At 35.6% G+C, this 72,089-nt stretch overlaps 2 protein-coding genes across 2 annotated transcripts; one reads left to right on the top strand and one right to left on the bottom strand.

Annotated features, from left to right (window-relative positions):
* Nucleotides 1-46,092: 46,092 nt before the first annotated feature.
* Nucleotides 46,093-51,095, bottom strand: LOC107817318 (uncharacterized). The gene is made up of 13 exons (XM_075247244.1): nt 50,834-51,095; nt 50,720-50,753; nt 50,522-50,611; nt 50,349-50,426; nt 49,300-49,374; nt 49,071-49,123; nt 48,684-48,846; nt 48,237-48,347; nt 47,773-47,899; nt 47,554-47,651; nt 47,011-47,149; nt 46,486-46,538; nt 46,093-46,399 (listed from the first exon to the last, which is right to left on the bottom strand). The coding sequence occupies exons 1-13, from the start codon at nt 50,953-50,955 to the stop codon at nt 46,286-46,288; spliced, it is 1,257 nt and encodes a 418-aa protein (XP_075103345.1). The 5' UTR covers nt 50,956-51,095; the 3' UTR covers nt 46,093-46,285.
* Nucleotides 51,096-52,144: 1,049 nt separating this feature from the next.
* LOC107817317 (O-fucosyltransferase 30-like) lies at nt 52,145-55,024 on the top strand. Its single transcript, XM_016643116.2, has 2 exons — nt 52,145-52,692; nt 53,326-55,024. The coding sequence occupies exons 1-2, from the start codon at nt 52,259-52,261 to the stop codon at nt 54,377-54,379; spliced, it is 1,488 nt and encodes a 495-aa protein (XP_016498602.1). The 5' UTR covers nt 52,145-52,258; the 3' UTR covers nt 54,380-55,024.
* Nucleotides 55,025-72,089: the final 17,065 nt, after the last annotated feature.

Genomic DNA, 72,089 nt, shown 5'->3' with positions numbered 1-72,089 from the left:
TCGTGGAACCTGTTTTTAATTTAATGAAAATTACATACAAGCTGATGAAGCGCTACAACTACTCCAAACATTTCTTGAGTTGAATTTAACTAAACTTATTTAGGCTGGATTAAAGGAATTAACTACTAGACGTTGTTACTAATGGGATTTGAACGTGATCCTATGTACTGCCTAACGGGACCCGACAAAAGGACTAAAATAAAACAGAAACAGCATTGTATAAGGTTGGAGTATACATACCCCGTACTAACAAACAACTACAAACTAAAACACAAAGGACTAAAACTCAATCGAGTATCAGTTAACATATCCTTTCATACTATTGAATTATAAACTAATCAATTATACAGACCCATTAATATACCATGAATATTACAACAAATACTTAAACTTCTTCAACCTTTTCATTTCATGCTTTCAAACTGTTTCAGTTACACCAATATGGGACTCGAAATGTGTACCTGGAATGCTGAAATGCAAAGAAGAAGAGGAGAATAACAGGGAAGATCAGCAGCAGCAGGAGTCAGAGTAACAGCAGCAATCAAAGCAACACAGTAGAATAGGTTCTAGTGCAAGAAATGGAACTATAGCTGACGGGAAAGTAGCCAAATGATAGCAGCACACAGTGTAGTAGAAACAGAACATCAGACAATCCAATTCCGAGATAAACCAATGCAACAAACACTACCAGTAATCTCGATTGAAACTTAGAAGAAGCAATACTACCTAACAGATTGACAACAGATGATCTTCAAACAAACAAAACAAAGTTTCTGATTTCCTGTTTTTATTTCTTGCTCTCTTTCTATCTCTATCTATCTCTCTCTGTATGTGTATTTAAAAATCCAAAAAAGTCCCTCAATGTGTATACCTTCCTTCTTTTTACTTCTCTGTCTATCTCTCCTCGTTAATGGAAGTTCTGCTTCCTTTTATATCCTAAACTCAAACTACTCACAGCCTGTTAGGCAATCTGAAAACTTTCCCCCCATGTGGTCTGTCCTCTTTTCAGTTTCCACTCAACTATTTAAGTATAAACCCTCCCATGATATTCTCTGACAAACCCCTTTTAATCACCTTATTAAACTAAAAAGCAGACATGGGCAGCAGGAATATAACCTGACAGCACATGCTGTCAAGTTATTCTTCATCTCAGAAGGGCCTTTATGCACATGTTGTGCACAAATGCACATGCCACCAATTTAGATTGCAGCTAACAATCCAATCTTTTCATTTTCATATTCAAATACAGCAACTATAAGTAGCCATACTTGATTCTTACTTTGATTCAAACAAAGTTCCAACAATCGAAAACCATGATCAGAACTCTAACAGTATCAACCTACAATTCAAATTGTACTGACTAAGCAAAAGTTGTACTGGTGAATCAATTAATCAGTCAATTTCAAAGTTCAATTGATTGCACAGCTCATACACATATACACATTATCAGTGAATAGAAGAAAGACTCGATTAAACACAGAGGTTCAGGCAAGGCGGACAGGACACAGTCGACCAACAATTCAGAAATAGAATCAACTAACATTTTGGGGCAATAAACAAACATTCAATTACAACAAGACTCATGAACTGATAGAAAAGAACACAAAAATACCTGAAATCTTGAAAATCAGCAAACCCTAACTCGGATTCGAATTGATCTTTCTTAGGGTTTAACGGACTTTAATCGAAGTGTTCTCAAATGAGAAACACTTCGATTAAGGTCCATTAGACCCTAATCACTTGGCTCAAACAGACACAGATCAGTCACGAGGAACCCTAGGGCTCCTAAAAGCAGATCTGGGATTTATGTTTCCCTGGTTAGATTCGGACCAAACCAAGCATGGTTTGGTCACGAGGGAGGTCCGGGGACTGTCTGGTGTGAAACTGGGGTCAATCGGTGTAAGTCAGGTTCCGACTCGAATCTTCAAATGAAGATTCGAGAAGGTGGGAGGGGATTCGAGCTAAGTGGCTGGTGGATTTGGGTTCAGGATGGTGAGGTGCATCTATGGTGTTAAGGTGAGGGCCACCGGCGTTCATGCCGCCGGGTTTTTGGTGAAGGGAAATGGGGGCGGCTAGGGTTCCGGGGTTTGTGGTGAGGACGATGAAAGGTAGGGGGGTCTGGCTAGGGGGCGTGGGGTAAAGGAATGGGATTATATAGTAAGTGAGTGGTCGATTCCTGGCCGTCGGATGGAGTGAGATGAAGGGTCAGGATCTTTTGGCTGGTAATGAACGGTGTCGTTTCAACCTAAAGGGGGTTGGGTCGGTCCGGGTGGAATGGGTCGGGTTTGTTCGTGGGTATGGGGAATGCGATCTTGGCCGTTGATCATTCTGAGATCAACGGCCTAGATCAGACCAGATCGAAACGACGTCGTTTGGACGCTCTTGAGGTCAGCTGGTCTGGACTGGGGCAAGCACATGCTTTGGGCTCGATTTGGGCCTCGGATTTTAAATGGGAACAAGCCCAAACCTGATTTCAGGCCAATTTTGCACTCTTTTTCTTTTATTTTTCATTTTTAAAACAAAACCTAATTAAATAAAATTAAACTCCATTAATTAAACACTTAATACAATTATTCACGCATATTAAAATGTTAAAAGTAGGTAAAATTAAACAAGGCAACAATCAGGACAAAATGCATATTTTATGATTTTCCATTTAATAACCAGATTACGGTTCAAACTACGCATGACACACATTTTTTTGTATTTTGTTTTAATAAAAATAAAATGGGCAAAAATCATAAATAATTAACAACATACCACGTAAAAATCTAAAAATTGTACAGCAATACCAATTGCTATTATTTTTGTTTCTTTTGGAGTGATTGTCGCGTAAAACAAAAATCACGTGCTCACAATTGCTTGTGCAAATTTGCATACCCAATTGGTCTTGAGAAAGTCAATTCGGGCAAAATTACTCGAATCACCGAGAGGTGTAGAGTGGGTAATATCGTGCAACGGTTATATCATACTCCCCAATTATGTCAATCGTGTCTTAGATTCAATTACCCGTCAATTGACCACCTAGGCAAAAGTCACTACCCTAGTGCCTTTTAAACCATTGGAACAATCCTCTTCAGTTTTACTCTTAACTTAATCTACTTTCATTTACCATTGTAGTTTGATAAAAGTAGAAGTAAATCAAAAACCCCAAAAATGATTAGAAGTGCAATTTGGAACACATACGCAACTCTAAACTAGATAGATACCCGACTCCAAATTCTAGCTCTCTATGGAAATCGATTCCAACCCTAAATCGGATAAAAGTTGCTTCAACCCTCTCTCGCTACTCAATAGTAGTGCAGGGTAGGCTTCGATCAACTTTTTGGCGTCGTTGCTGGGGAGATAACGGTTTTGACTATCTATTTAGTTAGTTTTGTGTATTGTTCTTCTTTCCTTGTTTGTTACTAACTTGTTTGTGTCATAACTCAGGTATCAAATGGCAGCGAACAATGCTAATGACCCTCTTGGAAATGTGATTGCGGGGTAGGAGGTAGATGATGTCGAAGATGATGAGGTGCCTTTTGTACCTCAAGGACAACGTAGAGGCCGCCAGGCCAATGCGAATGATATTAACAATATTCCAGACCCTCCTCCGCCACTTCCAAGAGTGGCTCCTAGAGTGCTTCCGAACCAAGGCTATGCAAGTTCTATTGTCCCACCCCGAATCCGGGTAGGCAATTTTCAAATAACCAATGTGATGTTGACTTTACTAGAGCAGCGTGGGTACTTCACGGGCGCTGCAAATCAAAATGCTTACAAACATCTCAAGGGGTTCGTGGATACATGTTGGGGGAGCAAGCAAACTAATGTGTCCGAGGATGCTCTCCGGTTAAGACTCTTCCCATTATCACTTAGGGGGAAGGCATTGGATTGGCTCGAGCGACTTCCCAACCATTCCATCACTACTTGGGATGAGTTAGAGGATAAGTTCATTGCTAAATTTGTCTCACTGGGGCATATGGAGGCATTGCGAGATGAGATATTGGCCTTCAAGTAAGAGCCCACAGAACCTTTGCATGCGATTTGAGAGCGTTATAGAACAATGGTGAAAGAATATCCCAACAATGATATGACCGAGGCTATGATCCAACAAACTTTCTACCGTATCATTAACACCACAAACCAATGTATAATGAACCAACTTGTCGGGGGAAACTATATGAAGCTGTCATATGATGAGGCATGTGATATACTTGACGAGATGGCTGACACTTCTTCTGCATGGTAAAGTAGAGCCAATGTTCCTCAAGGTGACCCCACGGTCACTAATTTGCACAAGAAATTACATGATCACGGGCAAGCTATAGCTGAGCTGACAACTACTATGAACCAATTGGCAAAGGCACAGTTGCAACAAGTTCAAAATCCTCGCTAAGTGAATGCCATGGAGGGTGTCAATATGCTTGTCAACAAAAGAAGGCAAAGAAGGCAGCAAAATCAAGGGAATTCTGAGCAATTTGATGATGACTGTGATGGATTTCAAAATGATGGTTATGATGAACAAAGTGAAGAGGTTGAATATGTGAATAATTATCAAGGCCAACGGGGCAACTCTTCCAACCAACAACAATGGAGACCTCAAGGCAATTGGGGAAATCAACAACAAAATAATGGTAATTGGGGTAACAACAACCAAAAAACAACTGGGGCAATCAGAACAACAATCAGAGCAACCGAGGGAATTGGAATGGTAATAATAACAATTGGGGTGGCAATAGCAATCAAGGTGGATGGAACAACGGAAACCAAGGAAACTGGGGGCAAGGCTTTCAAAGTCCCCCAATGTACCAACAACCGAACAATCCACCCCCATTTCCATCCCAAGGTCCTAGTTCTTCTAGTAATGATATGGGTAGAATTGAAATGATGTTCAAACAGATGATGAAGAAGAATAGGACTCGGATGCTTAATTGGCTTCCCACAATACCTCTATCAGAAACTTGGAGATGCAGTTAGGCCAAATCTCACAGTCTTTAAATACTCGCCCTAAGGGTGCTCTACCAAGTGATACGGTAGTGAACCCGAAGGGTGGGAACAACCATGTTATGGCGGTTACAACAAGAAGTGGGAGAGCCGGTGATATGAATGCCTCCAAACAAAAGCAAATTGTGGATGATGATGTTGAGTTGCAAGAAGATGAAGTGCCTTTGGTGGTTGAATATGTTATTGATGAAAATGTGAATGAAAAAGTGAGGATTGATATTCAAGATGTCGAGCTGGAAACTCAAAATGATGTGAACCCGTCTAGGGAACACATAATAGACATGCCGGAGCCGGTTGTGCCAAAAGCCAAGGCTCCTTTGCCAAGGCCACCTCCACATTATCCTCAAAGGCTTGCAAAGCAGAAAAGTGAGAATCAGTTTAAAAAGTTCATTGATATGATGAAGAGCCTATCCATTAATGTTCCTTTGGTGGAGGCTCTTGAACAAATGTCGGGCTATGCAAAATTCATGAAAGACTTGGTCACAAAGAAGCGTTTTGTGGATTGTGAAACTATAAAGATGACTTACCAAGTTAGTGTTATAGTGCATTCAGTGGCCCCAAAGTTTGAAGATCCCGGTGCTTTCACCATTCCTTGCACCATTGGGAGTGTGGATTTTGCTAAAGCTCTATGTGATTTGGGGTTTAGTATCAATTTGATACCCTATTCCGTTTTCAAGACTTTGGGTATCGGGCAGCCGAGGCCGACTTCTATGAGATTACAAATGGCAGATAGAACAATGAAGAGACCATTGGGTATTATTGATGATGTGTTTGTCCTGGTGGACAAATTTATCTTGCCAGCTAACTTTGTGATCTTGGGCTACGAGGTGGATTATGAAGTTCCTATCATATTGGAAAGACTTTTCCTAGCTACGGGGAAGGAATTGGTTGATGTGGAAGTAGGGGAACTAACCTTCCGGGTAGGTGATGAAAAGGTGGTCTTTCATGTGTGCAAATCAATGAAGCAGCCTAATAGTACTGAGGTGTGCTCTTTTGTGGACCTCGTCATAGCAGTGATAATTGATGACACCAGTGCAATGATCAATGTGAAGGACCCATTGGAGGCTATACTATTGAATCTTGATGTCAATAAGGATGCAAGCCGGGTGGAGTGCGTGAATGCTTTACATGGAATGGGCTCTTATTCTTATGAGCCTAGGAGATTATCTTTGGACCTCGAGAATAGAAATACTCTACCAACAAAACATTCAATTGAGGAGCCTCCGGTGTTGGAGTTGAAACCACTGCCTCCACACCTCAGGTATGAGTTCTTAGGCTCAAATTATACTTTGCCAATTATTCTTTCTTCTTGTCTTACTAACCTGCAGGTTGATGCCACATTGGCGGTGCTTCAAAAGCGGAAAAAGGCAATTAGATGGACTTTAGCTGATATTCGGGGGATAAGCCCCGCATTCTGTATGCACAAGATTATTCTGGAAGATGATGCAAAGCCTTCCTTGGAGCATCAAAGAAGGTTGAATGAGACAATGCAAGATGTTGTGAAAAAGGAGGTGATCAAGTGGTTGGATTCCAGGGTTGTGTACCCCATCTCTGATAGCTCTTGGACTTCACAGGTACAATGTGTACCGAAAAAGAGTGGCATGACTGTGGTTGCGAATTCACAAAATGAGTTAATTCCTACCAGAACCGTCAGCTGTTGGAGGGTATGCATGGATTATCGCAAGTTGAACAAAGTGACCCGCAAGGATCACTTTCTTTTTCTTGATCAGATGTTAGATCGACTTGCTGGGCGTGCCTTCTACTATTTCTTGGATGGGTATTCTGGGTACAACCAAATCTTTATTGCTCTGGAAGATTAGGAGAATACCACATTCATTTGCCTATATGGCACTTTTGCCTTCTCTAGGATGCTTTTTGGGTTGTGTAATGCACCGGCTACATTTTAACGGTGTATGATGGCCATTTTCACCGATATGGTGGAAGACAATTTGGAGGTGTTCATGGATGACTTTAGTGTTGTGGGGGATTCATTTGATGAGTGCTTGAAGAATCTTGATAAGGTTTTGGCCCGCTGTGAAGAAACCAATCTTGTCCTCAATTAGGAGAAATGCCACTTTATGGTGGAAGAAGGAATTGTTCTTGGGCATAATATTTCGAAGCATGGCATTGAGGTGGATAAAGCAAAGATCGAAGTGATTTCAAGGCTCCCTCCCCCTACATCTGTCAAGGGAGTTCAAAGTTTTCTTGGACATGCGGGATTCTACCGGAGATTTATCAAAGACTTCTCGAAGGTAGTGAATCCCTTGTGCAAGTTGTTGGAAAAAATGCTAAGTTCGTGTTTGATGAAAAATATATGCAATTTTTTGAACTTCTCAAGCATAAGTTGACCACCACTCCTATCATTACTGCGTCTACTTGGAGCTGACCCTTTGAGCTTATGTGTGATGCGAGCGATGTTGCGTTTGGGCGGTTTTGGGTCAAAGAGTGAACAAAATGTTTCATCCGGTGTACTATGCAAGCAAGACAATGAATGATGCTCAAATGAACTACACGGTGACCGAGAAAGAACTTTTGGCTATTGTGTTTGCAATGGAAATATTCTGGCCATATCTTATGGGTGCTAAGGTTATTATTCATACCGACCATGCCGCACTCCGGTACTTGATGATGAAGAAGGATTCCAAAGCTAGACTGATGCGATGAGTCTTGTTACTTCAAGAGTTTGATTTGGAGATTGTGGACCGGATGGGTAGCGAGAACCAAGTGGCAGACCACTTGTCCCGCTTGGAGGAGGAGGGGACGCCTCGTGACGGCCTAGAGATCAATGATTCATTTCCTGACGAACAACTCCTTTTGGTGTCGATGAATGATATGACATGGTTTGCCGGTGTTGCTAATTTCCTTGTGACTGGTATAATCCCGTGTGAGCTCTATTCTAACCAAAGGAAGAAGCTCAAGCGGGATAGATTGGATTTCTATTGGGATGAGTCATACTTGTTCAAGATTTGCATAGATGGGGTGATCCGAAGGTGTGTCTCGGAGGAAGAGTAATTGATTATCTTGGAGGCTTGTCATTCCTCTCCCTATGATGGCCATCATGGTGAGGCGATGACGGCTTCTAAAGTTCTTAGCTGTGGTTTTATTGGCCAACTTTGTTCAAAGATGCGGGTGATTTTGAAAAAAGATGCAACGAATACCAAAGAGCGGGTAGAATTTCAAAGAAAGATGAGATGTCTCTCAATACCATCCTTGAGGTTGATATTTTTGATGTGTGGGGCATTGATTTCATGGGCCCATTTGTTATCTCTTGTGGGAACACTTACATTCTTGTAGCGGTGGACTATGTTTCAAAGTGGGTTGAAGCCGTGGCTTTGCCCAACAATGAGGCCCGGAGTGTTGTTGCATTTCTCAAGAAAAGCATTTTTGCAAGGTTTGGTACTCCGCGTGCAATCATAAGTGATGGGTGGTCTCATTTTCGCAATAGAGCTTTCGACACTCTGCTTTCAAAGTATGGCGTCAATCACAAAGTTTCTACTCCCTATCATCCTCAAGCAAGTGGTCAAGTTGAAGTCTCCAACAGGGAAATCAAAAGCATATTGTCAAAAACGGTCAATGCAAATAGGACCGATTGGTCAAAGAAGTTGGATGACGCTCTATGGGCTTATAGGACTGCTTACAAGACTCTGATTGGTATGTCTCCATATCGGTTGGTGTTTGAGAAAGCTTGCCATCTACCAGTCGAGTTAGAGCACAAGGCCATGTGGGCTTTGAGGAAGCTAAATCTTGAGTGGGATGTTGCAGCCAATCTTCGTGTGGAGCAGCTTAATGAACTTGATGGATTCTGATTCCGTGCCTACTCCAGTTCATCCTTATACAAGGACAAGATGAAGTACCTTCATGATAAATATGCTCATGGAAAGGAGTTCAAAGTAGGCAATTTGGTTCTCTTGTTCAACTCCTAGTTACGTCTGTTTCTAGGAAAGCTCAAGTCAAAATGGAGTGGACCTTTTGAAGTGGTGTGTGTGACCCCGTTTGGTGCTCTTGATTTAAAGAACAAAAATGGAGAGGTCTTCAGAGTTAATGGGCACCGGGTCAAGCATTACTTGGGAAAATTGATGATAGCCATGTGGTGGCACTTCTTCATCTCAAATGATGTGATGGTAACCTGTGTCGTGCCGCGACGTTAAATCAGGCGCTTCTTAGGAGGCAACCCATGGGTTTTTCTTTTTGTTTTATTTGATTTTCATTGCAGTGTAAGATTGATTTTTGGGCTAACTGGTTGTGAGATGTTATAAAATTGTGTTGGTGCAGTGCAGGACATAGTGGAAAAAGTGTTCAGGCCTCTGAACTTTGCAATGCAGCCACACTACATTTAGTGCGAACTGCACCGGTGAAAGAGAAAATATCCAACTCTCTAAAGTTTTCCACCGCGGCCGCAGTACATTTTGTGCGTTCCGCGGTGGACCACTGCAGCCATATGGCATTTTGTGCGGACCACAGTAGGTTGCCTGTATAAACTTGAAAAAGGCTATGTAGTGCGGACCGTGGTCCATTTTGTGCAGTCCGCACTGGGGTAGGTAAGCTGGGGCCCAGGACTTTTTCTATAAATAGTACCTGAGGCCCAACAGTTACACTTTTCGATCCTTTACTCTCAGAAATATTAAAAGCACTATTCATCTTGCCTTTTACTCGCAATTCATAGCTTGGACTTGTTAATATTCATCTCATTTCATATCTGGTAACTTAATGTCAATTTAATTGCTTTAAATTTTGTTATTTTCTTTTTCTTTTTGTTTTACTTGGCTATTATTCTTTTCTTCCTTTATTTTCTTTCATAGATTAAGTTAGGGTAGTTAATCTTTTGATTAAAATAGACATAGGTAGTTAAAATCAATGGGCAATCATTAGGGACATTACTTAGGTGCAAATTTGGGCTTAAAATCAAAAATACCTTGAACACTAACTTAGTGCCACAGCTGAGCACTCAGTGCGGACCGCGGTCATTTTTCTACTGTCCGCGGTGCCCTTGTGCGGTACGCAGTAACATTTTGTGTGGACCGCATTGATGAAAGTCCTGAAAGCTGAACCTTGGGGACTGCGGTCGCACTATATTTTGTGCGGTCCGCATTGGTCCCTGTGCGGCCGCACTACATTTTGTGCGGCCCGCACTACCTGGATACAGAGAGTGGGTAGTCTGAACCCCGCCTTTGTGCGGACCGCATGGCCTTTTTTTGCGGTCCGCATTGACCCCTGTGCGGCCGCTCACCATTTTGTGCGGTCCGCACTGTGTGACTTCTGAAAACTGTCTGCACCTTTTCCTTCCTGTTCTGCAACTCTGTTTCTTAACTGCTTGTATTGATACTAACAAGTTTATTGGATTGTGTTTGCAGGCAATAGTGAAACAACGAGGTAACGGTTCTAAACAACCAAGCAGAGGTGAATCCTCCTAGGGAGGGAAACAAAAAATGGTGAGATTGACTGTTCAAGCCCGGCAAAACATAAAAAACATGAGGAAGATGATTAAAGCTGCTCATAGGGCCATTGATATGTCTGGGATTGAGTACGAGCCCTCCCGGGAGATATCTTCAAACTCAATCCCAGAATACATCCCTGACTAGCCGGAGAGGCACAGACTAAGAGACACTCCTCCCACTTCCCCAGCTGCCCAAGCGTCAGTAAGTGTGTCTTCTGGGTCGTCTGAGGGCTCAGCTGAAAGCGGTAGGGATGAATACTCCACCTCTCCCACAGCTTCATTATCCGGAGAGGGTGCAGTAGGTGATGAGGAGGAAGTAGGAGGTGAAGAAGTAGTTAGAGAAGAGGGTGAACCTCAAGTGGGGGTGTTGCTAGAACTAGGAAATCAGAGGCGTGGAAAGACCAGTTCGTGAGCGAGGTAGCGTATCATAAATTCCGGGAATGGTGGCTGATTAGGAAGTTGATCCCGGAGAGGAGTTTTGTTGATAGAGATCTACTGCCTCACAACCCCAATGTGAGGAGGCAGTTTAGGGAGAGATTTGTCTGGGAGCATTTTCTGGATGAATGTGTAGATGCCAATGAGCACTTGGTCAAAGAATTCTACATCAACATTGCCCACATAAAAAAGGGCTCCAAAGTGACCAAGGTGCGAAATTCGAAGGTGCTATTTGACGGAAAAACCATAAATGACTACCTTGGATTTGGGGAAGAGGATGGGTCACTATATATGGCAAAGATGGAATTGGGCGAGGAGGTTCGTCCCTGGTTGGCACAGTACCTGGCAATCCCGGGTAACACCCCGATTGGTTGACTACGGGAGTCAAGATTTTGGGATGTAGTTTGAATTTCGAGGCAAGGAGGTGGGAAACATTTGTATGTAGCAGGTTGGACCCCACGACTCATGACAACTCCCTCCCTCTTCACCGGGCAGTATTGGTGGCTTCGATTATGGCGGGGTACCCAATCAATGTGGGAAATGTGATGTTGAGGATAATTATAATTATGGGTGCTGAGAATGATAGAAACTTCTCGTTTCCCAGTTTTCTGACTATGTACTTCCAGGACTTAAAAGTTGAAAAGAGGCCCTTCGATATCAAGGTCAAAGCGAAGGCCCCATTTTCTTGTTACAGCATGCAGGGGGTGATAACCCCAAGAGAAAGAACTTCAAGGGTACAGCTATTGCTCCAACTGGCCAGTCTAAGGAGCCAGTTGTGGTAGTGGCCCCTGCTCTGCTTGCCTCTACCTCCACTGATATCCCTCTTAGCCCATCCACCTCAGCAGACCCGGAGATACCATCTTCCCGTGCCTATCGGTGACTGCCCACCAACTGAGCCAGGCTCTCCTCAGTATCAACAACTAATGCAGACTGCGTCATCCAAGTTGTCTACCCTCACTACCACAGTAGAGGCTCAGTCGGTACCTCTACCTCCACAGATCCCCAGTCCATAGAGGATGCTCTTAAGGAGATTTTGGCCAACCAGCAGAAATCCTCGACACTCAGAAGGTGCTCACAGAGGCAGTTTATTCATATAGCAAGGCTCTCAAGGAGTTTGCTAGGAAGCACAAGAATCTAAGGAAGACACGGGCCTCCAAGGAGTCTGTAAAGGCTCTGAGGGTTGATGTTGACAAAATAAAGGCAGATCATCTGCCTTTGGACTTATTGCTACAGGACACAGTACCATCAGCTCATCCCCAGTCCAAGCAGTCCCAAAGGCCTCCAAAGAGGTAGAGAATGATTCCCAGAGCGGACGATGCAGTCATCCAGTTGGCAGACCCACCGGAGGCCTCCTCCAGTCAGCCATAGGATGCACCTCAGGAGTCTGTCCAAGCCCAGGTCCCAGTAGCACAACAGCAGACCACAGGGAACCAGTCTGAGGTTCCCGAGCATAGTGAGGACCCAGGGACCACTCAGGAGCCCATACAGACAGACAAGCCATAGGGAGTCCCTATATCCTTTTTCTCTTTCTCTTTTTGGTGCTTTATTTAGTTTAGTTGGCATTGGGGTCAATTCCATCTTTCATTTGAGGGGGTAGGCCCTACTTTTATGGATTCATTCGAATGATTGTATATATATTTGATACTTTTTATGCTTTCCTTATCTTTTTATCTTTGGGTTGTATATAATTTTAATATTTCGTTACATCTGTTGCACTTTTATTTTACTTTGGGTCTGTATATAAAGTTATGATACATTGTACATATTCATCCCATCTATTGTATAGTCGACAAATCCCCTCGTGTATAAATTCATTTTACTTTCCGCAACTTTTCGTTCTTAGCTTCTTATTTATGATTTGTAGCTTCTTGTTTTGAAAGTTTGCAATAAGCTTTTGGTTTCCTTAATGCCACAGTTCTTTCCAAAGGTGGAGTTTTGTGTGAACCGGGTGGCTCTTCCCAATGATGGATGGCGTGACAACCTTCTTAAGGGTTTGAGTCCATTTTTCTTTTTTGTTTTTAATAGTTAGTAGTTAAGCGTACCTCAATAAAAACTTCACTTGGACCTAGCACATTTGCCTTTGATCTTATGGTCAAAAACAAAATTGTTGTGTTTAGGATGGTGAAAGTCGTGACCTTGAGACTCTTGTGTTGACCAATAATCATCAAGTGGTTTTTCGGGACCAGTGTGTGCTCAAATCTTATCTAAGGTCATTGTGGGCCCTCGACTCTATGTATTTAGCGACCCCATAGCTTGTGTGGTGAGTAATTGCATTGCAAGTCCAAGTCCCGAGCTAGTGGTCTAGAACTTGCCCTGAATGTTTGTTGAGGCGAAATCCTAAGTGAATTTTGAATTGAGACATGATTATTGGCTCTCCTTGGTCCAAATGATAGCTTGAACACTTCCATAACCTACCAATGATAAGATCCCTAGTCAATCCTTTTGAGCCTTAGACCTTTTCCCTTTAAGACCCATAATACAAGCCTATACCCGTTCTAAAAGATACCCTCTCTTGGCACCCGATCTTTCTTATAGCACATGTTAAAAACATAAGTTCGGGGGAAGAGACGAGGATTGCAACAAAGTGGTAAAAAGGCACAAAAATGAAGAAAAGGAAAGGCAATGAAAAAGAAAGAAAAGCAAAAAAGATAAAAGAATGTTGAATGTGAAAAAGAATAAAAAGGGACTCAAGAAAAGCAATGAATGAAAGGTGTGGAAAGTTGAAAAAAAAAAGAAAAGGTTTGAAATGTATAAGAAAGTGTGACAGTGTGTATCTCTAACCCCTTAGAAATAAGGGAAATGACTCAAAGAGTCAAGTGAATGTGTGTCAAATGAAACAAAAGAAGTGCTTAAGGGAAGATGGAACCTACTTAGACCAAACATCTCCTACCCTAAACCAAAAGCCTTCACAATGTCTCCACAAAAGCCATATATGATCTTGAGTTGAATGAAGCTTACATTAGTGGTGACTCACATAAAGGGCAAACATATGGTACTTAGAGCCAGACTTGTGACTTTTTCTTGAGAGAGATGAGTAAATTTCCATTAACGTCGTTTTGAGTGCCACTATTCTAAAGGTGAGGTTTGCTTAGGGAAAGTTGAGGATGTGTGAGTTTGGGTTCCACAATGACCAAAGTAATAGAAAGAGTTCTTTGATGTGTTGAGTCAACTCTTGATGCTCCTGTGTCGCACTTAATCCATGGAGTTTCAAAGAGTAAAAGTTGTTAATGATTCATTTGTATTGAGGGCAATTGTTAGTCCCAATTGATGCTAGATGAGGTTACTTTAGGAAAGCTGAAATTTTCTTGGATGTTCTCTGGAGGGGTAGGTCTTATTGTGTTTGCTTGAGGACAAAAAAAAGCTTAAGTTTGGGGGAGTTGATAACTAGGGATTTTGATACATTTTATACTCCTTCTTGCTTAAGTTTTGATTAGAAATGTGTATAAAAAAGTCCCAAAGGCTCACAAGTTGTGCTTGACTGCAGGTTTGATCAACAAAGTGACAGGAAGTCAAATATCAGCTCAAAAGGAGTGAAACTTGCACAAGTATCAAAACAAGACAACGCTCAGGCAAAACAAGGTCAGTGCGGCCGCACACCATTCTATGCGGTCCGCACTGTGAGGTTCAGAGAGCATGACATTCAGGCACAAAGGCAATGCGGCCGCACTAGGTTTTGTGCGGTCCGCACTAAGATCAATGCGGTCGCACTCGATTTAGTGCGGTCCGCAGTAAGGAGGATCGGAGAGTTACCAAATTCTGAGTTCAAGCCAATGCGGTCCGCGCTCCATTTTATGCGGACCGCACTAGAAGCCTCCGCAGCCGCAGTCTATTCTATGTGGTCCGCAGTGCCCGAGTTCAGAGAATTAGATTTTCAAGCTCAGAGACCTAGTGCGGCCGCAGTCCATTTTGTGCGGTCCGCACTAGTCCCGCAGGGGTATTTTTGTCCAGATTTTTCAGCTTAGTATAAATAGTTTCTTTTCCCATTTTTAGGGTATCAAATAGTTTTAGAACACAGCTGCGCTCGTGGGTTCGAATATTTTAGCCATTTTTGGCAATTTTATCTACATTTCATCGTTGAATCTTATTGTTTATCTTAGTAATTAATTAATATAAGTTGCTCTTCATCTATTTCTTGCTTTTATTCTTTAATTATGAGTAGCTAGACCCATAAGCTAGGGTTGTGGCTCAACCCTAGTGTGGGTAATTGATGGGTCTTGAATTTTAGGGCTAGATTGACTATGGGTGTTTGATATTTGGGTCAATTTCATAGTTAATTGCTGAACTAGTGGTTGCAAACACTAGTTTGTGTTTAGTTGACTTGAGCTCTTCTTGAGAAAGAGAGCCTAAGTCTCTGAAATTGGTCCAACAAGGAATTAGGGCGTACTCAAGAGATTGATAGCCTCAATTAAAGGGTTAAACCTCGAGAGAGTAATACCCGACTTGAACCTTGATTGCTTGTGCAAATTTGCATACCCAATTGGTCTTGAGAAAGTCAATTCGGGCAAAATCACTCAAACCACCGAGAGGTGTAGAGTGGGTAATATCGTGCAACGGTTATATCATACTCCCCAATTATGTCAATCGTGTCTTAGATTCAATTACCCGTCAATTGACCGCCTAGGCAAAAGTCACTACCCTAGTGCCTTTTAAACCATTTGAACAATCCTCTTTAGTATTACTCTTAACTTAATCTAGTTTCATTTATCATTGTAGTTTGATAAAAGTAGAAGTAAATTAAAAACCCCAAAAATGATTAAAAGTGCAATTTGGAACACATACGCAAGTCGCAACTCTAAACTAGATAGATACCCGACTCCAAATTCTAGCTCTCTGTGGAAATCGATCCCGACCCTAAATCGGGTAAAAGATGCTTCGACCCTCTCTCACTACTCAATAGTAGTGCAGGGTAGGCTTCGATCAGCAACTCTTTGCGAACGGGACGGCCTTTCTGGCCGCTGTGCATCGCGGTCGCGACAGGTCTCTCGCGAACGCGATGAAGACTTGTCCAGTGTTTTAAAACAGACTTCAAAAACATGAATTATTCCCAAATTTCATATTTCATTACTAGAACTCGACCTAGGGCGATTCTTGAAGAGGGATTTCAACACCAAATCATAGGTTTGTATTCTTTAACTCACTTCTTTGAATTTCCATCAACACCCATTAGATTTTTAGCCCTAAATCTTTTTCTTTCATGGTAGAATAAGGGACTTTTGGAAGAATTGAGTTTTTTTTATAAATTGGAGATTTAGACCTAGATTTGGGGTCGGATTTCGGAACTAATTACATATTTGGGCTCGGGGGTGAATGGGTTTTGGACTGAACCTCGAGTTTTGACCAAGCGAGCCTGGGGTCGGTTTTTGACTTTTTAGGAGAAATGTTGGGAAACTTATAATTATGTATTGGAATTAATTTCTTTAGCGATAATTGATGTTATTAAGTTAATTATGGCTAGATACGAGTGGTTCGGAGGTGGAAACTAGAGAAAAAACGATAATTGAGCAGTGTATGGCATGTGGATCGAGGTAAGTGTTTGGTCTAACTTTAACTTGAGAGATAGGGATCCCCGACTTAATTGCTATGTGAAAATCCATGTGTGTGGCGTATAGGTCAGGTGACGAGTACCTATGCGACGCCAAATTATCTATTTAGCCTATTTCTTTCTCCGTTCCTAATATATTATCTGCTTGTCTTAACTGCTACATGCTTATTAGTGTTTTCATGTTTAATTGCTGTTTGTAGATGTTGTTTCCTTTATTGAAAGTATTAACTATTCCGTAGTTTCATTGTATTTCATTATCGGTTTAAGTAGATTTATCGGTGTTTTATGGTATATTTTGGTTGGTCTCGTTGTGTAGTATTAATTGAGTGGATTTTCATAATTGTATAGCCTTATGTTTGCTTTGGTTTGAGGCTTAAATATTGTAGAGGATTTTGAGCTAAATTGTAAAATTCATGTTCTTATTGTGTGATTGGTACTGATATGGTGGGATCAGGTTGCGCGCCGCAACAAGAGGAATAAGGGTGAAATGCTATTTTCTGGTGGGACCGGGTTGCACGCCGCAACAGGAGTAATAAGGGTGGTATGTTGAGGAGAAATAAGGGTGAATTACTATTGTACGGCGGGATCGGGTTGCACGCCGCAATAGGAGGAATAAGGGTGGATTGAAATGGAGTAATAAGGGTGAATATTCATATTGATATTGATTATATGGTGGGATCGGGATGTGTGCCACATCAATTTATGTGTTTATGTATTTTTTCTTCTACTATGCAAGTTATTCTGTAATTTGGATTTACATTTAAGGATTGATTATAGCTGGTTACTCATGAGATACTGGAGTTCTGTATTCTCTCCTTGCAAGTTACTATTTAATTGTTCCGCTCTTCTTTCTGTTTTATTATGCATTGTATGCAGGTTATATTGTAACTGCCCCACCGTAGCCTCATCACTACCTCGTTGAGATTAGGCTCGGCACTTACCAGTACATGGAGTCGGTTGTACTGATATTGCACTCTGCACTTTCTGTGCAGATTTTGGAGCTGGTAGTGGCTGATTGAGAGGTCAGTTGCAGACATTTCATTTAGGAGACCCAAGGTAGTCCTGCTGACGTCCGCAGGCCCTGGCGTCCCTTCCTATGTTTCTACAATCCTATTTTCTTTTCTTTCGTAACAAATGTAATTTCTTTCAGACCAATGTTTGTAGATATTCATAGTATGTTTGTGGATTGTGATACTAGATTTTGCGTAGTAACAGTTATAGTATTGTTAATAGTATATAGATAACAGGTTATTTACGTACTTCCGCATTTATTTCAACTTGATTTAGTTTTGTTAATTTTAATCTATGAAATGTAAATGAAAAAGGTGAATAAAACTCTAACGTTGGCTTACCTAACAAGTGTGATGTTAGGCGCCATCACGGTCCTGAGGGTGGAAAATTCAGCCCGTGACACAATATTTGACCACTTTGACACAATATTTGAATCAAATATTTGACACAATTTATATCACTTTATTTGACATAGAGTTGGAAAATGAAGGTTCTTAGCAAATGTGTCAAAATACTTATCTTAATTTAGCGGCCTTATAAAATTGAAGGCTCTAAGCAATTTCGCAGCTAATTCAAGATTTTCACTTTTACATTTTCCGGTGATTTATCCTATTTAGGATTGGGGTGTGTCTACCGAATATGTTATAGAATAATTCTTGTATTATCATTTTTAACTTTATCCTTTATGGTCAGTTTAGCACATTAGGAAACCTATTGGTAATCATAAGATTTTCTAATATTAAAAAGTTCCTTTAAATAAGAAAATTCCAATTTAAAGTAGAGTTCAATTTGTTTCTTTTGCTTTACATACATGGTCCCCTGAACTTGCCATTGTTGTTCGCCGCTTCAATTTAATAAATCTATAACAACAAAGAAAGATGTAATCTTTGTAGTAATGTGATGTCATATTTTTGTTTGCTTTTTATTTATTTGTAGCATATAATATTAACCTCTCCGTTCACTAAAATATAAGTGACTTCTGAACCAGCGAATATCTATCTCACGAATAGTCAGCGGAGATACTTGAAAGAATTCTCTCTTCTATATGCATATGAGACGCGATTACCACACAAAATCAAACTAGAATATTAGTACATTACCAAATAAATGAATGTAATATATGTGCCTTTTTATATGCATAGTTCTTACTTAATCATAGTTAAATGATATGCATTCTTACAATAATTTTTAATTGGTAAATTTAAAATATTTTATTTGGTATAAGCACCCCATGCAAAATAGGTGTCCGGAACTAAAATGACATCAAAATATAGGCAAAGAACCATACTATTGTGCAAGAAAAAACAAGAACTAGACTACCAATAAAGCAGTTAAGTAATGCGCTATATCACTGAAAATTGAGAATGCAACTTAACGTCCGTGAAGGCCAAGTTACTGACAACTTTCCATTTTCTCTTCTACATTTGATTCATCGGTTATGTTTTGTACATTTGCTATATCAACTGTATTTTGTAAAATCAACTCAGAAGCTAATTAAATAGACACGTCGTCATAGAGAAAACAATAAAAAAATAAGTTATTGGACTCTACCAAATTGTTTATCCAAAAAGATTACTAAAAGAAAAAGCTAAAAGTTAGATCAACCTTAATTTACAATAATAGAAAGAGATCAATTTTAATTTACAAAAATGAGCTTTCTATTGTTCATAATGACATTTAGTAATATTACCTTAGAGAAAAAACATCTGCAATTTTAAGGATGGGAAGAGGTTCACGCTTAAGAAAGAAAAGTTTTGAGACCACATATGCCTAAATATAAGCGTTCATTATTCAAATGGTCACTTAATTGTCCAAATTACATAATAAAGTCATGTTTCTTTTAATTGTAATATGAATATCACTTAACTATGCATATACACTCACAAGGTTACTCAATCATATTCTCAAATTTTTTGGTGGTTGAATATCTATTTTACCCTCTTAAGAACTTGAAATTTAATTTTGTACTTTTTAAATATTATGATATTTTTTCTCCTTTTAATTTATATTATGGAATTGCCTATAGGAAAAATAAATCATATATTTAAAAATAAAAAAGTAAAAATATTTTCAAGCCTATATAATTATATTTTGTATTACATTAATGGAATATAATGTTTTAAAAGCATTCTCTTTCGTTTTCAATTGTGTAAATAAATTTTTGGGGTTTTATTGGTACGAGCAAATTATTCTAATTAATTTTGTGCTTAATCATTTTATTTTTCCAACATTATATATGCTTGATTTTTTTAATTTTTTACTTTATAATAAAATTTATATGTTTTTAGGTAAGTCCATAATATAGATTAAAAAGGAAAAAATTATCATATAATTAAAATAATTTAAAAAATAAATGCTAATAATTTGGAAGTTAAATAGGTATTTAGCAATCAAAAAGTTAGAAAAATCTGGTTGAGTGATTTTTTGAGTGTTATATGTACAGTTAAGTGATTTTTGTGCTACAAACAAAAGAAACATGACTTTTACTAGGTAATTTTTGATAGTTGAATTACCATTTAATAACGGACTCTCCAATCACAATGAAACTCTCTTTCAAAAAGAAAGAAATTTATTAACTAGTTTTATTAGCCTACCGTTAGCTTCAATTACTAATCCAATTAAGCATAAAAGTTGTTGATTATTTGTATTATCTATTGGAAAAAAGGCCTTCAAATTTGCACCTATTTATCATTCCGCTATATAAACTTAGACATTTCCTATTTAAACACTTGTACTTCACAAAAACACAACTAATAAACACCTCTTACAGAATGTGTTCCACAATCGCGATGACATGTATGACGGGTCACTGTTTTAGCTGCCACATATTCATTTTTAAAATAAATTTAGACATTTATAATTGTGGACCCCACTTCTGTTGTAAATCTGCGTCTTCTTCACCCGTTTTGTCCCATTTCTACTCGTTGCCACAAATGGCCACCTCGGTGGTAAAAAGAAAATCCAGAAATTTGAAATTCACACTCCAAAATCATATATTTTAGATTCACGTTACCGTAAGCCAAACCAACGGCTGTTTGTATATTTTCTTCCCCAGATTAGATGGTAAACAATAAATGTGAATATTCTTCATTACAATAGCTTAAGTCTACCAGAATCTCAAGCAATATAAGTGACGAAATAAATCAGAAAAAGTACCCCAAAGACCAGCAGAAAAACTTTAGCTGGTCATCTTCTCCGATGATTTATCGGATAAAGTTTTCCAGTAAGCATTCATTGTTATGTTCCTATGCCGGTGTCGAGAACAATATTATGACAATATGGTTGAGAGATGGGTAAGAGAAAAAAATGGGTGAAATTGGCTGTTGGAGAGCTTGGAAACACGATTTTCCTTTCTTTTTTCTTTTTAAATTACTTCCATTGTATTTTACTTATAAGTCGTTTTTCTGATTTTAGATTTTTAAAATTAAAATAATCATGTTCACACACGCTTCATAGGTGTGATGTCAACGATGTTTAGATGGTTGAGTAGAAGTGTTTAAATGGGAAATGTGTAAATTTATATACCGGGATGACAAATGGCCCTATTTCATATGCGTAGTTTCATGTGTTATCAAAAATAATTTATTTTTTCAGTCGTTAATTTGTTAGTATTAGGATTTTTGAACTTTTAATTAACAGAAAATGAGTGAACATAACCTTTACAATTTGAATAGAAGAACATCATTTCAAACATAAGTTCTTAATTCTTAAAAATTAGAGTTACCTATTTAAAACTGCATAAAATAAATTTGAATTGTGATATTTCCAAACAGTGAAATAAATATTGTTTAACTAATTATGTATAAAGCTTAACCTATGAATCTAATGTAGAAGAGAAAATGGAAAGTTGTGAGTAACTTAGGCCTTCACATAGCAGATTAGTTGACTGCGTTATAGGTTGTTTAGTTCTTGTTTTTTCTTGCACCATAGTAGGGTTCTTTACCTATATTTTGACGTCATTTTAGTTCCGGACTCTGCAAATTAGTATCCTAGGGGCAATAGGAAGAATGCCTGCCTGAACTGTGCAAACCAAAAATTATAAATACATTAATATAAAATAAAAGCCAATCTATTTTGATCAACCGAAAATTTTAAATTCGCCTATAAAAGACCCCTATTGCTGGGACTATCCAAATAAAATGAATTAGTGAAAGTGTCCTTGAATTGAACAGAGAATTCATGATTTTTAAGAAATTCCTTAGGACATGAAAATGAATTTACAACATAAAAAACAGATAAATAAAAAAGTGACAAAAGTTGAGGTAAAAAGTGACCAATAAAAGAAATAAACAATTATTTCAAGAACTATACCTTCTCAAAATAACCAAACACGTAACCGGCAATTGATATTTAATACACCCTCTCTAATAATACAAACTTTTTAACTTAATAAAATTGGGAAAACTACACTCCGATACCATGCAAGATACGTCTAACTTAATATTACTACAACAGCTGAAATCTCGAAAACAACATGAGAATTAATCGTGGTACTCAGCTTATGTTGGCAAAATTACAGAGGAAGACTGAACCTCTATTCCATTGGACAATAAACCATGTTCATCCTCCTCCTCAGAAAATTCCAAACAGTATCATCCCTTCTTATCTGAAAATACGATTCTTCTTCAAATTGTTGCATTATTTTCTTGAAAAACCAAAGTAACATTTCACCACCAGAAAGCAGAAAACAGAGCAAATACACAAGAGGGGAAACAGAGTCCGGGAACAGAACAGAGGCAGTAGAAGCCAATGACAGAGAACTAAAGAAAAGGATGACAAGAAAACCTCGCATGGTTTTGGGATGGGTTTGAAACGGATCAGTTTTGTCCTTGCCTTGATATTTCAGCTGTAGAAAATTGAGGAGAATTGTGAAGAAGAACCCAAGAATGGTGAGGCAACAAGTTGTGGTACTCTGTTCCTCGTACGTATAGAAAATGTAGGAAAGTGTAGCCATGAAAGTTTCAATGAACTGATTGGTGGAAGGTGTCCATGTTTGGAATAGAAATAGGCCAACAAAAACCCTTTACTTAGGGACACATTATCTAATTTTGTTCCATAAGTCAACAATTTTAAAATATTCCCAATGACATCTGAGTTACTGGAAGAAGTTGTAGGCAGAGTAAGGTTTTGGAATTATTTCAGGGCCAAAAGGTCCACAACTACACGGAAAATTTTAATTTGCTAACGTTTGAAAATTCTAAGATGTGTGTATGATTGAAAAATAAATAAAATTTTAAATCAATTCCAAACCCATTATCACAAGAAAAGAAGTGGGTGCATTGGTAATTAAAAATATCCATGAATAATTTGTATAGTCTAGTACCCGTAGCATTCACATCAATAGTAATTTTTGAAAATAGTGGAGGAAGAAGAATATCAATCGATTTAAATTAAAAGAAAGTGGGAGATTTTGGATTACTTAATAAATCAAGGGATAAATTTTAAAAATTTGCTAATGGTAGGGGTAAATTTGGCTGGATAATATAACAGAAGTTAAATGTAGACAATATCCGAAAGTAGAGGGATATATTTGGCTTTTCCCTTAAATAATTATTACCTTATCACTGCATGTTAACCTATAATAGTAGGTTATATATTTAGTTTACTATCTATAAAACCAAATTAGGCTTACTATACAGAGTTACATATATATTGTAATTCAGTATAACTAGAAAAGAGCAGTCTGGTGCACTAAACTTTCGTTATGCGCGGGGGGAAGGGCTGGACCATAAGAGTCTATTGTAATTCAGTATAACTGCATAGGGTAAAAAAGGGAAAAAGGCCAAAACTAACCCTGAAGTAATGGAATTGGTACAAAATTGTCCCCCGTTCACCTATTTGAATAAAAATGCCCCTACCGTTATTTTTTTGGCTCAACATTACCCTTATTACTAACAGAAATTTTTAATTTTTTTTTTAATTAATATCCACGTGTCATCGTCTCATTGGCCAAACATAAATCTTAAGCCAACTTATAATTAAACCCATCTGTAATCCGCCCTAATTTTAAAACATAACTCTTTATCTATCTATCTTTCTCTCTCTCTCCCTCTCACCTTTGTCTCTTCGATATTTCGTTTTAGTGAGCATTTATTTACGACGTGATTCGGACGTCCAGTTGTGAAAATAGCAAATTTGAAGTGTTCTTGAGGAAAATCATGAGTTGAGGTTAAATTCGTAATTGTTGATGTTATTTTGATGATTTGATCACACAAGCAAGTCTGTATGGTATTTTTAGACTTGCGTGCATGTTTGGTTTGGAGCCCCGAGGGCTCGGGTGAGTTTTGGATAGGCCACAGAGTGATTAGAACTTAGGAAAACTCATCTGTGCATCTGGTATTTTCCACAGGCCTCTGATCTCGCAAATGCGAGATCAGGCTTCGCAAATGCGAAGTCTGCCGGCCTGGAAAATGCAACAATATTGTCGCAAATGCAAAGAAGGCATGGGAAGGCCAACATCGCAAATGCAAAACTTTGGCCGAAATTGCGAAGGCCCCAGAAGTCGCAAATGACATATGTGTCGCAAATGCGAAGGCAGCAGAAATTCAAAGGTTTGCGAACCCCTGATCGCAATTGCGATAACTGCAGCCTGTTAAGTGAGATTTTAGACCGGATTTTCACTTCATTCTTAAAAATTTCAAAACCTAAATTCCAAAGGGCGATTTTCCTAGAGCAAGTTCTTCCCCAAATCATAGGTAAATGAAACTTCACTCTTTTTCTTCAACCTGTTTCATCTTTTTATATGATTTCATTTCAAAATCTAGGATTTTTCATGGGAAATTGGGTGTTCTTGGGTAGAAATTAGGATTTTGGAATTTTGGGAATTTGGACCTCAATTTGAGGTCGGATTTAAAAACCAATTGCATATTTGAGTTCGTGGATGAATGAGTAATCGGGTTGTGGTTCGAACTTCGAGTTTTGACTAAACGGGCCCGAGTCGGTTTTTGACTTTTTGGAAAAAACATTAGAAAATCTATATTCATGTATTAGAATTGGTTTATTTAGCATATATTGATGATATTAAGTAAATTATGATTAGATACAAGCGGATTGGAAGAGGAACGAGAGGTAAAACGGTAATTGAGGCTTGATTTTGTCCGTAGAATTGAGGTAAGTGTTTGGTTTAACTTTAGATTAAGGGAATAGGTGTTGTGGTCCTATTTGCTACGTGTTAGTGTTGAGTACGACGTATAAGTGTTGTGACGAGTATCTATATGTTGGTGTCGAACATGCCCGTGAGTCTTATACCATGATTGTTGTGACTCTTACTATGTACCGTCCATGCTTAAATTTATGATTATCAATGTTGAACAAGACTTATGATAATTTCTTAGTAATTGACCATTATTGAGTATTGACTCAAGTTGAGATTTATTTTGTGAAGTAACTATGAGAATGAGATTGGTTATAGTTGAATCCTTTACGGGGATGTATTTGTTTCTATTGTTGATTCCCTTGCTGGGATGTATTATTTCTGTTGTTTGGGTGAGAAAGAGTCTAAAGCACGATGGATGATGCCGTGCATGATATTGTGAGTGAGTGTTAATGCACTAAGGGTGATGTTGTGCCGATATTGTGAGAGTTAATGCATGAAGGGTGATGTCATGCCATAATTTGAGAGTTAATGCACGAAGGGTGATGTCGTGCCACAATTATGAGAGTTAATACACGAAGGGTGATGTCGTGCCGTTTCTGTTGTTTCTTATGGTGAGAACGAGAGTAAAAGCACGAAGGGTGATGTCATGCACGTGTTACTATTTCATTATTCTTGTTGATACAAATATGGTGTTCATTATGCTTCTCTATTGAATTACTGTTAGAATTTGATATTCCCCGCAACATGTTTCATTTCCCATCTTTATCTGTTATTTCTTGTTATTATTGTTCTGTTCGTATATGATTTAACTGCACAGGTTTATATGGTTGTCGTGTCCCAGCATCGTCACTACTTCTCCGAAGTTAGGCTCTACACTTACCAGTACAAGGGGTCGGTTGTTCTGATACTGCACTCTGCACTTTTTGTGTAGATTTCGGTGTCGGACCTTGTGAGTAGCTGCCTTCAGTCCAGGGAGACCAAGGTAGATATGTTGGCGTTCGCAGAGCCTGAAGTCCCCCTTACCCCACTTGGTTTTTCTGCTGTCTCTTCTATTTCGAGAACAGTTCTACTTCTTTCAGACTTATATTTGTAGTAAATCTTAGTCATTCGTGGATTGTGATACCAGATCTATGGGGTATTATGTACTTGAGTTGTGGCATTGTTATATTATTTGCGCCTTTCTTAATGATTTTGTTTAGCTAATATCTGTTCCTGTTTGATTAATAAAAATGGTGGTAAAACTGTAATTGTCGGCTTGCCTAGCTTTCACGAGTAGGCATCATCACGATTCCCGGGGTGAAAAATTCGGGTCGTGACAAAAGTATTTACCTAAGAGTCCCTAGCCTACCTATAAATACGTGTGTGACTCCATCAGTCTGGCATCCTACGATAGGCACAGGCTAGAAGGCTCTCTAGGTTTTCTGCTAAAGGTTTCAAAGGCAATTCTCTACATCGCTTGAACAACTATGGCTGAAGCTATGTTCCTATTAATATTCTGTTGCGTTGGCTTTGTGTTTGTATTCAAATTTCAACATAAATCTCATGTCAATCTTATTTTTATTTTTTTTAGAACTAGGCGTCCACGGGAGATGGACATGTCAGGTGTAAGTTTTTGCATATTAATTAAGTACTTCTTTTTCTTTCTTTCTCTGAATTGATTTATTCTTTTAAAATTTCACGCATTGAAAATCCTAATATTCTTTTGTTACCATAAAATTTTATATGATTAAATAAAACGTGCATAAAATTGCAGTGAATGATGTAGCATATAGTCAATGGATTCAACTGATCCTAATATTTTTGATAGGGAGTAAAGAATACAGATATAGATGTAAGAAAATTACTATATAAATATTAAATTTGAACTTATAATTCCAAAAGTATAATGCAATAGTAAAACTAAATATTAAATCCCTAAAATTTATATTATGGATCCACCGCTTCGTAATACTGCACACATCCTCCCAAATTTCTAGATTCGCCTCTACTAATAAATACATACATATGTTTACAAATATGGTTATTGCTATCTGTTAAGCTATAACTAATTAATACATATCTCACATTTATTTTTATTACTTAATCATGTGTGTGATTTGGTGTAAACACATGAGTAAGTTTTTACATGTAAAAAAGGTGACAAATAGAAGAAATTAGCAAATAGAAATTAGCTGCCGTAGCAATATAGGTGAACATGAATTTGGGCATGTAGAGCTTTGCAGAACGTAAATTCCCCGACCACTTAAGTAATATAAGTTCTTTCTTGAGGACCCAAAAAAGAAAAGCAAATAGAAATGAAAAATATAACAAGATTTGTACCTTCTCGAAAAGAGGAAACATCTTGCTGATGGCTGATTTAACATAAACTTATAATATTACAACAACAATTGAAATCTTGAAACAACATGAAAAATAGTTGTGGTACAATTGTACAAAGTAAACACGTACAGCAAGCATATATTTCTCTGTTTAGCCAAATTACTACATAGGAAGACTGAACCTCTGTTCAATTGGATAAAAAACCATATTCATCCTCCTCCTTAGAAAATTCCAAACAGTTTCTTCCCTCCTTCTCTGAAAATACGATTCTTCTTCAAATTGCTGCATTATTTTCTTGAAAAACCAATGCAACATTTCCCCACCAGTAAGCAGAAAACAGAGCAAATACACAAGAGGGGACACAGAGTCCGGGAACAGAACAGAGGCAGTAGAAGCCAATGACAGAGAACTAAAGAAAACCATAACATGGTTTACTAGGTCGGAGAATTTCCTGTAAAATGGATGACGAGAAAACCTCTGCTTAACACCATATATTAAGCAGTAAACGAGCAAAGAAGTGACTGAAACTTGCATGGTTTTGGGATGGGTTTGAAACGGATCAGTTTTGTCCTTGCCTTGATATTTCAGCTGTAGAAAGTTGAGGAGAATACTGAAGAAAAATCCAAGAATGGTGAGGGAACAAGTTGTGGTACTCTGTTCCTCGTACGTATAGAAAATGTAGGAAAGTGTAGCCATGAAAGTTTCGTTGAACTGATTGGTGAAAGTTATCCATGTTTGGACGAGAAATTGGCCAATTCTTGCATCAATGGCCATTGAACTAGAAACTAAGGGGCAAGAGCAAATAAAAAGGGAGTGATGAAGAAGAAGAAGAAGAAGAAGAAGAAGAAGAAGAAGAAGAAGAAGAAGAAGAAGAAGAAGAAGAAGAAGAAGAAGAAGAAGAAAAAGAAGAGAAGAGACCTCAGAGAGAAGATAAGTCCTACGACTAAAGGGTTGATGGTAATGAATATATAAAGATTTTCCTTGGCTGAGTTGGGTATCAATATTTTTGAAATGTCACCATTTTACATCTTAGTTAGTAGTAGTAGTATATTGGAAAAGACTGATTAAGTGGAAAGGGATTAGGGTATATTTAAGGGCCAGAAGGTTCAATGGTCGAATTGGGTAATATTAACATTAGGACATTCACTTTATTATATGAATATTGACACACGTATTCAATAGACACACTTTTGTAGGGCTGAAGTGTTTAATAGGTTACAAAGGTTAATTAAAGTGTCAAATGAAAATAGAATTTGGCCTATTTTTTCCAATAGGAACATTAACAGTAGAAGTCGACGTGGCCTTGTGCAACACCTATATATATTTTACACTTCGTGTTGGCAAAAACGTTGAAACGAAAAGGTTTACACTTACTGTTTGTGAAAGGGTGGTGAGAGGATAAAAGGCTAAAGGGACCAATTGGTTCTGTTTTATGCTGCAACTGCTGTCTAACTAATGTTGCCAAGAGAAAATGTACGTAATCACAAAAGCAAAGCCTCTTTTGACGTTGGACTTGGAGAGAGAAAAAATATCAAATTGGGAACACAATGAATTCTTTTAAAACAGTTAAATAAACAAAGTTTTAGTCTTGGTTTGGTACTTTGGTTGGTAGGGGTGTGCATTATCCGAATTAATTCAAGAAATCAAACCGAACCAAAATAGTTATGTTATTTGGTTCGATTTTTGAGTTTTTGGTTTGGTTTCAAATTAAAGATTTAAGCTAGCGTTTGGTCATAGATTTTCAAATTTGTTTTAAAAAATTTAATTTGGATGAAGTTTGATTTGAAGATGAAAATCTGTTTGGACATAAGTTTTCAAAACACGTTTCACTTTTTTGTTTTGAGAAACATGAAATGTGACTTTTACCCATAAGTTCTAAAAACTATCAAAATACCCAACAATTCCAAACAAACAAACTTGCTAATCCTGCATATGCAGAACCTTAATTGATGTCATTCATTATCATTATCACAAATCATGGTCCTGAACATAGATAAGTTAGGCACAAAATTATCATTTTTATAATGAACCACATCCATGGAAACAGCCTCTTGCAGAAATGCAGGGTAAGGCTACGTACAATAAACCTTTATGGTCCGGTCATTCCCTGTACTTAAACTCCGACTTATCCTTTACTGCATTTGGTGGATGAGTCATCGTTGAGCAAGGGGGAAGCAGTTCCGCTAAAAAGGTGGAGGATAGAGGTCGGGGCGAGGTAGTAGGGAACGAAGAGCCAGCGAGGGGCAATCCCGAGACGGCTGTGGTCGCGCCCGAGGGTGGCATGGTTTTGGGCGCAAAGACTGCGTCCCTTTCAGATATGGAGATTTCTCCTTTATTAGAGGTCGTCATGGAAGGAGGAGGGCGATAAGAGGCAACCAAGGTCTTTTCGGTGAGTGATCCGTCAACGTCAGAGCGGGTTGACGTTCCTTCCCCTGGCGAGGAGAGGGAGAAAGGTGTGGCCGTAGATGACTATGAATCCAGCTCCGACGTCTACCCCTAAGATGAGAGGATGTTCGATGAGGGTTTTACCTAGGTCGAGGTGAGAACGGATGGATCTTCTCATTCTACAGTCATCCTTTTGGACTGCGACACGTTGACGAACACAGAGAGTGTGGTCCCTTCTTTGGTCCCTCTTTGCTCTGGCACCGAGAACAAAACTCTACGGTCATTTAAGGATGTCGATCTGTCGTTGTGCATATCTGGAATGGCTCTGAGGGTGGGTTTATATTTTCATTTTTGTTGTTTTTTGTACTTTGCGTCCTTTCTCCTCTCTATTTTTTCTGACTCTTTTCGGCTCTTCCTTTTTCCCTTAGACTCTCATTTTGGAGATCGAGAGCACTTGCCAAGAGGAGAAGAGGAAGACTGTTTTCAAGAAAATGGTGTTGAAGTATCGCAAGTATCGTGACAAGTACCTTAAGATGCGTGCCTGGTTCAGTGCGGATGACAATTTCTAGTCCCCAAGAGATGAGTTGGGGCGGAAGGACGATGAGCTCATGAGGTTCATTAGCAGATGCAGCGAGCTCGAGGGGGCACTTAGAGACAAGGAGGGCGAGCTCAAGGTGAGCAAGGGGGTCGTAGCTGAGTGTGTCGACCTTCAAGATCAAGTGATGTCCGTGTGAGCCAAGCTTGAGCAGAGCTCGATCAGAGCTAACGACTTGAGTGATGAGTTGATTGAGAATATGGCAGAGTTGGAAAGGACCGAGGAGGCCAGGGTAGTAGCTTTGGCGAAGGTGGCGGCATTAGAGGATACCACCTGTGTCCTTACATCTGAGCGGGCAAATGATGTGGAGATGGCCACGCTCAGGGAGGCGAGGTTTGATGAGCGGATTGGTGGTCTTGAAAATGAGATTTCGGACTCAAATGAGCAGATCGCCATTCTTGAGGCCGCAAAGGCGCAACTACTAGCTCAACCGTGTTCATCTCACGCTTTCGCTTATCCCGATGTTCCAAGGGATTTGTACGAGAAGTGGATTCATATAGAGGATTAACTAGACGTATTCAGGGGCTTGATGATGGCAGGGAGGGTTTCTGAGGCTGATTTTGAAGATGTTCGAGCTAAGGCGCGTTCAGCTCGGGTCTCTTGTAGTTATGATCCTGCTACACCGGGGTCCGATGATGGTGAAGATGATTTGGACGGGCTTGAGTTAGGTGCCTGGTATGATGACGAATACTCCGACGACGAGGACGAGGATGGTGACGATGCTGGGGGCGATGCTGCCGAGTAGTACTTTTATAACTATTTTTATTTTTGTGGGCGTCCGCTCGGCCATTGTAAGATACCTTTTTGAATGCTACTTTTGTTATTTATTCCCGAGTCTCCTATTTTTTCCATTGAATATTTTCCTCGATTGATTTCCTTGATTAAAAGAATTGTGTTGATAGACATTAGCTTGATCGTGATCGGGTGTTTGATTACTTCGCTGAAGTCGAATGTTGCTGTATTGACTCGAATGAGGTTATTCTGTGTATCAAGTTCGAGTTAGGCCGAATGTAGGCTGAATTCGGGCGAGGTCGAATGTGATTTGATTCAAGCGAGGTCGGACGTTGACTCTTAGTTAATTCAAATGAGGTCGAATATGAGTTGGTCGAGCGAGGCCGAATGAGTTAATTCGAGCGAGGTCGAATGTCACTTTTAACTAATTCGAACTAGGTTGAATGTGTTGATTTGAGCAAAGTCGAATGTCACTTTAATTAATGTCGAATATGAGTAAATTCGAGCGAGGTTGAATGTCTCTTTAATTAATTCGAACAAGGTCGAATATTTTAATTCAAGCGAGATCGAATGTCACTTTTAACTAATTCGAACTAGGTCGAATGTATTGATTCGAGCGAGGTCGAATGTCACTTTAATTAATTAGAACAAGGTCGAATGTCACTTTTATTAATTTGAACAAGGTCGAATATTTTAATTCGAGCGAGGCCGAATGTCACTTTTAACTAATTCGAACTAGGTCGAATGTGTTGATTCGAGCACGATCGAATGTCACTTTAATTAATTCGAACAAGGTCGAATGTGAGTTATATTGTTGCTTCAGTGAACGTAAATGGATTCCATTGTACACTTGTTTTGCTTCTACAAACTTGGAGAAATTTACATGTTTTTCAGACCGGCATTCCAGTCCTAGTCTATCTAGTCCCTTCATTGGGCGACCTAGAAAAGTATTGAGTGGTTGGGCAATGAATATATCAGTCTGCACCTTCAACATATTTTAACTTGAAACATTCTCCTAGTTGCTTCGCTAAAAACCTTCATGAGAAAACCCAATTGGGACAAAACTTAGGTGAGGGAAAAAGAGTATGGCTCGAAGAACATTTTTCCTTAGAAGTTAAAGTACTTGAGGTGGACGATGTTCCAGTTGTTTGACAGTTTTCCTTCCATCGTTTCCAATTGGAATGACCCTTTATTTGACCAAAAAGTATGAAACTCTTTGTTAAAATAATTAAGTAAAAATATAAGGGATTAATCTTAGTCAAAGATAATATCTCTAGATCTAAAAATTAGATCGTATGGATAGTGTGGAACCACGTTGAAATAGATTTAATGTGAAACATAATAAATGTGGTTGTTATTAATGTGATGAAGACAAGTAGTAAATAACAATAAATGGTACAAAATATAAATAAGGAGGAAGATTTACCTAATAATGAAAGAGGTGAATGACTTCTTCTTCTGACAATGATGAATGACAAGAATATGACGGAATACATACACTTTCTTGGATCTGGTGGAAATGACAATGGATCGGATTGAATATATGGATCAAATCTTTATCAGAAAGTTGTTCTTTGTATTTATCTAGAGAGCAAGCTTTTCAAAAGTGTTCTTATCAAATGGAATATTACATACCCCATTTCCTTATCTCTCCTACTATTTATGTAAGACATTCTCGAAAAAATCCTAAAAGGCACAATAAAAAGGAATATTCCACAGAATATTCCATTTATAAGTTCCAAAGCCATACTAGCCGTTACTTTTGTCCCTTTCTGCTTGACCTCGACCCTGATGAACCACTTGACATTTAGTTTTGTTCTCTACTGATCGACCTCGGCCGAACTGTCCATGATAAATTACAATTTTCACGGTAATCACCTCCTCGATCGGATTTTGACCCATACATAAATCATATCAAAGTATTGTGTTTCTTTTAGTTTACTTTTCTCTAGCTACTATCTGTTTTATCATCTTTCAAGTTTGTTTTATTAGATTCCACGTGATTGTCTTGTTATTTCGATCCCACTAGTGCCTGACGAGGAAATCTCCTAGCTCCTTTCCCTTTCAGCCTAATGCCCCAATGACCAATATTTAATTACAAAAAGAAACTCTGGGGATTCGAGTCATAGCCAACAACAATTCGTCCCCGACTGTTCTCGCCAACTCGAATCCTTCTGTGTCGCTTTCAGCTGCAATTTGAGTCCTTTGAGTGTATGTCCAAAATGTGTCATTTTTTCTCGGCAAATCGAGTCATTCGATTGTTTGCCCAAAATGGGTCATTTTCAACAGCAATTGGAGTCTCTGACTTCAAATCGACTCATTTTCAGCAGCTCGAATTCTTGCAAGTTTCAGTTAAATGGAGCTCTAAAATCTATAGCTGTCACATCATTAAATAGTTACTGTCGCACGGGCCCAACATAGTACTATTTAACTTGTATTTTCATAGAACATACCCTGTAAATAATTTTAATTTTTAACCAATATTCTCAAGTATTAAGGGAAAATTTTAAAATATTTAACTGCTTAGCAATTGAATATCTACTACTTGAATATCCTTAATGAGTCAATTTTCTTGAGATTGAACACTATATACCAATCGGCGATTCAATAACTATAACTAAATTTTTTGATAAAGTTATTATATTTTAAATTTCGCGTATGATATTAAAAATGATTATAAATAATAAGTGAGTGTCAGAAATATTTTTCGACGGAATATTAATACAAGTTTCCATCATTTCTTATTTTTGCAGGATAGTCAAATCAGATTCAAACGGTAGTAATGCAAATAAACATATCACTTGCAAGTTCTAACTCAAGAAGCAACTAAATTAAGAATGTTTTAAATTGTCTATTTTTTCCATAATGTATATTCTAGTGATTTGGTCCATTGAATTTAGGGTAAATAGCAAATACAAAATTAAATTAATAACTAAATTAGTAATTAACTTAAATGTTAGTATTTAAAAATAAATAAACTCATGAAAATATAAGGGTTAATAGGTTAGAAATAATATCATAAAAGTTAAATTAGAAATTAATTTTAAAGTTGCAAAATTAATTTAAAATTTTACAATAACTTTTCTTTACATAATATTACTTTATTAGAAAAAAAAAAGGTATGCACATTCCTTCATATTAAATGAGTTGGCGCCCAAATAATTGTACTACTATTTGAAAGCATTACAAACTACTTATTTGCAAAATGTTATAGTATTGTATTTACTTTCTTTCATGAATTTATAATATTTAAAGTTTTAGATGAGTATAAATATTAATTATTAACTTATTGGCATTGGTTGAACTTAAACCTAGCATATATTTATATGTAAAAATTATAATTTATTTAGTGAATTTATTCTATTATATTTTTATTTAGTGAATTTATTCTGTTATATTTTTTATATTTAGTGATTTTATTTTGCTACGCTTTAACTTGTCAATTTCATATATTCAAGCTTAACTGTTGATTTAACATATTAACCATTCAAACTCTTCAATTAGTTATCTATTAGGTCCTAATTATATAAAACTTATATATTTAATTGAATTCAAATACAATTTCCTTTTCAATTTGTGTGCTTGATATAAATGAGCTGCCAAATATACTTGATTTAGAAAATCTTAGATTTGGTTGAAGTATTTGTATTATGTGCTTATTAACAGATGCAACTTTCAAGGAATAGTGGTCTAACAATTTGTGCTATGTATATGTGGACTAAGTCTTGAGTGAATATGTGTTCCAATAGGTCCGGCGTTTAGATACTACTTGTCGAAAATTCCCCAAAATTTCCTTTGTTTACTAATTGTGGGTCCCACGTTTTATGTACTATTTTGCATTTGTGGAGAAAAAGTAGGCTCTGAAATTACCTCAAAGGTTCCTTTATTTATCAAATTGTGTGAGGGCGGTTAATGTAATAATACTGACAAAATAGGGATAAATATATAATGGTGAAAGCTGGCATGTTATTTTCCACCGTGGGCGTTCTATGGTTCGGTTTTTTCTCGAAAAAGAAACCAAACCAATTTAATCGGTTTTTCAAATATTAAAACCAAATCAAATCAATTAAGTCGTTTTTTTTTCGATTTAATTTTTATCAGTTTTTTGTTTTTTCGGTTATTTATCGGTTTTTTCTTAAATATAAGACATACACCACCAAACATATATTTCGGCGACCACATTTTCAATGTAACACTATCAAATCAATTGTCCTTTGAGAAATCTATTATTTACCAAGATATATTGATGATAATTGAATCAAATAGTGATGAATAATTTAAGGACTTAATTAAAAAAATATTATTTTTAATATGAAATAGATTCTTACACTTAACAAAAGAAAATTATCAATCAAGCTAGAATGTAAAGGTAAAGAACTGTAATAAAAGTGCAAACGATTAACATTTACTACAATTTTTTTGAAACTTTGTATAAAAGTATACATATATATACGTGTAATAATAAATCTAAAATAACAGCTCCTATATTCGGTTTGGTTCGGGTTTTTTTTAATTAAAACTAAAACCAAACCAAATTTGATCGGTTTTTAAATTTCAAAACCAAAACCAAACCAAACAGTATCGATTTTTTTGGTCGGTTTGATTCAGTTTTTTTTTTGATCGATTTGGTTCAGGTTTTCGGATTTTTATGAACACCCCTACTTCTTATCTATCTATAATTAATAGTATATTTATAAAAATAGACTTCTAAATTGTATTCACTTGGGAACAAAATTACGCAACCGACAACTTGAAAATCAACTTTATAAAGATATAGAGTTTGCACTAGGTATGGGAATCTATTACTTAATGCTGGTCATATTATATTATTACGATTGCGTAAGAAATGCATAATAAATGGAACTGAGTTCATTGGCTTTTAGAACGTGGATTTTTTATGTTGGAATTTGTTGTCAAAGGTCGAAATAGTTCAATGGCTAGCCTACCAGTCACTCCATGCTTAAGAATTTGACTTGACGGCATTTATCCATTTGCGCGGACATGAAGAGAACCAACATTAATGAAGAAAAATACTACTATTATCACAATTTTATTATGTTGTCCAATTGCTTAAAAGGTATTTCCTTATACTGAAGTTATTATTTACTACTCTCTTTTAATTTATTTGAATCTTTCCGGGATACAAGATTCAAATTGACTAATGTTCGTAATGGACTTGGACATAGATTCTTTAAGTTTTTTAAAATAAAATTTACATATTTAGAATATAAATTAATTATCTCGAAGTGACTCTAAAGGGGATGGTCTTTGGCGGAATGTTTTTATTTTTTATGGTTTTAGCAAAATGTCCACCTTTTTTATTTGAACACCATAATTCTTTAATTTTTAAAGCTTGGAATTCTTGTTTTATGGTGAAAATACAAGTTAATGAACAATTATTGTTAAAATCGTTTGAATGTTGATAATTTATGCTTAACTGTAATGTACTCAAGAAGTAAACGCAAAATTAGCATGAAATTAATAGCAATATGAGAATTTTATTAATTCGACACTTTCAATTCAAATAATTATAATTATAAAACAGAAATAAAAATGGTTAAGCTACAAATTGATAACCTAAAGATTGATAAGAGAAGAGAAGCAAAGAAGGAAAAAAAGAGCGGAGGAAGGAGAAGAGAAGAGACAAGGGAGCGAAGAAAAAAATGGAAAGAAGAGATATACATAAGAGAGAAAAAGAAGCAAGAAGCAGAGGCTATGAAAATGGATTATAATTCCTGGAGAAAAATTTTATTTTGCGTCTCACTTGCCAACTTATATTTATATAGGCTCTTTATTATTTGACAAATAGACTCACGAGTCCCATGTATTTATTTTAAGAGATAAAACTAAAAAAGACAACTTAAAAGTCTATTCTAGGTTGGCTTTTTTGACAATTAATTAGATCCAAAAATTAATCAACCAATTTTTGATCGAAACCGAAGTCGATCGACAACGACGACACGAGGCTTACCTTCTTTCCAACCCATTTAACATCAAAGAAAGTGCTTTCTTAATATAAGCACATTCCATTTTCTTTACACTACCAATAAGGGACAATTGCTCCTTCGAAAGCATAAAGGAACAACTCACTTTCCTTTCACATTTCTTTCCTCCATTTCTCATTCACCAACCTCCAATCCCAACAATAGATTCATTCTTTTTGAAGCAAAGTGAATATATAAATAGCAATATTCCACAACATATTGTTATCCATTATCCACATTTCACAGAATTAAAAATGACTTTAGGTATTATCTCGACCCAGATTTTCCTCCGTAGGATGTCGTGCCGGCGTCTAGTCTCTAAGACTAGGTAAGCCTAACAATTTGCGGAAAAAAATTAAATACGACTAAACCTCAACATTTAATAGATAATATATAACTGAAAACTACCGCTTGTCATGTACAAGTAAAAATCCACAACTCAGAGTAGAAACAACTCCCAAAACTCGGTATTTACAAGCCACAAGCTCTAAGGAAAGAACTAATTGTCTTTATACATCTACGTCTAAGAGAATAAAAAAAAAGATAACATAATATAGATAGCGGGGGACTCCGAGGTCTGCGGACGCTAGTAGATATACCTTGAAGTCTCCAAGCAACATCACACGCTCTCTAATATCGGGGCTGGTAGGATGTGCCAAACCTAACCTCGGTAGAGTAGTGACGAGTTCAGGTCAGGGCCCTACTGAAATATAATAAATAAGGCAGAAGGCGAAATGATAAAAGGGAATGGCATGTAAATGAAACAGTAAGAATGTACGGAAAGGCAACAGCTCAGGAAAACAGGAGGGAAATTACAATACGTAAGGAAAAGAACATCTTACAAGTTAAGCAACAACAACTACATCAAACAACACAACAAAAAGAGGAAATTAACAGGGGCGCTCCCGAGGTACTGCTTCGTAGATCCAAAAGTAAATTACTCACAACAACACGGCAAAAACCTCGTGCTACAATCTCACTCCGCACGGAAGAAACCTCGTGTCAAATCACACTCTCACAGAAGAAAACTCGTGCCAATCACACTCCGCACGAAAGAAATCGCGTGCCAATAAAATACCGCACGGAAAAAATCTCGTGCCAATAACACTCCGCACAGAAGAAATCTTGTGCCAATAATACTCCCGACGGAAGAAATCTCGTGCCAATAACACTCTGCACAGAAGAAACATCGTGACCATAACACTCTGCACGAAAGAACCTCGTGACAATAACACTCCGCACGGTAAAAACCTCGTGCCACAACAAAACAATCATCACAACAAGAATCACGAAAGTCAACATGTAATAAATACAACAATGATATTACGAGCAAGGAAATCCTACAATTAAAGAACAAATACGGAATCAAGGAAAAACAGGTAATTCAACTAAGCATATTGTACAATTTGCAACTGAGAGATTAAACTCGTAGATATGTGAAATTAGACTAAACATGAATACTACATGTGTTAAAATAACGCATTTAAGATATAAAAAGGAAATTACTTAGCAAAGAGCGGATTTTCAATATTTAGCTCGTGTACGCACTTGTCACCTCGCGTACATGGCGCTCACATATCACAAATTGTTACAACAGTATCCTAAGGGAATTTCCCCCACATAAGGTTAGACAAGTCACTTACCTCAACCAAGCTCAATTAGTTAATAAGAATATTTTTCCCTCGACTTTTTTACTCCGAACGGCCCAAATCTAACCAAAAGCAATTACATATTATAAATATAACTATAAGAAACTAATCTAAATAATGAAATTATGACTTTAACTAGAAATTAGAAAATCACTCCAAAAAGTCCACCCACACCCATATCTTGGAATAGCGTAAAAGTCACAAAATCTGAACACTCGTTCAACCACGAGTCCAACAATACCAAATTTACCAAAATCTGATATCAAATCGCCACTCAAATCCCCAAATTAGACTCTCCAGATCCCTAGCCTCAAACTCCCAAATTCCACCTTAAATACACACAAAATAGGTGGAAAATTCAATGGGAAAACAAGATTATTGAATAAAAATGTTCACAAGTATCTTACCTCAAGAAACCCCTCGAAAATCCTCTAAAAAATTGCCTTTTGAGTTTGCACAGTCCAAAATGAGAGAAATCTCAAAACCTTTCAAGTTTAAACACTGCCTAGTGTTTCCGCTTCTGCAGTCCACTTAGTCGCATCTACGTCACCACTTTTGCGGGACAAGGTGGTAGTGGCCCCTGTGGAGGCAAAGATGCCTGAGGCAAGATTGAGATGGTTCGGGCATGTTAAGAGGAGAAGCATAGATTCCCCTGTCATGAGATATGTGAGAGGTTGGCCTTGAGGGGGAGGGGTAGATGTAGGCCAAAGAAATCTTGGGGAGAGGTGATCAGGCGGGACATGGCGCATCTTGAGCTAACCGAGGAAATGACCCTAGATAGAAGGGTGTAGATGTTGTAGATTAGGGTAGAAGGTTAGTAGGTAGTTGTGTGTTTCCCTTTGTCTTCTCTAGCTCAATAGTATTAGCGCTAGTGCGGTACCTTTTTTTCCCTAGTTTGCTATATTCGCATGTCTCGTTCCGTTGTTACTTGTCATCGGTAATTCCGTAGTTTGCTAGCAATACTTCGTTCATATTCTCGTTTGCTGCCTTGGAATTAGTTTTCTAAATATGTTATCTTGCTATTACTTGTTATCGGTAATCCTTTCATATTCTTTGTTGCTATCTTCGATTTAGTTTTCTAATTATTTATCTTGTCATTACTTGCTATCAGGGCTTCTCTTACCTTCTTTAACCGAGGGTCTATCGGAAACAGTCTCTCTGCCTTCCCAGGGTAGGGGTAAGGCTGCGTACATCCTACCCTCCCCAAACTCCACTTGTGGGATTATACTGGGTAGTTGTTGTTGTTGTTGTTGTTTCTCTTTTTACTAGGGAGGACAATGGGGCGGGGCGGGTGCGGGACAAGGCGAGTTTTGTTTGATGCGGGACGGAGCAGGTTTACTCTTATGCGGGTGCGGGACGAGTAAAAATAATTTTTAAATTTTTTAAAGTGGGGTGGGGCGGGTTGCGGGTTTAATGCGGGTTCAATGCGGGGCAATTTTAAATTTTATCCTTTTTGAAACAAAGCAATCATTTCAACTACAATTTCACATTCTTCTTCACTATGCATGAATACTATTTTGATTTATAATTAACCAATTTGCATAAGTCTCGCCAAAATGATATTACATAAGTCAAGATATCGTATTAGTAATGGGAAATGCTAGTAACCCATTTATTTTGGAAGATCAACGTAATACTCTCTCAGTTTTATGTTTATGTGATTCTATTAAACTCTCCATTTTATAAAATAATAAAATGTCAAACTAGTTTATTTTAGAAAAAAAATTAAAGAAAAAAGAAAAGAATTAAGTGGGCCGGGGCGAGTCCAAGCGGAGCGGATTGAAACCTAAAAAAATAACTATGTGGGGCGGGGCAGTACGGGCCGGGGCGAGGTAGGTTGAAACTTTTGTGGGTTTTGCCAAACCCGCCCCCCCTGCCCTATTGCCGTCCCTACTTTTTACTTTATGGTCAGTTTAGCACATTTAGGAAACCTATTGGCTAAGGGTTTATATAGACCGGATTAGTTTGGTTTTTATCAAAACCAAATCAAACCAACTATATCAGTTTGGATTGGTTCGATTTTGTCGGTCTTTTCGGGTTTCTTGAATTTTTTTGTTACGTGAATATTATTTCAATCTTACTTTCTTAAAGTTATAAATAAAATTTTAATAAGTAAATATATATTTAATAAAAATTGAACAAACTGACTAGCATGTGATCAATTAACATACTATTATGGGAGAATTTTTTACTAACACTTGATAGTTATTTTCTTAATCGTCTAACAATAATTTTTGGTTGATGTACGCTTTAATTTCAAGGTTAACCGATTTAATAATTAAATACAAAAATCAACATTAAACCTAAATAATGGTATGTTCTATTTAATTCTAAAACTATCGAAATACCATTTCAAATTCGAAAAGATACAAGAATTTAACAGATGTTGACATATGCATATGAAATAACAAAGAGATTGACGCATACAGTTGATAAGAAAATGATGATACAACCCATTATTTAAAGTAAACAAAAATAGATGCACTTTATAGGTCTATTAAATATTACATTCCACGAGAGGATACCAAATATTTCTAGATTTTTTTTAAAGAAAATTCTATATAAAGTCTTAAAGTATATATAAAAATTATATATTTATATGTTGGTATGGTTCAAATTTTTTTACTCAATATCAAACCTACTCAAATTTTTTAATTGGTTTGGTTTGACTTTTTGGTTTGGTGCGATTTTTCGGTTCGGTTTGAACACTCCTGGTAATTATACGATTTTCTAATATTAAGAAGTTCCTTTTAAATGAGAAAAATCCAATTTAAAGTAGAGTTCAATTTGTTTATTTTGCTTTATACATGGTCCACTAAACTCGTCATTGTCATTCAACGCTTCAAATTAATAATCTTTAACAACAAAGAAAGATGTAATCTTTGCAGTAATGTGATGTCACATTTTCGTTTGCTTTTTTTATTTTATTTATTTATAGTATAACATTAACCTCTCCGTTCATTAAAATACCAGTAGCTTTTGAGGGGTAGAGGGGGATTTAAATTTTCAAGAAACTTCAAAACTTATATAAATTTTTAAGACAAAAGTGTAAAGAATGGGGTAGAAGGGACATTTTAAAACCTCCAAAGTTTTCTTATTTTCAAAAATGTCTCCTTCCTCCTTCACACCGATGGATGTTTGAAACATCTTAATGATGTTTGAAACATCTCCGGGAGATGTTTTAACTATCCCGATGGATGTTTCAACTATCCCGGGAGATGTTTGAAACATCCCGGAAGATGTTTGAAAAATTCCGGGAATGTTTCAAACATTCTTGAGATGTTTCAAACATCACGGGAGATGTTGGAGATGTTCAAAATTACCCACAAATTTTGTTATTTTTAAATTGACTTCCGAACTCCTTGTGTCTTATATTCTTCCACAAGACATGAGAAGTCTTTTTTACCTTTTTTTACCTAAGAATATTTATCACACAAATAGTTAGCAAAGATACTTGAAAGAATTCTCTCTTCAATTTGCAAATGACGCAGTTGCCACACAAAATCAAACTAGGATATTAATACATTAACAAATAAATGAATGTAAAATTTGTGCTTTTTCATATACATGTTTATCACTTAGTAATGTTAATTTTTAACTGCTAAAATTAAAATATTTTATTTGGGTAAGCCTAGGATACAGATCAGTTTTACCATAGGGGCAATTGCAAGAATGCCTGCCGGAACTGGGCAAGCAAAAAATATATATACACAATAAGAGCCGATCTATTTTGAAATCAACCAAAATATTTAGATTCGCCTACAAAAAAACCTCTATAGTTGGTACTAACCAAACAACTGTTACATAAATAGCTGGTCAGATTTAATGTTTGTTTTTCTTAAATACATAATTATACATATATTATATATGAATTATACATATATTATACATTCGCCGGCTATTTTAAGTTTAAAAAATTAGGTGCATGGCTATTTGGATTAATCCTTCTTGGTAAAAATGTCCTTAAATTGAACAAAGAATTCACGATATTTGAGAAATTCATTAGGACATGAAAATTTATTTACAACATAAAAAAAAGATAAATAAAAATGTAACAGAAGTTGAGGTAAAAAGTGACCAATAAAAGAAATATAGATATTTCAATAAGAGCTATACCATCTCAAAATAACCAAACATGTAACCGGTAGCTGGCATTTACGGATTTGGCTCACCTCCTGTAGGTGATCTCTCCGGTTCCTCCAATGCCATTCTGTATAATTTACACGTGTCCATTCAATAATTTATTGGACGAGATTTATTTTGTTAACCAATTGGTTTTAACTATGGTTACCCTCTTTCCTTTCACTGCCATAGCAGGAAACCTTCCCTCGCTCCCAATTCTCTCAAGAAAATAGAGCGCAAACATCTATTTGTAATTTCATATTAACCAAATAACTGGAAAACTACAATTTCATAATATCTTATACCTCTGAAATTGTTAACATGTACATGAACAAATGGGAAGAATCTCAACAGAGAAATGCTGAAACTCCGAGAGTAGTCTCAGTTGAAGATTACAGTAATAAATGTAAAACAAGAGAAAAAGAAAAAACATAGTTGATCTCATAAGAGAAACACAAATTCTGCATCAGTGCATTTTCCCAATTTTCATGCCCTCTTTAGGTCTTTTAGTTGGCCTTAATAGTTTAAAAAAATCCCAAGTTAAAAAATTTTCTTTCCTGAAGACGACAGCAAAGCTTGTCCATCACCATTGCCGTCAAAACCAAGCTTTAAAATAGTCCAATGCTTCTCATAACCAAGTGCATCTTTTCGATTTCTCTTCTCTTCTTATTGAAAGACATGGGATAAAATGTGTTTTCTTTTTTTATAGTGGTGTGAAAATAGTGATTTCGTATTAGCAATTTGCATCTTCTTGTTCTACTTTTTAGAGAGATTAGATAGGTAAGGGAAGGTTCTTACGTGCCTTTCACAGGGAAGGCGGAAGTGAGAGGGAAATGATAATTGGTAACCATAGTTAAAACCAATTGGTTAACAAAATAAATCTCGTCCAATAAATTATTGAATGGACACGTGTAAATAATACATTCTCTCTAATAATACAACCTTTTTAACTTTACAACATTGGGAAAACTACACTCCGATACCATACAAGATACGTCTAACTTAATATTACTACAACAACTGAAATCTCGAAAACAACATGAGAATTAATCGTGGTACTCAGCTTATGCTGGCAAAATTACAGAGGAAGACTGAACCTCTGTTCCGTTGGATAATAAACCATGTTCATCCTCCTCCTTAAAAAATTCCAAACAGTTTCATCCCTCCTTCTCTGAAAATTCGATTCTTCTTCAAATTGTTGCATTATTTTCTTGAAAACCCAAAGTAACATTTCACCACCAGAAAGCAGAAAACAGAGCAAATATACAAGAGGGGAAACAGAGTCCGGGAACAGAACAGAGGCAGTAGAAGCCAATGACAGAGAACTAAAGAAAACCATAACATGGTTTACGAGGTCGGAGAATTTCCTGTAAAAAGGATGACAAGAAAGCCTCTGCTTAACACCATATATTAAGCAGTAAACGAGCAAAGCAGTGACTGAAACTCGCATGGTTTTGGGATGGGTTTGGAACGGATCAGTTTTGTCCTTGCCTTGATATTTCAGCTGTAGAAAGTTGAGGAGAATTGTGAAGAAGAATCCAAGAATGGTGAGGGAACAAGTTGTGGTGCTCTGTTCCTCGTACGTATAAAAAATGTAGGAAAGTGTGGCCATGAAAGTTTCATTGAACTGATTGGTGGAAGGTGTCCATGTTTGGAATAGAAATAGGCCAATTCCTGCATTAATGGCCATTGAAGTAGAAGCTATGGGACAAGAGCAAATAAAAGGGAGTGAAGAATGGAGAAGAAGAAGCAAAAGAGAATATAAATCTTGTTCTGTTTTCTCTAAAAGTCTCGCCCTTTAAATCCTTTATATAGGGCAATGAGAAAAAAGAAAACAAAAACCCTTCACTTGTTTTGGTGCATAAGTTAACAAGTTTAAAATATTCCCAATGACATCTGAGTTACCGGGAGAAGTTGTAGGCAGAGTAAGGTTTTGGAATTATTTCAGGGCCAAAAGGTCCACAACTACACGGACAAATTTTAATTTGCTAACGTTTGATATTACAGTGCTGATTAGATACTGAGTATTCAAACAACTTTGAAATGGTGGACTATTTATCTTTTATTGGTTTCTCTTTGTTTTCTGGCAGGTGAGAACAAAGGCTAAAAGGACCAGATATACAGTTCAATTAGTTATTAGCAGGTGTACAAAGGAAACCGACAAACCGATGATTCGAGTCAAACTAAGAAAAAAAAAGTTTGGTTTGATTTGGTTTGGTGTTGGAAAAAAAACCCGACCATAATTGATTTGGTTTGGTTTGGTTTTAACTAAAGAAAGTCAAACCGAAACCAAACCAACCCGACATTACATATATAATTTTTTTAGATATATTTAATATATAAATATACTTATTGTGATGTAATTTATAAATATTTCTTAAAAGATTTCATAATTTTATCTTTTGAGGTATTATTTCAAGGTTGGACTTAGAACTTTTGAATGTTCCAATAAGTTTTATAGGCATTAACATTAGTAAATTAAATAGTGCTAACAAAAGCCCAAACCAAAATTAAATCAATAATAATGCTAGCAAAAGACATTCAATTCAATACTACCAACGAGAATGGATTGAATATCTACTTTTTGTTTTGTAATAATTTAGATAAAAATGCATAACCTATTTTTATTTTTTCTTTAGTGTTTAGTCATGTAATTAAATACTCTCTTGTTAGTCTACTTATTTTAGCATGACTTAGTACTTTTAGATTATGTTTATTTTTATTATGGCTTTTTAACTAGCAATATTTATATTACATAATTTTATTGTCTTTATTGTTGAATATTTAGGATAATGCCATGACATATCGCATATTTTGCATTATTTTCTGGGAAAATACTTTATATAATTGTATACTAGGACTAAAAAAATACTTTGAGCACAATTTATATGTTTTGTTCTATGAGATTTTACCGGGAAAAAAAATCCGAAAAAATCCAAAAACCCGAGAGCAAAAAATCAGAGTTTTATTGGTTTGGTTTGGTTTTTAGATTTAATAATCCGACACAATTGGTTTGGTTTGTAATTGTAAAATCCGAACCAACCCGACCTACATACACCCTAGTTATTAGCATTTGATTTCATCAAAAAGTTGGTTCACCACCAGTTACCACTTTGTGATAGGGACCCATTCATTTTTCTTGGTTTTTTTAGTTCTCATGGGAGAGGGAAAAGGGTGATGAGAGGATAAAAGGCTAAAGGGACCAATGGGTTCAGTTTGTGCTGCATTTGCTGTCAACTAATGTCTCCAACTCTCCAAGAGAATGTACATAAATCCATGTTTATAACTTAACATTATCACTTATCCAAAAGTTGCCATGTAATTTGTGATTTCAAGTCAATCAAATTTTTAGCCTTTTTTTTGTTGGTATTATTTCTTCATATGTAGCTTTCACATATGTTACTATGGAGGGCAAACCCTCTGGGATGGAAACCACATGTCTGCTAGTTTCATTAAACTTTCAAGGATGCCTTCCACATTCTGGATTCAAATAATTATTACCTTATCACTGCATTTTAACCTATAATAGTAGGTTATATATTTAGTTTACTACACCTATGAAACCAAATTAGGCTTACTATAAAGAGTTAGCTATATATTGTAATTCAGCATAACTACATAGTGTAAAAAAAATTATACTATTGCTAGTGTATACAAGTTAACTCTTTATATGTCCCCCTATAAGGATCTCCAGGTACACCATTATAGTTGGCCTTAAGAGACACAGTAATCCAATAAAGTGTCAACATAAAGATCGTAAAGTAATGGCTGTATCAAAAACTATATCTGCTTCACAAAGTTATAAAGATGGAATGCTCCTGATACAAACTTTTCATATCAGAATTCAAGTTTTTGCTACAAAGTTTGAAGGTCTTACGCTCAATGACCAAATCTTTCACATAAGATGTTACAAATGTAGCTGAATATAAGTCTAGAAAAAGAAAACAGCAGGAAAAGAAACACCCAAAGTTGATAACTTTTATTTCTGTTGTCTGCTACAGTAATGTAGCCGCTTTTGGGGGATCGTTCACTGAAAAGGGTCTCAAGCGAGGGTCTGTTAGATGGGGAAGACCAGCTCTTGCTCCCAATGCCCTGCACCCAATACCTGCCTGCAATCAATCCAGAAAGCACAAGTTAGCTTTTCTTGCATTTACTACATGTAATAAACCAAAACAAAGTTTACAAGTCTACTAACCACTTGAGAAGCAAATGTCAACATTTTTTCTGCTGGCATATTGGCACAGAGAGCTGCAGTTAATAAGTGGGAAATCCATGAAAAACGAAACCATTACAAAACTCTGATCAAACGTGAAGGGATCAATGTTATTCAGGGGCGGAGGTAGAAACCGAGCTACGAGTTCGGCCGAACCCAGTAGCTTTTGTTCAAATAGTGTATTTGTGTTAAAAAAAAGTCATTAAAACTGTACAAATATTAAATTTAGAATCGAGTCATTAGCACTTGAAGTCGTCGTTCTAAAATTCAGAATCTATAAGGTCAAAATTTTGATGTTATTAGATTTTAACTTGCATGAACATAGACACAAGTAGAACTAGATAAAAAACCACTATCATCCGGAAAGGAGCATGAAACTGGTTGAGGTTGATAGAAGCTCTGGATCTCAATTGTCACAAGCAGGGGGAAAAGGGAGATGCCAGGAATATAACACATTTAAAGAAAGAACATTTAGGTATAAAGACTGCAGAGTATAAATTTTCTTACCATACAGAACTGCTCCAATAAATGCATCGCCTGCACCAGTTGTATCGACTAGTTCTGATGGCGGTATCTTTTCAGCTGTTCCTAGAAGCAGCTTCCCACTCACTGTCCCGATGCCTTTTGCATGTAATTTTGCGATATCCTAGAAGAAGACATGTACGTTAGGCTCAAATATCATAACTTAATCAATCTACAAACATACTCTATTCAGCTTCAGAAGAAGTGCCAGAAAAAAACTTCATAAGTAGCACCAATTAGTCTCGTATAAAAAAGATAAATTTAAGAGAGTGATGAGTAACGGTATGACTGCAAAGAGAACATGTGGAGGCAATTCATATTTGTAAAGCTCAATCTCATGAAGTAAGAGAAAAAGGGTACTAAGCAGGGAAGAACCATACATGACTCCCACTCCCACGATAGATTCCACCTAATAGTGGTTGACTAGACCAAAATGAATTGTGTACATGGATTTCTTTGTGTGTGTGAGCACTGAGACCATGCTTCAGTCATCTATTGAATGATAAAATCTTCTTATTGGTGAATTACCGAGGATACGCATGTTGGACTGGTTGCATCAGCATCAACGCTCTGCTTCATTTTCTCAAACAAGTCATCAACATCAATTTCTTCAGACTGGAAATCCTCTGCAAATCAACAAATAGCAAAAAGCAAATAGACACCTCTTCTTTATCTTTCAAAACAATTTGTTTGCCAACAAGCAGACACTTAACATACATCAGAAGAACCAAAAGTATGCAAGCATACCAGCTTCAGCTCTTTGTAGCATCAAGCAGCCATCTTCACCCAGTGTCACTATTACAAATTTGATGTTTGGCAACTTCAGAAGTACAGAAACAAGAGCATCTGGAACTGAAGGGGCCTCTGTCCATGCCTGGGTGACAATACATCTTTTGTCAAGCTCAACCTCTGAAAGGTTGGAAAGGAACAAAGATATCACAAGTAAAGCTAGGAGGTGAAGAATAACATTATTTACCTTTTTTAGAAATAGTATTGAATTAAAATCGGGAAACAACAACTTTCACTCCTAGTAGAGCATATTAGCTACAGATACCAAGGAGATGAAGAAACAATCTAAATCTAAAATATTCACTCATTTACCTAGACCTTATTAGCAACTAAGATTTAGAAGCAGATCACCAGATATATAAATTGAAAACAGTGCAGCAAAGGAATCATCTCGATGCAGTTTGCCAGCTTAGCTAACTTGCCTGTGGAAATCTCGCTGAGCATACAACATAAGTTGCCAAGTTCAGAAGGTCATCTACCCTTTCTCTTTTACTTTCTGCATCAATTACAATAGGTATATTCCTCCGATGTGCCTGCACTTGAAATCCAAGAGGCATGCAGTTTTCTCCATTTGGTTGAAAACATAAGTCTTCGAACAATTTGAACATAAATAAGAAAAAGAGTTAAGTACTCGGTATGTAGGATCTAGGATGAAACGAGCAATATGATCAGAAGCAGACAGTAAGATAGCAGATTCCATTTGTGTTGCCCGGACTCTCCAAAATGTTGCCGCCCCCATGTCGGATCCTCCAAAAATACACTACTTTTGGAGGATCTGACACGCACCCGGAGACATTTTCGGAGAGTCCGAGCAACATAGGATTCCATGACTCCAATTTGCGTGACAAAGAACACCAAGTTAAAATTACCTCTTGGGCCACAACTAAAGCTGACAACAATTCAGTTTCTTGCAATACTCCATCAAAATAGACAAGTCTCGCATCATCCAGAGCTGAAGACAAGTTTGACTTGGATAGATCCTCAGGTATCATGGGCGGGTATCCTGGAGTGTAAATGCAAGTACGAGTTTTCCTGGGAGATTAAACAAGATTAATCATGAGCAGAGCTAACAGTTTCAATAGAACAAGTGCAGAAAGGACAGCAATCCAATTGTATACTAATATTTATATTTCATCCATGCAAAATATGGTGGAGAAAAATAGTTGAATACTTTGGAAATTCTGCCATACATTTAGTCAAGTCCCAATTTTAGCACAGGAAAATTAGTGTAATGAGGAATCCAATTAGCCACTCACGCTTGACTATCGACAATGACATAAGAGAATGTCGAGTGGCCTCCTTTGGAAACCTGAACCAAAATTATAGGTTGAAGCACATTAAATACTCTGCTTAAGTTATATCTGTTTTGCTAAAAATTGGAAATAGTTCAGATTGTGATAAATTTAACAGATGCATGAAAGTACATCCATAATTATTCAAGAGAAACATGCAAGAACCTTCAAGTTTAAACTTTGTCAAACTCACCACCATAAACGATGTATCAACTCCATCAGCTTCCAGCTCTTCCAGTATTCCTTTTCCTTGAGAGTCATCCGCAATCTACAGCAAAAATGTTACAAAAATGTGAAGATTTTCAATGCATTATTGCAAAAGGGTTGTGTGTGGAAAGGTGAAGGAATAAAGTAGTTTCATAGAAATGACAATTATAGGTGACTCCTTAAGCAATTATCCTGAATGATACAAAGTACACAATGAGTTGGGTTGCACTTTAATAGATATGTATTTATTCCACGTTATGCGGATTTTAGAGGAACAGGAAGTAATATTAGCAGTTGAATCTTGACCACATAATGTGGGACAAGTTTAGTAGACAAGTTTATTCTGGTAGAATTACATATTGCTTTGGCATTGAAGGCTGACTTTCTCCAACAAGTCCAGATTAAAGGAACACAGAAGTCTCTCTAGGAAATCATATTGCCAGGAGGTAAATCAGTGTTTGTCAATTCCAATAGCAGGAAACAGGTTCAAAGGTTCAAGAAGCAAATTACAGCCAAGCTAAGATAGAACTTGTGTTCTTTAACAGTGCTATGACACGATAATGGAGTTCTTTATCTCATATCTAAAAGTTCTATTCTTATCTGTATGCAGCAAAACAATGTTTTCAGGGGGCAACAAAAAGGAATTCCTTTTCTTTTTTTTCCCAGAACTGAGGAATCTCCCAGGGCCAATGGCATATGGTTCGAAACTCGGTAGATAATGGGCCTGCCCCTCAACCCTTCTGCACTTAAATATCGGGTTTTCGCCTGCGGCAGGGTTCAAACCCGCTACGTGCGCGTAACCAACACATTACGCGTTGCGCTCTTACTACTAGATCAAAGACCTGGGAATTCTTACGCGTTGAGCCAAGAAAGGAATGCTTCTTTGAAGCTCTTATAACATAAAATGTGGTCTGACAAAAATAAGAAACTTACACAGCTAAACCTATACTTGAATAGTAAGAACAAAAAGAAGAGCACGAATTTGAGATAGGTTATACAGTTAATTGGTATTTATAAGCCTTGGAAATGTCATACCTTTGATATAATTCTTGGAGATAAGCCTAAACGAGCTGCACAAGTCAAAGCGTTCCCTGCATTGCCACCTCCTTGAACCTAATAAAAAACATAAATTTCCTTTGAAATTTCAGCTGAAATTCTTTTTTTTTTTAAAAGACAGCACACTAACAATCACACACAAAATCAATCACCTGAAAACTGGTGCTTCGAATCTTGTCATCAGGCTTAGGATAAGAATCAACAGCAACTAGGAAATCCACAGCCGCCATTCCACAACCTAGCTGCTCAAAAAACGCATAACAAATTTAATACATATAGTAAATTCTACAACAATTTCAGCATATATTCTTTTCACATGTGAAGAGAAAGTCAAAGGGAGGAAGACCTACAACGGTACGATTTTCTGGTGTTGACATTTTCAACCTGAATTTGATTAAATAAGACATTTATATGATCAGTTTAGTTTACACAAGAGAAAGCTATGAACAAATGAAGGTACTTACCTGGTAAAGAAAGAGTTGAAGGTACGATTGCGGGGTGGAGGAATATGATGAAGTAGAGTTGACGGCGGTGATCGGAAGGGGAGTGGTGGCGAGCTGTATGACTGCAACCGAAACGTCGCCATTTCTGAGAGATGATCAACTACTAAAGCAGCGATTTTGCGATGAGAAAGAGAAAGAGCAAAACTTTTTCTTGTGTTTCAGAGAGAAACCAACAGAGACCAGCTACTCTGGCGCCGATAAAAGATAAAACACCATTATAAGCAAAATAGAATAATTGTATGTTATTAAAACTCACACTAACCTAGGGGTTCGGAGATCAAGAAAATAATCTCAACATAAAATGTGACATTATTTTATTCATGTTTGGTCCAAAAATAAGTAATTTCAAACATTATTTTAATTATTATTTTACACTCTTTTTATCTTATTTATATGATATAATTTAATTAGACACGAAATTTAAGAAATTAAAAAAAATCTTAAAATTATAGTCTAAAATATTTGTATGGCAATAAGTAGGGGAGTCAATGGTTCGGTTCTAGTCAGTTATTTTATAAAAATTGTACTATACTAATTTTTCAATTACTTATTTTATATTATCAAAATTGGATTTTTCGAACAATCCAATCATTTCGGTTTCCTTTCGTATTAGTGCAGTTCGATTAATTTTTGGTAATTCATTAAAACGATATATAAGAATTAAGATCTCTAGTAGATGAATTAAAAAAACATAAAAGATTGTCAGAAAAGAGATTTATCCCACTATTAATTTTACAACAACGTAAAATAAATAAAGCGAATACAAAAGAAACATAGATCACACGAGTGAAAAGACATTAGTGGACTCAAGCATAGAGTTACTATTAAAAAATTAAGTATCTAACTGGAGAAATAAATCATGTGAAAGGAAAAATATCCAATATATTATGGCTTGCTACTTAAGGTCGCTTGAATACTTTGTGACTTGTTACTCCATATACTAAAATTAATTTATTTTCACTTAAAGTAGCTGAATAGGTATGGGGGTTGAATTTTGGGTGTTAATTACTTGTTGGCTTGTAGTCATTTTTATAATCTCAAGGTTTAATGCTTTGTTGTTTTAATCTTAATATATAAAATAAAATTTTCATATAATAATTTATTTGGTATGATTAATATTTTTTTAGTTTATTATAAAATAAAAAGTTTAAAATATAAAAGGTATTTTTGTAAAAATAAATTGAAATGGAAAATACAATTTAATGTATTATCTTTATTATGGGATAATAATATGAGAATTAGCTAATACCCATATAAAACAACCAAATCCAAATGACAAACAGTAATTCTGTCTCTCAAAGTTGGGAGTGCAGGTCACTGTTGATAAACTAAACGAAGCTGTCCACCATCTCTGATCCAAGAATTCAGAGAGAAGATTTGAATCCAATGGAAACTGAGACCTTCATTAGACCCAACAAATCAAAGAGGAAGCAAAGATCTCCACTTTTAATCTTCCTTTTTCTCTTCACTCTAATTTTCCTCTTCTACTACTTCAAAAACTTCATTTCCCCTTCTCTTCTTCCCCTTCCCCAAAAATCAAAAATACCCATTATACCCCGCCCCTCGCAATGCAACCCCACAAATCGCCTGCAGGGAAAGTTCCTGTGGTACGCACCTCACAGTGGTTTCAGTAATCAGTTGGCTGAGTTCAAGAACGCTATTTTGATGGCTAAGATCCTTAATCGAACCCTAATTGTGCCTCCCGTATTGGATCATCATGCTGTTGCGCTTGGTAGTTGTCCTAAATTTAGGGTTTTGAACCCTATTGAGTTGAGATACGCTGTTTGGAATCATAGTATCCATCTATTGCGTGATTGCAGGTAGTGTAGAAATTTGTTCCAGTTCCCTTTAGCTCAGAAAATTGTATTATTTTATGTTTGTTAATTTATCTGACTGAATTATGTAGAGATATTGATTCAAAGAAAGTTTTCTGTTGCTATAAATCATCTATTAAGGGTAAAATGAGAAATTTAAAGTTACATTGTTTCTAAATATAGAAATGTGGCACATAAAATGGGACAGACGGAGAATATGTGAAGCTATAGTTCAGTGGTTGTCAGGAGCTTTTTAGTTATATGCCAGTGTAGGAATATATGTGGATATAGTAAATCTCTAATTCTAGAGAACCCATACTCAAATGACAAATTTTGAGTGGAATGCTCGTGAATAGAGTGAGACCTAGTTGATTGACTGATTCAATGCGCTTAGAGCATCTAAACTATGTGCTTAGACACAGTGACGAAACTATTCTGTGAACCTTGTATGCATTGCAATCGTACTATCATGTTTGTTGTTATCTTTCTGCTGCGGATTTAACCTGGACTTGATAAGCTGTAAAATATTAACTATTAAATTTCATTGTCCATTTGGTTTTTGACTGAAAAAAGAAGACATGCTTTCTTGGATGGAGTATTAGGAAGTTTCTAATAATCTGCTTAATTTGTGTGTTGCAGATATGTGTCCATGGCTGATATAGTTGACATTTCACCACTTGTGTCTTATTCAACAGTGAGATTTATTGATTTTCGAGCTTTTGTGTCTTTGTGGTGTGGTGTAAACTTTGATGATATTTGCTCTAAAGACCAAACTATTCCATATCCTTTATCTGAGAGACTTAGAGAATGCGGTTCTCTGTTGTCTGGTTATTATGGTAGTATAAGTGATTGTTTGACTGCTTTAGAAGATGACTGTAGAATGACAGTTTGGACATATCAAAACGATGTCGAGGACGGGGCATTAGACTCCTTTCAACCGGATGAACAACTTAAGAAGAAAAAGAAGATTTCATTTATTAGGAGAAGAAAAGATGTATATAAGGCTCTTGGTCCTGGTTCTGCAGCAGAATCAGCCACTATTTTGGCGTTTGGAAGCCTTTTTACTGCTCCTTATAAGGGATCTGAATCCCATATCGACATTCATGAATCTCCTAATGATCCTGTGATACAGACCTTAATCGAAAAGATAGAGTTCCTCCCCTTTGTTCCTGAAATAGTAAATGCTGGCAAGAAGTTTGCTCTTCAAACTATCAAGGGTCCCTTTCTTTGTGCACAGCTCAGGCTACTAGATGGGCAATTCAAGAACCACCACAAAGCTACCTTTCTTGGTCTGCAGCAGAAGCTAGAATCTTTGAAGCAAACTGGACAGAAACCGATCCATGTATTTGTTATGACTGATCTTCCCATGGCTAATTGGACGGGAAGTTACTTGGGGAGCATAGCAAAAGATTCAGATGCCTTTAAGTTGTTTGTTATTAGAGAAGAAGATGACTTGGTTCAAGAAACGGTTAAAGAAGTCATGGCTGCAGGGCATGGGCTAAAACTTGGTTCAATTTTACCGAGTTCAGCAGGGACTAACAACCGTCACCATCCTCAATCTTTAACTGATGTTCTCCTATACATAGAGGAAACAGTCTGCAGCTGCGCTTCTCTTGGTTTTGTTGGCACTGCTGGGTCAACAATTGCCGAGAGCATAGAATTAATGAGAAAACATGGCATTTGTTCTGGCTAAAATGCTGCTATTGCTGTTGGCTTCAACCTAACTAATGCTATTTTCCCAGCTTTGTGGTCTCCCCTTTAGCAGCTAGAATCCACTTATCACCTGAAATTCTCCCTTATGCCTGTCTAAACAAACTTGAAATTGCAAATTAACAATGTCCTATTTGAATTCAAAGTTGACGAGGCTGACAAATCTGAAGGATATTAGTGATCCATACTACTGGAAAAGGGACTAGTGGATGAAGAATCTGCACAGCTTGTTTCAAGGGATTGGAAGCACTGGTGGGTGAATATTTTTGTGCAAAGGTTCTATTCTTCAAATTTACAATGGTAACACTTATTTGATTTAAGGAGGTAATTGTATGTTCAAATGCAAGTCCATATTTGGATACAAGGTCAACAACCTTCAAGTTGGCGTCTTTGTTGATCTCCTGACATTTAATGACCTATACATTAGCAAAGAAGAACCATGTAGATCAGTTGAAATGTACAGATTGTTTATTTATCTGTTAGAAATTGCTTCCCCTTCCTGAATTCGTTTATGTTGGATGGTGTGGCCTTAGTATATACTAAAAAGAAATTGAAAGGGTCTACTCTGTGTTGATCCTTAGTCGTTCATGCCCCACTATGGTGTTGCTATGAAACATGGATACACAAGCATACTGTTATCTGTCCAACAGCATTATATTTTTTAATCTGGCTGCAACTGAATTATCTTATGAATAATGGTTTATGATTTTGTTAACAGAGCTTCAGTATATAATCTAATATAAATATTTTAAAAATCAAGGTAACAACCTGATAGGGATCAAGATTTTGAGCCAACTACTGTAGAGTAGAAATGTGAGATTTTTATCTGAACTCATTGTGTATTTTACGATAAATTTTCTCGCAGAATTGACAGAATCGTTTTAGAGTTATTTGCTTCTGGAGAAAAGGGTAGTACTGAATTGTGTTATATAGATTGAATCAAGTTGATATTTGTTACACCTATCTTTTATTTGTCTATCCTTGTGGACCAGGGTTCAAACAGTACCAGAAAGAAAAAAAATTCTACTGTATGATTTATTCCCATCAGCCTAAGATTTGGCCGATATAGTTATCCAGTACCTTTGTTGGTAGGAATTGGCAGATTGTGTTGTCACTGGTGGAATAGTCGTATAGTTATCCAGTACCTTTGTTGGTAGGAATTGGCAGATTGTGTTGTCACTGGTGGAATAGTCGATTTGTGCACAAGTTGGCCGGAACACTATTGCTATAAATAAATAAAAAAGTTTTAGGTGGATGACATTCAGTAACTACATGTATGGTACCATACTGAATGATGCATTTGTATGATTCTGTTTCTGTTGCTGTTCTTTTTTCTCATCTAGATAGATCAGACATTTCAGTTTACTAGCTCTCTTTACACAGGTTATAAGTATTTTGTTAATTACATCTGTTCAATTTTCATCAAATATTAGGCTTACCCAGTCGGATTATAGCCAATGCTGTTTAAGTCTTGAAAAACAAAGGGTGAAAGTTGAAAGTGGAAGACTCCTTTAGAGGCTTCTTATTTCAATTGAAGTAAACTATTGAACTAACGAAATGGGCATTGCGTTGGTTTTCTCTGCTGACTTCTAGGTTTGGAACCTGAAGATGAAATATGACTCTCAAACTGTGTAGCTGAAGCACAAATTATTGGTTACAGTAGATTATGGAGGTGGTTATCCAGTTATTCTTGTTTGCCAAATGTATTGACATAATTAGAGGTGTTCATAAAAAACCCAAAAACCGAACCAAATCGAAAACCGAACCAAACCGACAAAAAAACCCGATACTTTTTAGGTTGCTTTGGTTTTGGTTTTAAATTTTAAAAACCGATCAAATTTGGTTTGGGTTGGGTTTTAATAAAAAAATAACCCAAAAAAAACTGAACCAAACCGACTATAAAAGTATCTATTTAAATTTATTATTGCACCTATATATATGTATATTTTTATATAAAGTTTCTAAAATTTTATGGTACATATTAGTCGTTTGTATTTTTAGTCTAGTTCTTTGCTATTATAATAATCTAATTCTTTGCCTTTACATTCTAGTTTGATTGGTAGTTTTCTTTTGCTAAATACAATAATTTATTTCATGTTAAAAATAATCAATTCTTAATTGAGTACTTAAATTATTCATCACTATTTGATTCAATTATCATCAATATATCTTGGTAAATGATAGATTTTTTAAAGAGCAATTGGTTCGATAGTGTTACGTTGAAAATATAATCGCCGGAATATGCGTTTGGTAGTGTATGTCTCATATTTAAGAAAAAATCCGATAAATAACCAAAAAAATCGAAAAACTGATTAAAATCGAATCGATAAAAAACTGACTTAATTGGTTTGATTTGGTTCCAATACTTGAAAAAATCAACTTATTTACTTTAGTTTCTTTTTAGGAGAAAACCGACTCAAACCAACCATCAAGGCCCTAGATATAATGCCGCTTTTAGATGCCTGTATTTGTCATGGTATTCAAGAAAACTATCTGTTGACTTTCTTGGATGTGTTTTTATTATTGCTATTGAGGACAATAATTGATGTTGTCAATTATTTTGCCGATATTGGGCAGTGAGTTAACTACGTTTGCTTTACCATCCACAAATTTATCGTGCATGTTTAAAGACATTTTGGTCCACATCTTCAATGACTCCACCCATATTCCTGGTTCTGACTAGGGGTGTACAAAGAACACTAACAACCGCACCAAATCGATAAATTGAATCAAAACGAGAAAAAAAAATTGATTATGATTTGGTTTGGTATTAAGAGAAAAAACCTGATCATAATTGATTTGGTTTGGTTTTAATAACTAAAAAGGTCAAACTGAACCAAACCAACCCGACATTACATATATAGAAGTTTTAAATATACTTAATACATAATAATATTTATTGTTATGTAGTTTATAAATATTTCTTAAACATTTCATAATTTTATCTTTTAACGTATTATTTTAAACTTGGACTTATAATTCTTGAATGCTACAATAAGTTTTATAGTCAATATTAATGTTAATAAAAGACATTCAATTAAATTGCACTGGGATGACACAATAGTGTTGGATATCTATTTTTGTAGTTTTTTCATGGTTTAAATAAAATGCACAACTTATTTTTTTATTGTGTTTAGTCATGTAAAAATAGTACTACTTGTTAGTCGTACTTATTTCAACAACTTAGTAATTTTAGATTATGTTTATTTTCATTATGGCATATTAATAATATTTATTTATGCAATTTTATTATCTTTATTGTTGAGTATTTTAGTACAATGCTATAACTCATCTCATATTTTATGTTATTTTTTTGAAAAACACCTTATATAATTATGTCTTACTATGATCAAAGAAATATTTGGAGCACAAAATTTATGTTTGTGCTATGAAGACTTTATGAAAACAAAAACTCGAAAATTTGAGATTAAAAAACCCGACTTTTATTGATTTGGTTTGATAATTAAAAACCCGAACCAACCCGACCCATATATACCCTTTGTTCTGCCCATTTTGTAAGTTGGATAGTAGAAGAAGGATGAATCTACTTTTGTTCAAACATTGGGCCGTTTACCTCGACTTATTTCGTAAAAATTGCACGGGGCGTCCTATTTGGTCGCCCCTATTTAACTTATACCCATTTTTTAAAAAAGTTTTAACTTGTACCCACTTTTTAAACAACTTCAGCCCCCTTTCTCCTCCTCTTTCTCCCAGTGATCTCCATATCTCTCCGGAACTTAACATTGATGTAACAATATAATGGCTCGATTTATCATGTGTTTCATTAATTTGGTTTTTTACTATTCTGTTGTGCACGCAGTTATGAAGCAAGAAAAGTACTCTTGAGCAACATGGAAAAGAAGAAGCCTGATCCTAATCATCCTTTTCAAGAAAAAAAAATATATATTTCATACTGATCCTAATCATCCTTCTCAAGAAAAAAAAAATATATTTCATACTTTAAGTTATTACGTTGTACTGTATGATATGGCTTTTGAGCTTATGGGTGAATTAAGTGCTGATGTTTTCCTACTTCATTCTTGTACAGTTAAGAATCTTGTTCTTCTTCTCTAATTTTCATATGGAAAGTCAGTTAAAACATCAACTCCAAGAAGGCTGAAGTTCGCCAGATACAAACAAAAACTTCAGCTCTTCGCCAGTTACAAACAAAAACTTCAGCTCTAGAGCTAAAGTTTGACAACTACAAAACAAAAACTTCAGCTCTAGAGCTGAAGTTCGCCAGTTATAAAACAAAAACTTCAGCTCTAGAGCTAAAGTTCGTGAGTTACAAAAACAAAAATTTCAGCAAATAGAGAACAAAACTTTAGCTATTGTACTTAAGTTCAGCAATTACAAACAAAAACTTCAGCACACTTGGTTCAACATACTTGCTACTTCAGTCCCGTCTACTAGAATGCTGAAGTTTTGCGTCATTGTCTTTGATACTTCAGCCCCGTATGCTGAAGTTATGCGCAAAAAGTGGGTACGCTTGCAATCTTTTTTGCAAAGCGGGCACAAGTTAAAATGTGATCCAAAAAGCGGGTATAGATGCAAATGCCCCACTTATTTCAAAGATGCATAATTTAATGTTTACCTAAATTGTTATCAGGAGACTATAATTGACTAATACATATTTTCATCTTTGTTTATCAATTAATTTTGGTAAATTAATTTATTTAGTGTAAATAACTAAATATAAAGTGCGAGACTTTTTTGTGAAAATAGAAATGATTGTATTTGGTCAAAACATCAAATAGGAAAGAGGAAGGTACCGTCCAGAAATTAAACACCCAAAGCTTTGAAACTTAGGGTATTTTAGTAAGGACATTTTGGTTAATCGGGTATAACTTAAATCCATATAGCATCGAGTGAACTCAAACTTAAAAATTATTTTGGTTCTCAGATCATTTAAAAGAAAATATTTTTTACGAATAATGAATCAAGTCAATATACTCGGCCTTTTTTTATTATTCTTAATATATCTTTGGTTAAGAGTAGTAATGAAAACCCACGTGAATGGCGTGATAGTTGAGCGATAATTTCAATTTTGTATTACGTATTTTTTTTTTTCATTTTGTATTATTTGTTGACTTGACCAATGTGCGGCTATTGCTTTCTCTCTATTCCAGTTGAAGCAATAATTTTAATTGCGCACCCAGATTGGTTAATTTATTAGACCGTTAATTTTTCTATTTTCTTTAGAAATGTTTAAGTTGTTATTTTTCGGATGACCGATATTTGTTTTGAGGCTCCAATTAATATATATTCACATTATGTAAGAACTATTAAAAGGAATGGTTTTCCTGCCATAATTTTTTATAATGGATTTCGCATGAATCGTTGATAATTTGGGAAACCAAGTTGGAAAAATGGCCTTAACTAAGTTCAGGAATAAAAAAATAAAATAATCAGCTTATTATAATGAATACGGGAGAGTAAGGAGGCCTAATTGAACGAAAATAACGATAAGACCTTAAATTAGATTTAAAATAGCACGAGTTAGCTAATTTTCGGACTGGTCATTGAAAAATATGCAACGTTTACAAAGTCGTTGAAAAATAGCCACTATTTTGCTGCAACACGAAAAGTTCCAGCATAATATACTGGAGATCGGTGCACATGTGTATGAACATCCAACATATTATGTCAGAACTCCAACACGCGAAAAGTTCCAGCATAATATATTGGAGATTGGAGCACCTATGTATGCTAGACCGGTATATTATACTGAAACTCTAGTATATTATGGTGGAAGTCCAGTATACTTATGCTGGAACTCCAGTATAATATACTGGAGTTCCAGTATATTATACTAGAATTCCAGTATATTATGTTGGAGTATTTTCCGGATTTTGAACATTATTTTCGTTTAGATTTATCTTTACATGAAAAGTGGCTAATTTCGATTACTTTTGAAACTGTGACTATTTTCGAATGACCACTTGTAAATATGGCTATTTTTTAATTTATCCCTAAATTAGAACTCATGACAATACGATTTAAATTTGGAAAAATGATACTCATTAGCCGGTGTAAAAATAATAGCCAAAAAATATATGTATATTATGTATATTATGTATTTTATACACAAAAATTATACAATTTTATATATTTTTTCAGCTATCAAATGTAAATAGTTTCTGACAGGACCTAAAAGTGATAATACCCGGTCAAATTTTGATCTACGGACCATTGGGTCTATGAATAATGTGGTCAACCAACTTTAAAATTTTGAATTGGCTAACGACACTTAAATATGTAACCGGGACTTTACCTAAATAACTGGTGATATTCATTCTTTACTTTTTCAAGCCATAGATTGTACATTTTTATACATAATTACACACGTATAATATATAAATTATGCATACGTTATACCTCTATGGACTATTTTTAGTTTAAATGATTGAGTGATATGCTATTTGGGTTAATTCTTCTTATTATAAAATTGATCAAATATTGATTCTTCCAATCTCTCTATTTAATGCAGTATGTTAGTAATCTCGGGTAGACTATAATAAACATTTTGTTTCAGTTATATGCTGATTAGGATTAATATTATCCTTTGTCTTTTAAGGGGCTAAATCACTTTCAAATAATAATCTGAACGTAGCATGGTCACTATCTATAGTTATGGTCTCTTCAGTAGTTTTTACTACTTGTTTTAAACCTAATTTTTCAAAAGTACCTAACTGGTATATTATCTTAGACTTGACTATTGGTATAGTCCACTTATTAAGCAGGTCTAATTGTTGGGGCAATTCATATTCCTCTTTTCTACTGTTTTTAGCAATAGTCTTCTTCCTAATGATATTCATTAAGAAAAAAGTGTCAGACTTAACTTCTAAGGTTCTTTACTAAGTTGTTTGCATGTGTAGTAACAATGTCCCCTGTACCTGAGCTTTGAGAACTTCTGGGCATGCGAGTGCTCTTTAGTAATATGTTGGTTTTGGAGAAAGAAAAAAAAAAGGTTCTTTACTAACATGGCTCTGATACCAAAAGAGGGCTAGGATCGCTTCTAATGAGGCTCAGAAATAAATTATTAGAACTTGAGCCTTGGCTAGTTACTAACCTCTAGGTAAACCTTAAATCACGGTGCTCCTCACAACCCTTCAATGTCCACTCTGAAAACGAATCTATTTGGTTTTCAACCATCATCAACACCATTTGAAAAAATCATTTTTGATGCAGTAGGTTCAAGGTCCGAATTAACCTTGACGATATTATCCCTACTAATTCTAATATTATCAATTCTATTATTTTCTCTAATTTGAGATGTGGAAGCTCTAGATGGAAAATCTACCACATAATCAATTGGAGAAATATAAGAAGAATTTGATCTAGTTAGTTTAATGATAAACTGGTATTATCAGTTTGCACGGGTTCATTGAACCTGATTTTAATAGTGTCATCTGAGGTTTGTTCTATTTCTGTAACCTCAGTATTACCAGTGTTTCGAGGGGCAACTGCTTCCTCTATGACCCATTCCTTAGGAAAATCAATTTCATCCCATTTGATAGGTCTTCTGGCGGTTACTTTGGATTTACCAAAGTTGGTTTCTATAAGAATGGTTTCATTTTTGAAATCCATAATTTTGCACATAGGATTTAAAGTATATAAAGGTTTGAAATAAATTCTATAACATATACATATAACCTATGTACCAGGCAAATAATCATAACCATGTAATTTAATACTAAGTATTAAAGCATTTAAAGAGAAACAAATTAATAATCTCTAATATAACATGCTCATCAATGAATCCCTTTCAATAATAACTAACAGAACAATGAATATGCAGCACATCTAATTAATTTTAAAAATATAAACCTCTTTAAAGATTTTCTAGTAAGGAATTGGGATGGTCCCTGTAATCAGGGGCAGAGCTAGAGTACGGGTTCGACCGAACCCAATAGCTTTGGTTCAATCTTTGTATTTATCTTAAAAAATTCATTGAATATATATAAATTGTTAATTTAGAATCTTAGAACATAAAACAATTCAAATTTTGAACTTATAAGTTTGAAATTCTGGCTCCGTCACTATCTATAATATTGTATTCAAAGAGACGAATTTTAAAAAAATAACCAATCGAGGAGAATTGATTAAAACAAAGTAAGCCAAATTTACTCGGAGCCGTTTGGACAATATTTTATTGAAGTTTGAAAAGAAATATTTGCAGCTGAAATTGAAAAGGAAATTAAAATTATTTTTTAACATTATTTTTTTTCATTTTTTGACATATATATATATATATATATATATATATATATATATATATATATATATATACACTTTGAAAAGATTAAATAATACTATTATTGTACGTGAAATAATATTCTCTTTCACTTAAAATACTCCTCAAACAGATTTTTTTAGTATTAACCAATATTGTAAAATATTAAACGCAAAACCAATATTAATAAATATTGAATACGTATATTTTGTATGGTCGCCTACTGTACTGAGTGTTCACACCTCAAACCTTGGAACCTACGAAGCAAAAAAGGCTAAAAATATAAATAAAGTTTTTAGAAAATAAATAATAAAGTTACGCCAAGGAGATATACTCCACTGTATAACAAAATCAGAGTCAAAATATGATTATGTAAGAGTGCCTGCATAAAAGCATTTAAGTATGCTTCTTGGTAATAATTGTTGATACCATCTTTTGCTGAGCCAAAAATCGAAAAATATTTTATGTTTACCATAAAATTTCGCAATCAACTTTTTATTTAGTTGATCAATATATTCATTTCTGCTAGTTAAGATAGCTTTTTAATTTCTATAATACAATTTGCACAAATTGCATTTTAATCTAATGATAGAAATATTTTCCTTTTTAAATACACTATTATTGCCATTGAGATTGATAATCAAGTATTGAAGAACCAAATCATCTTTTATTAGATGCTCTTCTTCATTTCCTACACGAAGCAAGAAGTCACTGAATACTGGATTTGTTCTTACTTTATATTTCTTGTGAGTTGAAATTTTTTCTTTTGAGGCCATATTGTGCATCCGTCGGATCAGATCGGATCGGATTTATCATATTTCATATTGTAAATTCGGATTTCGAATTTTATATAATGTAATCCAAATCCAATCCGAATTAAATTGGATCGGATCAGATTTAACGTTTGGATCAGACAAATATTTTAGATTTTTTGATTGGATTGTACGCCTTATTAAGACTACTAACAATCTAATCGGCCACGACATTTTTTTAAGCCATTCACCATTCTATTAAATTGGAAGGGATCAAATATCTTTCATAGCAATAGACAAAAACAAAAGTTTCATAGAAACATAAAATAAACTGAAATTCCAAACGAATATCTAATAAAGAAGAGGCGTCATTGTTTGTTGATAGGAAAGAGAGACTGAGAATGAGAGACACAAATGAAAGACTTAATAGAAGCGGATAGAGCAATCTGAAGAGAGGTTAGAGAGAGACTTCGATATAAACTAAGAAAAGAAGAGTCTAAAGAGAGACGAATGAAATGAGAAGACTTAACCCTAAAATGTAAGTCTAATACTTATACATGTCCATATAATTCGAATTTTGGATCGGATCGGATTAAAATTATACCAATCCGAATCAGATCCGAATATCCAAACTTTTAAAAAACCTAACCCTTATCCGATCTGAATATCTGAAATTCGAAAATCCGAATAGGCCGGATCAGTTCGGATTCTCGGATATCTGATCCAAATGCACAGATCTAACCATAAGTATAATTTTGGCAAGCTAGTTTTTGACGTCTTTGTTTTCGTCGAGTTTGAAACTATTTGTAGTACTTGACAGAAATCACTTTCCAAACCATTAATCTTTCACCAAACGGTTCGTTGATATTCAATATATCTCCAGAACTTCGTGCAATTGTTTCGATCATTTGACACATAGCCATAAGCACTTCATCCCATATTATTAGTTTTGCTTTTCTTATAAATTTAGCACCATTGTTCTGCTTTGATATTTGTGTTGGTTATTTTAGTAGTTTGAAGAGGTATATCAAATCTAAAGTGAGTGGCCTCATAATAAAATCATTGTTGGTACACCATTTATTATTATTGCTAACAATATCATGCCTCGTGATTTGAAATTTGCAAGTAATGCATGACATAGAAATATTATTTCGATTCCGCCGAAAACATCTACAAAGGATAATCCCGCAATACCAGATCTAGTCGACTCTTTAAAATATAGTCTTGAAAGCTTGTTCTTGTTCAGGATTTAACTTTGATTGTGCTTTAACAGATAATTATATGGTTGTTTGATTCTTAATACGCTACTAACCTTTTTTATTTTGTGATCTAATTTTTTTAATCTTTAACGCTCTTTTTATGGAATAAATTTATGTACCATAAGATCTTTTTTTAATTTGAAAAATAATTTTACTCATGATGAATTTAAAAATTAGTTGAATTGGATTCTCTTCCTAAACAATTGATTGAAAGATTTAATTATTTAGTCTTAACATAGAAAATAATTTATTTTATGCTGACTCAGATTCTTATTATTAGTTCATCTCCTGTTTTGAAGATTTAATCTTAATTATAATTTTATCCACCATAAATTTTATTTTCAAATAGTAAAAAGATCGATCTGACATTGAACTTTAGATCTTTATGTTTGTAGAATTATTAGTGGTATTGACTCTTACCAACAATTTTTTCTTCTATTTCTCAGATATTTATATTTTTAAATATTTTCTTAGTTGTTATTTAATTATTATGTATATTTTTCAATATTACACGAAAAATTAATTAAAACGTATATTATTTGAGTAGGAAATAGTTTAAATATAATATAAAAATATATTATGGGGATATGTTTTTTTCAATTTCAGCGTTTTATGCAATCTATTTAATATTATTTTTATTTTTTCTTGGTATTGGATATTATGGAGTGGTAATGTACTGCAAATATGGAGGATTCTTATGAAATTGATTTTATTAAATCTTCCTACATAAGTTTAATAAGAATTTAATAGACAAAAATTTATTAATTTTAAAATTTTAAATATTAAAAAATTAACATAGAAGGTCTTGTAGTCCAAAAAAAGAAGAAGGTTATTTTAGTTATGTCCTTTACCTATGAGTTCTTCTATTTAATATTTTAGGACTATTTTGGTCAATCAATATTGTATTCCTGCTTCTATAATAATATAGGCTCTCAAATGGATTTGGACAATATAATACATTCTCAAATTAAATTAGTAATAGGACATTATAATACATTTTCAAATTAAATTAGTAATAGAAAAATTTAAGAAGTATATCCTAAAAGTAATAGGATTAATTACATAACTAAAAATATGTCTGTAATCATGTAGGATTCTTAACGTGTAGTATTATGTCCTAAAACTAATAGGAATTCAAGGCTAATATCTAGAATTCCGGTTATGTCCTTTTATTGTGAGTTATTATGCTTAATATTATAAGGTTATTTTTGTAAACCGATATTGTATTCATGCTTTTATAATAATATAGAAGTTAGCTTTGAACCTTAATGGGTGTTTAGGACTTTAGGTTAGTAAAACCTTTAAAATATTAAGGACATTTTTATAACTTAATTCCATATAATAATGAGTGAACTCAAAACTTAAATTTTTTTTGGTTCTTAGATCATTTAAACGAAAATACTTTTTACGAATAATGATTCAAGTCATTATACTCAGTTTTTTTTTTTATTACTCTTAATATATCTTTGGTTAAGAGTAGAAATGAAAACCCACGTGAATTGCGTGATAGATGAGCGAGAATTTCAATTTTGTATTATTTGTTGACTTGACCAATAGTGGCGCTATTGGTTTCTCTCTATTCCACTTAAGCAACAATTTTAATTGCGCACCCAGATTGGTTAATTTATTAGACCGTTAATTTTTCTATTTTCTTTAGAATTTCTTTAGAAATGTTAAATTTGTTATTTTTCGGATGACCGATATTCGTTTTGAGCCTCCAGTTAATATATATTCACATTATGTAAGAACTATTAAAATGAATGTTTTTCCTTCCATAATTTTTTATAATGGTTTTCGCATGAATCGTTGATAATTTGGGAATAGTAACTGATAAATTATTGTTTACCAAGTAATCACAAAGTTGGAAAAACCTTAACTAAATTCAGGAATAAAAAATAAAATAATCGGCTTATTATAATGAATACGAAAGACTAATTTGTTTGCACTTAATGGGGGTCTACATCTTAATCATTCAGATCTCAGAAATTAAGTGCGTTTGATTTTAAAGTCTGAATTTTAATCATTAAGTGTGTTTGTTTTTTACTTCGCAATCATTTAATGGGCCTGAATAGGTTTCTATGATCAAGATCTATAATCAAGACTTAATTTCATTAAGATGCTATGATCTACGATCATTACTAATTGTCGTCACCATCTACCATTATGAAACTATCATCACCCCCACCATCACTACCATCCAACCATAGCTGACACCACCCACCACCCATCGCCATCAATAACCATAGTTGACACCATCACCATTATAAACTACCACCACTCATCATCACCTTCCCCAATCACAATCACAACTACCACCACCACCCACCACCATCTTCGATCATAATCGCTATCGCTACCAATCACCACTAGCTACTACGCAGAACCACCACTAACCACCGCCTCTAGTCGGCACTCACAGGCACCTCCGTTAGCCACCACCACCACCAATTACCCCATATATATATATATATATTATGATTATTAAATTTTAAATAAAGATAAATTTTATATATTCATTTAGTATTCGGATCGTCATCACTTGTGTTACAAATGAATTCAGTTTTTCGAGGCCTAAAAACCTCCTTATTACCCCACCTTGATTTACGTGCGTGGTCCGAACCTATATCTGGAAAGCTTTCTATATGAAAATATGAGAAATAGAAATCTTTAGAGTTAAAAATTTGATTATGGTTGACTTTGGTCAATATTTTGAGCAAATGGACCCGGATTTGTGTTTCGACGATCCCGGGAGGTCCGCAGTAAAATATGGGACCTAGACGTATGCCCGGAGATGAATTCCGAGGTCCCAAACCTTAGAAATTAATTTTTGAAAGAAATTATTTTACTGAATTATCTAAGAAATGAAGAAAAGAATTAATATTTGAAACCATTGTTATCGGGCCTGTATTTTGGTTCCGGAGTCCGGTACAATATATTATTTGAAAGATAACTGTGAAATTTGGTGGAAAACGGAGTTTATTTGACGTGAGTTGGACTTCTGGTTGAAGAGTTATGAACTTTTAGAGTTCTTGATGAAAATGTTGAGTTTTGAGGTATAATTCATGATTTACATGTTATTTTGATGATGTGATCGCACGAGTAAGTCCATATGATGTTTTTGAGTTAGTATGCACACTTGGTTTGGAGTACCGAGGGCTTGAGTGAGTTTCGGGTAGGTCTCGGGATATCTTAGGCTTAAAAACATGGATGTTGTAGGTTCAGAGAAGTGCAAACCTCTGAACCCGCAGTGCTGACCGCAGAAGTTTTTGTGTTGTCCGCACTGGTGACTGTGCGACCGCAGTTGATTTTGTGCACAGATTCACTGGTCCGACTTCGGAAGCTCATATCTTTGATCTATAAAGAATTTGGGGATGATTCAAAAACAAAAGTTGTAGATCTTTGAATCTAGTTTTCAAAAACATATTATAATAGGCATTTGAACATCTGTAGAGAAAGTTATAACCAAAATACTAAGACCTGCCACTGCATAACACAAGTAGTGTTGTGCGTCTGCACTTGATTTTGTATGGTCCGCACAGGGCACCTGAGAATAGTATATTTGGATAGGATTTTCAGTTATTTTTCATTTTTCAAAACCCCAAAAACATAAGAGGCGATTTTTCAAACAACCTTTCTTCTCCAAAACGTTAGTAAGTGATTTCTAACTCATTTTCTTCACTCCTTAACATCTTTTAACATGATATCAACTCAAAATCAATGATTTTCATGGGAAAAATTGGGTGTTTTGGGTAGAACCTAGATTTTTAAAAAATTGGGGATTTGGACCTCGATTTGAGGTCTGATTTCAAAACAAATTATATATTTGAGTTCGTGAGGGAATGGGTAATCGGGTTTTGGTTCGAACCTCGGGTTTTGACCATGTGGGCCCGGGGCGATTTTTGACTTTTGGGTAAAACTTTGGAAAATTCATTTTCATGCATTCAAATTGATTCATTTAGCGTTTGTTGATCTAATTAAGTAACTTGTGATTAGATACAAGCAAATTGGCGGTGGAATCAAGGAGTAAAGTTATAATTGAATCGTGAATTGTGTTCGTGGCATCGAGGTAAATGTTTGGTCTAACCTTAGCTTGAGGGATTGTGAGCACATAATTTTTGCCTCACATGAATTACTCCTATAGGATTCCAAAAATTAAATTTTTTCTTTTAATTATTTATTATTTTAGGATTAATTGTAGAATTTTCTGATTATTTGCATTTTTTGTGTGCATATTTTAATTCATAAAAAATACAAAAAAATATGTTGCATTTACATTTAGGTTTAATTTTACATTTTTAGATTAATTAGTAATTAGTGTTTTACAAAATAGAAAAAATCACAAAAATGATTTATTTTGCATTGTTTGATTTTTAGCTTTGAATTTTTTAGTTTTCCTTTAATTTGGTATTTAATTAGTTGTGTTAATTATTATTAATTTAATTTGGTAGGATAATTTGTATTAGAAATTAATTTATATTTTTAGTTTTAATATTGAAAAAGAAAAAAAAATTGGAATAAAAGAAGAAAAAAAAGAATGAAGAAAACCAAAAAATTCGAGTTTCCCAAGCCCAAACCAATTTCCCCCTCAAATACCCACTAACCCAGACCAAACTCGTTACAAATCCCGGTCTGCCCCCACAAATGATCTAAACGGCCCCGTTTTGATGGATTTTAATCTGAGTCGTCGATCTCCCATTGATCGAATGGCTCAGAACTGAGTCCCTTTTTAATATATAAGTGTCTGAACCCCTGCACCCCCCGTCTCGTCTCTCTCAACCCCTCATCTTCATCAGAGATTAAACGAAACCCTAAGCCGCCGCCCTAAAATCCTTGCCATTTCCGGTGGCGACGCCGGTCCCAAATGACCCCAAAACCACACTATAGAACCCCCTTCACCTCCTCTTCCCCAATCCCTACTCCTTTTCCCTCGAATTAGATTTCAACCCCTCGAATCTTAATTTGAATACATGAACCCTAAGTTCTCAAAAACTCAAATCAGTGAGTTTTATTGAAGATTTGAGGTTGAAATCGACTTTAGTCGTGTGTTTTCAGTCGAGAACACACGATTAAGGTCTATTTCGGTCAAAAATTAAAGTTTCTTTGAAGATTAGTTCAAGACTTGCGTTCCCCTGGTTTGATAGGTAATTTCACAGTTCTCTCGTTTTCATTTCTCTTCCTATCTTCTTCTAGTTTTATTCCTTTTCTTCTGTGTTCTCAAAATTATCTCTACATGCGTTTCTTTTAATTTAGGATTAATGTTAGTTATTAGCTTCTTTAGTCTTGTTTGAATTCGTTAAGTTTGTTTGTTTGTTTGTTCCCTTTAGTTTTGGGTCGATTGAGAGCATTTGGTTCAGAAGTCTAATTGAAATATGAATTGCCCTTTTATTTTATTTTTTGCCTTCTCAATTCTTCTGAATTTCTGATTTGGATCCGGGCCAAAGAAAAGGAATTAGCCCAGGTCTTGTTAGAGTCAGGCTGGCTTGAACCATTGGGTCAAATTTGACCCATGAAATTTCTAGGGTAATAATAGGGGTATCGAAGGGTAAATTAGGAAGTCTAGGTGAAGGAATCTCTTGTAACTGGCTGAAGGAAGCTTCCTATAAGCTGTCCTTGGTACCTAAATGAAAATTGATTTTTTAAGTTAAGGGTATTAGAGCAAGAATGAAAATTGAAAAAGGTTTCAAGTGCAAAACCGAATTCTTTTAGGCTGCCCTAAAACCTTGCCTATAAAGGCATCTTTACTTCACTAGCAAGTCAGATGGGGAGAGACAAAAAATTCTTGAAAAAGCTAAAACGACTGAGTTTTCTTTGAGAAAAACTCTGAATTTCTGCATTCTATTGTTGAAACTACCAAAAATTCTGCGTTGGTTTTGGATTTCTGTTACTTAGAACTCTTAAAAAATTCTATAATCATATTGCTGGAGTTGAGAAATGGTTTGAATCTGGTTTGAAGTTGGGTTTTGGTTTGCTGGGAATCACTGTTTTATTGTTTGCTTCGAGCTGGTTTTGCTTGTTTTGTTTCCTGTTTGTTGGGTTACTACTGTTTGCTGCCCCCTCACTCCCTTTGCTTTTTCTTTTTGGCATTTTCCAGGTATTTTTTGAACCATGGACTTCACTTAGTTGTAATATGAAGTTGGGACTTGGAAATATGAAAAATTGATGTTATTTGTTGTTTAATCTTATTTCTTCTCTCTTCAATCTCATGTGTAACTGTAATATTTAGTTTTAGAACTATTTTGATTAATACATTGATCATGAAAAGATGGCATAGCATGAGGTCGAAGCTTTAAGCGTGCAGATCCTTCTGTTTAAGTCATCGGATTTGTTTGAAAGTGGCTATAAGTAAAAGAAATGCTTAAGGTTGTATTTGCAGTAATATTTAGGCCAGTTTTGAATCATTTGTTGTTGTTTGAATGTTATGTGATTAGGCTGATGCGTTAAAATCATGATTGTTTAAGGTCAATTCTACAGGTTCTGTTAGTATGAGATTTAATTGAGGTTTAAATTCCCATGTCATTAGTTCAAGTTAGTTTGAGGCTTTGAAAGTTAAAGTTGCATACTGCATAGTTCTCAAAATTGGACTTTCGATTGTTTTCAAAATCATGTCATTGCTAAATCTTATATAATTGACTATTGAGCAGTTAAAGGTGGATTAAAGAGCTGATTGTATATACACTGTTTCCACTGATAGCCACTTGGATTTACGTTGAACCCATGCGACTTCAGTCAATGCTTGTGTGCTATGGGGACTCGATGTTGAGTCCTGCACTCATTAACTTCAGGGTCCCGAAAATTGGGCTCATTCTTGGGCCCAAACCTGAAGGCGCCTGCGAATGGGATTTGGACCCACTTCGCTCTTGTTGAACCATTAATCTTTTGTGCTGGCCCAAACCCCCTTGTTTAAATAATTAATCTTTCTTTATGCAAGCCTTTTAGCTAGTTTGAGTAAAAACCCCAATTTCATTTAGCGTCTAATTGATTAGGTCCTTAATCAATTGAGGTGAGCCATATTATATAACGCAAATAGCTTATGGACCTCATAACCTTAAATAAGAAATATTTTAGACAATTAGATTTGAGGTTTGCCATATTTAACAAGATATAGTTTATGACCCTCAAAAATTTAGTTTGAATTTCCTTTAAAAATTGGAATCGAGGTGTGCCGTGCCAAATAAAATCTCAAAATGCATGACCCTCACTTAATTAATATTTTAATCCTTAGAAATCGAGGTGCGCCATTTAGTTGAATTTTCCATGGCCCTCACAAAGTTGAAAGTGCGTAGTTGCTTTAGGCGTGCTATTTTAAAAATTGCTTTCCTAAACTCAGGTGTGCATTTCATGTGATCCAAATCCAAATCTCAATAACATTAAATAAAATGTGTCATGGATCGCGGGTGCATTTCATGTGACGTGGTCCAAAAACGTGTTTTAGATGATGTTGAATCT

Source organism: Nicotiana tabacum, chromosome 1, assembly GCF_000715075.1.
Source record: "Nicotiana tabacum cultivar K326 chromosome 1, ASM71507v2, whole genome shotgun sequence".
In the NCBI taxonomy this organism is placed as follows: domain Eukaryota; kingdom Viridiplantae; phylum Streptophyta; class Magnoliopsida; order Solanales; family Solanaceae; genus Nicotiana; species Nicotiana tabacum.
This window is presented reverse-complemented; position numbering and strand designations above follow the sequence as displayed.

What these genes read in the sequence shown, in the direction of transcription:
- LOC107817318 (XM_075247244.1), bottom strand. Translation starts at nt 50,955, where the DNA reads ATGGCGACGTTTCGGTTGCAGTCATACAGCTCGCCACCACTCCCCTTC. An exon ending in TTCGAAGCACCAGTTTTCAG is followed by an intron (nt 50,427 to 50,521) that starts GTGATTGATTTT and finishes GTTTTTTATTAG; the next exon opens with GTTCAAGGAGGTGGCAATGC. An exon ending in GTCCAACATGCGTATCCTCG is followed by an intron (nt 47,150 to 47,553) that starts GTAATTCACCAA and finishes GTCTTCTTCTAG; the next exon opens with GATATCGCAAAATTACATGC.
- LOC107817317 (XM_016643116.2), top strand. Translation starts at nt 52,259, where the DNA reads ATGGAAACTGAGACCTTCATTAGACCCAACAAATCAAAGAGGAAGCAA. An exon ending in CATCTATTGCGTGATTGCAG is followed by an intron (nt 52,693 to 53,325) that starts GTAGTGTAGAAA and finishes TGTGTGTTGCAG; the next exon opens with ATATGTGTCCATGGCTGATA.